The sequence below is a fragment of the Amblyomma maculatum genome, chromosome 3 (assembly GCF_055883805.1).
Source record: "Amblyomma maculatum isolate TAMU_Amacu chromosome 3, ASM5588380v1, whole genome shotgun sequence".
Lineage (NCBI taxonomy): Eukaryota > Metazoa > Arthropoda > Arachnida > Ixodida > Ixodidae > Amblyomma > Amblyomma maculatum.
The window spans coordinates 81,555,977-81,628,065 of record NC_139346.1 but is presented as its reverse complement, the minus strand read 5'-3'; the positions used below and the strand labels follow the sequence as shown (position 1 = coordinate 81,628,065).

At 45.7% G+C, this 72,089-nt stretch overlaps 3 long non-coding RNA genes and 1 other non-coding gene across 4 annotated transcripts in view; 3 read left to right on the top strand and 1 right to left on the bottom strand.

The window, feature by feature from the left end:
• Positions 1-9,182, bottom strand: part of LOC146195108 (uncharacterized) — a 12,130-nt gene extending 2,948 nt beyond the window's left edge. Inside the window, exon 1 of the long non-coding RNA XR_014705537.1 lies at positions 9,087-9,182. This is a non-coding gene — a long non-coding RNA (uncharacterized LOC146195108). The remainder of the gene's footprint in view (positions 1-9,086) is intronic.
• Positions 9,183-43,833: 34,651 nt separating this feature from the next.
• On the top strand, positions 43,834-45,915 carry LOC146195107 (uncharacterized). The gene is made up of 2 exons (XR_014705536.1): positions 43,834-44,053; positions 45,818-45,915. It is a non-coding gene; the product is annotated as an uncharacterized LOC146195107 (long non-coding RNA).
• A 1,679-nt stretch (positions 45,916-47,594) lies between these two features.
• LOC146195106 (uncharacterized) lies at positions 47,595-51,196 on the top strand. The gene is made up of 3 exons (XR_014705535.1): positions 47,595-47,656; positions 50,534-50,753; positions 51,014-51,196. It is a non-coding gene; the product is annotated as an uncharacterized LOC146195106 (long non-coding RNA).
• A 14,384-nt stretch (positions 51,197-65,580) lies between these two features.
• Positions 65,581-65,676, top strand: TRNAY-GUA (transfer RNA tyrosine (anticodon GUA)). The gene is given in 2 exon segments: positions 65,581-65,621; positions 65,641-65,676. It is a non-coding gene; the product is annotated as a tRNA-Tyr (tRNA).
• Positions 65,677-72,089: the final 6,413 nt, after the last annotated feature.

Sequence of the window (72,089 nt, the reverse complement as noted above, 5' to 3'; positions counted from 1 at the left end):
AGTTTCCGAAACTTATTCGATCGCAAATGTCTTTCCAACCTAAAACAATAAATGGCTCGTGTAGCAGCCGAATACTATCATTCAATTCGAATGGCATTAAATTTGCTAGTGTGACATGCTATTATTTCAACGGACAATAAGTGTGTCAGCAAGATTTCTCTTGCTCTTTCAAGCAAAGAGGTGTCTTTTTTAAGTGACTTTTTGTGGAGCAGGTGAACCCAGGGGTTGTTTCACGTGATTGTTTCGTTCTCTTCATGTTTGTTTTTTCTGGGCCTTGGAGTAAAGGGCTTAGGCATAGTTGTGAGTCAGCGCTTGTACTGTGGCTTTCTTTTATCTTGTCCTTTGTCTTCGTATTCGCGCTGTTTAAATTAATAATGAATAAGTACCAACTCGCCCAACGAAGTATCTTGGTTGGTATGCTATTAGGCTACTACAAAATAAGGTACACCATGACAGCATCAGTATGATATACCCAAATCTTATACTGCGGGTGAAAATGAAATACTACCCCTTGGTTTGTTTTCGTTTTTGCGGTAGACCTCGATGCCTTGTTTGATCAGAAACCAACTCCTAGGGCACCGTAGAATCTATACTGCAGAAATACAAAGGCCAGAGCGTTGCTCATGCAAACAGTATTACTAGCTCTCGCTATAATTATCAAACAAATGTGCCTTCATTATAATTGTTGCTGTCATCATTCTCATTATCACTACTTTCAGCGTAATTGTCATCGCTACCATCATCCTCACGTTAGACAAGAACTATGATATACATTGATCTATATCGGGCATGACGCTGTTGCTTAAAGCGCTTGGCAGGGCACCCGAGGGATGGAGGTTCGATACTCGGTGGAGACAGGAGTGACCCTAATCATGCAAAAGTACTGTATTTACCGCAATACCTGAGACACAAATTTATTAGGATGACTGACAGCTAATTTTCCTCGTCCTACATCCGTTATTGGCAAGTGACATAGACCCGATGCTCAGATCCCATGCACAGACACCGCGCACAGGATAAGAGGCTTTCGCCTTAACACAAAGACAACGGCCCGATGTTTTCATGCTGGCTAATGAACCACCAAACTTGACCTGATCTCACTTCTGAAGCTACAGAAAAAAAGTAGTATATGCCGATGCACAAACTTAACTTTTTTAACTCAGTAAGCTTTTCCTTCACGAGAGGCATGGTCCGTGTAGTCAACCTGTTACTCGCGTAGTGTCAAAAGATTTATGCTGTTGCAGGATGACTGATTAATTGTGAATTGCTGGGACGCTTCCAAACAATCAAGTATAGTCATTCTTAGGAATAGCTCAATTCCAACAGCACTCATTTCCAAAAGCAATAAAGCATGCCTTGTACATGCTCTTAACTCCTTTCCGCACGTTACTGGACAATATTATTTTTTTCTGGAATGATTTCAATCGTTAGAAACAACTTCCAAGGCGAAGAAATTTAAAAACATTTAGTTTTCACTTTTTTGGTGAATAACTTCTACACTTAGCCTCCTTTGCCATTTAAAGATGTACACATCTTCAATCCATTTTATGCTTCCGTGTTTTATGCTTTGCATTTTAATAGTTAACATTACTTTCTTTGTTCTTGATTGTTGCATGGTGTGCACACGTGCTGGGTAGAGCGAACCTGCCCATGCAATAATACTGTATTTACAGCGCCACCTGCAACGCATATTCACTTGCTGCATTCCTATTCAGAAAAAGTAAACATCTTGAAATGCAGCTGACATAGCCCACATCATTGCACAATCTTCACGGCTATCCGAAATAATTTTTGTGCCACAGTCTGTGCCCTGAGACTCCCAATGGCGTTCATGCTGCGGTGCTGATACGCCTTTCAATAGCTACGCAAATAATGAATTAGTGAATGTATTGTGCCTGAGTTATGTTGGGTGACTTAAGTCTATTATTTATGAATCCACGCTTCACTGAGTTAATGCGTATTTAGAGGACTTGCAGCAACTGTTCAAGACCATTGTAAAACAACGCGTAGTTGCGTTTATTCCTAGTAACGAGATAGTAACGCGATATAATCATTTGGTACCTCGCAGCATTGTGCACATTACAGGTAAATATAAACGGTCACTGAAAAAGAAACAAGCATCAGCCAAGCGTTGGAATTCTCATACTCAACTAAAGGCACCTGCGCAATATTCCAGAAAAACGTGCTTCTGCGCAACTTTTCATAATAGGTTTTTCAAGCTTTTGCCCCATAAATTGTATAAGAAGTTGACCAATAAAAAGAAGAAGCATGCTACGTAAAGCGCACTGATCAAATGATTACCGAGAGGCATTGCTTGTTGACTGTTTCGACATGCTTATCCAATCAGTGATTACAAAATAAACATGAAATGAAGACCGATAGCAGAATTCATGGGGATCATGAGGAATGGACCTGTCCAAAATCCTCCAAGCCCCGGTTTCCGACAATTTCGAGTGCTAGATGCGAAAGAATACGCCTGCAACTTAATACATTTTGGAGTGAATATTTTGGTCATATATGATGAATTAGTGCTGTTACATGTAAAACTTTTATTCTCTAAATTTTGACGAGCGCAGTGCTGTTCTGATTCTTGTTATTAAATCGGTCAGTTCAAATGAAGTTAGCAACTATACACCTATTTTATTTTTTGTGATTTTTGAGGATAAAAAGCAAAGGATATCATTTTTTTTCTTTTTCGCTGCAAGAATTTTGAAGCGGTTTAACTAAAGCTTCGCCATTTATCCAGTGATTTGTGTTTGTCATTTACTTGTTTATGCTGCGGGTAAAATGTAGTGATGTTTAAAGATTGAGGAAAGAGATTTTATTTTTATTTTTGTATAGTAAATTGCTTTTCACACTTCGGAAAGTTCGTATCGCTCCAAATATTCTGAGCAATATTACGTTAAAATTAACGGTAGCGCATAGCCATACGGTAATAAGAACTCCTATTTGACCAGAAGTTTCGCCTTAGTTCCCAAAGGGTAGCTTTTGGTGCCGTTATTGTCATTTTTTTTTGTTTTTTTGGGGGGCCAGTGACAATCCCAATGTTCCACAATCGCTTGAAGAAGTAAAGCTTTTCCCCGCTGACTCTTTACCTTACTCCATGTGCCTGATAAATCGGATCGTGGTTTCGCTTATGTTTTGGCTTTGGTTTGAAAACTTCAAAGAGACTCAGGCTTTGTGAGACACCGTAGTGAAGGACTTCAATAATTTCGGCCCCCTAGGGTTCTTCAATGTGCACTGACATCGCACGTACCACAGGCGCCTTGCTTTCCGAGTCCATCGAAAAGCGGCCGCCGCAACCAATATTCGACCTCAAATACTTGGACGTAGGAGTGGAGCCCCATAACCCGTCAAGCACTGCGCCTGGACGTCTTTAAAGTTTTGTGGTACCTTAAGACTGCATGAAAGAGCGCTGAACAAGGGTAGAGGGGGGAAGCCTCAGTTCGCAGGTTGAGCCAACGTTTCGACGAGTCTCGACCTGGGAACTGAGGCGTACCCCCCTCTACCTTTGTTCAGCAATCTTTCATACCGTGTAGCCATCTTCTTTCTATCGTTCTACTTAAGACTGCATGTTATGTATAGCTCGTTATACTTAGTGGCACGGACAGAGGCCTTTTATTTTCCTTTTTTGCAACCTTCCCCTACCATGTGTATCCGTGTAGGGTTGAGAGGATGTGCTGTAAATATAGGCACAGAAGGATGGAATAATAACTTAGCAATTAGCGAAGTGTATAAAAGTGAACAAGAATCTGAAAGGGCATCCGAAGACAGGAGATATTAACACGGTTGTCTCCTACATATTAATAGATTAAAGCTTCAAGCTTAAGTAATGCAGACATTTTCGGCCATTACATATACTTCCGCAGAAGAGAAACGCGCCCACCTCACACACGTGGGCCGCTTGAGAATGGGTAGACGAAGACTGAGGAAACCAACTCACAATGTTTGAGTGCTAGATGAGGTTGATCCACGATCAAATTGGTGGGGATAGATAGCACATGTTAGGACAGGAAAATAACAGCGGCCGAACTAATAGATACATGACGAGAAACGACGCAGGACAAGCGCTATCATCATCGAACATTATTCGCTGCGCAGCTAGCAAATATACTGAAAACAAAAAAGTCGCAGACAGAGAGGCTGCATTTTGTCATCGAAAACGTTCAAGATAAGACACCTCAGCCTTCGAAAGGTTCACAGGTGTATCAGTGACACAGCCTTTTTCTCATTTTGTTAAATAAAAACTTACAAAATCTCTAGAGGCAGCAATTCTGCTCTCTCCCAGAATCCTTATCTCTCGAAGTCGCTGTTCACACTTCTTGCAGTGCTGATAACATTTCACACCACACCTGTGGCGTCAAATTAAAAGATATGAATGTTATGTGCGCACTCTTTTACAGAGTGAGGCTCCGGCATAGGTTGCATAGATAAAGCTACATACGACTTGCCGACTTACAGGAAGATTGAATTTCGGTGAGCCCAAACACTTGACAAGGGGCTGCTGTCAAATTTTGTGAAAAAGGACTAAGATACTCTGGCAGTGAAGCTGGCGGTCGTCGAGGACGTTGCTATTCCTCACTGAAGTAAGGGATGTATTGAACAAAAACCTGAAGTTCAGCCTTGAGTCTCGTGTTGAGGCACACGAGTTCTTGGAAGTGAACAGACGCAGTCCTGGGAAGGCATCAGAAAAGAACATGGGAGGTGCTTGCTTGACGGTGTCGATCTTTTATCGCAGCCACCGGACCTAATTAGGACTGCGTAGAAAAATATTGCATTCTACGAGGAGACACCTGAGGCTTTTCTACGCTACCAAGTTCGATTGTTTTGTTGTTCTCATCGAGGAGGAGGAGGAGAAAACATTTATTTACGATGATATGATTTGGGAAGGCAGGTGCGTTTTGTTGTGGAGCTGAGTGGCAGACCCTATTCCAGGACGCCATTGGCCGCCACCGCTACCCGAGCTCCCTGGACAAGGACACGCTGGACCTTCAGGTCCGAGCGACAGGGCCGCCTTCCAGCCATCCCTTGTTGACTGTTTTATAACTTTTATTTCTGTATGTTGCAAGCAGGCCCACACCACGTGGTATAGGTCAGCAAGCTGCCCGCAGAATTTGTATCTACCCGTGAATGTCGGATCCATGTATTTTAGTATGGCGGGATTTAGAAAACACCCGGTTTGGAGCCGTCTTAGTGGCACTCCTCAGATCTGTCGAGGCCTTTGGCGGGTCCTGGGAGTGCCTTCGTGCAGAGGCGTAAATATTTTGAAATGTCCTCATAAGTTATGAGCGGGATTGGTATAGTTGCCTCGGTAGAACCGGAGTATTGAGCGGAACCCCGGGGGAGGAACGATGCGTATAGCCAAGGCGATGCGTATAGCCAGCGGATCGCCTTTAGTGGTGGTTGGGGACTTTAACGCGCACAGCTACCAATGGGATACCATAAGGAAGACGCAAAAGGCAAGAAACTAGCCGCGGCCATAGCCGACGCGGCACTAACCACCCTCACGGACCCGCTGTATCCTACTAGAATAGGACATCGCGTCTCCCGAGACACGTGCCCAACCTTTCGCTAGTCCGGAATGCTAATAATTACGAATGGCACAATACAAAAGAAACTCTCGGGAGCGATCACTGCATCCTAAAAATCGAATTAGATTCAAACAAAATTCGCAAAAAAAAAAGGGGAGCAGCTTGCGGCATCGATTTGACAAAGTTCAGGGAAGTACAACCCCGGCACTTGGTGCCGACGCATCAAAATATGAGGATTGGGCCAAATCGCTAATTCAAACCAAGAACCGTTTCACGCGCGAACTCCAGACCACTGAAAACACCGCGGCAGTAGACAACCCCCTCCTACACTTGTGGGAAGCCAGGAGATGTCTTACTAGGAGATGGAAAAAACAGAAACACAACTGTAAGCTTAAAATTAGAATTGCCCAGATAACCATGGAGGCGGAAAAATACGGGTGGTCTCTAGCAAAAACCAACTGTATATTCAGATGCGATTCCCTCCGAGGCACCCTCAGTACGAAATGTACATGGACCCTTCTCAGGTGCCTGATCCAACCTCACCGAAGTGTACCGAAAAAGATCAAGTCGAACAAAGTCAGCACGACGAGAGTTAAAGGCAAGGCGGCCGTGATATGTAAGGACTTGAAAGAAGCAGACTTGATAATGATATTGTTAACAGCGAAAACAATGCTCTCATGATAAATGTTTACAGCGAAAACGCACAAACCACGTGTGCCGTTTAGAACGGTGATTAGCGAGGAAGGTACAGGATATTGACTGTCAGCAAACGCCTGCAGAGACACATTAATTGCATTCACGTTCAAGATCTATTTCCTACAAGCAGCTCAAAGGATGTTAGAAATGTTTTGAGGAAATGTTTCCAATTGGTTATGTGTTTTGAGTGAACGTTTAAAACCTGCTTCACTCTATGTCCGATGATGCTTTGTTTACTTCTAAAAGAGCTGGTTTGCTTTGGTTTGGTTTATGGGGTTTAAAGTTCCAAAGCGACTTAGGCTAATAGAGACGTCGTAGAGGTGGGCTCCGGAAATTTCGACCAACTGGTATTCTTTAAAGTGCACCGACATCGCGCAGCACACGGATGCCTTGTTTTTCGCCTCCGTCGAAAAGTGGCCGCCGCGACCAGGATTAGATCCAGCATCCTCGGGCACAGTATCTGAAAGATCTGGTGCAGAAAGTAGTGCTGCTGTGGATTTCCAGAATTCCACAGGTTTCTCAACAATTTTACGAAGCTCCTCGAATTTTACTTCAATGTGACATTTGTCTCTTTTCACAATATATTTTTAAAGACAACGGATATGTATTGGATGCCGTGTAGCAACAGTGCTCAGTAACATAGTTTAGCCTTTATTGACAGAGTCGTATACAACCAAGTTTAATCTTGAATGGAGTACTCGAAGTGTTCAGAGGCATGGAAGATTTTTAGTGGTCTTAAAAAATAGTATGACTTGGCCAATACATATCCTGCGTTCTAAGCGTGGTTTCAGCCGGCTTTAATGAGCATAGGCTGGGTCTCATTTTCACGCATTAACACTAATTGGGGGGGTATGCGATTTCTAGGTCTTATTTTTATCTTTCGCGATGTTCATGCGTGTTGGCAGTATACCCCGCAGAAATAAAAGGAGCTGTTCTGTATGTCGGCTTATTCTAAGACACTTAAACACGCCCCGCTAGCTTTTTCTTGGAGTCCTCTCTCGCGAAATAGTGTCACCATTGCATGAAGTGTAGTGTTGATAAGCAAGTGGAACGTTTAGTTTCCGCAGGGTTTCCGTGTTTTATAATCACAGCGGATCCCGAAGCCCTCCTACGAAATATCAAACATAGCATGTTTTTTTTTTTTTTTTTATACGTGTGAGCCAGCAATGAAACCCGTGAAGCCGGAAGTGATCCGTATGTCCACAGGATCGCCCACAATATGAAAGAGGCGGCGAACACGCTAGACGTTCCTGCCGTGTTCGCGAATCTTGCGCAGCCCTGTTCGGACACTGTAAACACAGAGTGCTGCAGCTGCTGCAAGATGGCGCAAAAAGTAGCATGCAAAACAGGTGGTGTGCTACGTCGGTGTGGTATATAATGTACCGCTGACCAGCGGCGAGACGTACGTCAGCCAACAGGGCGATGTACAAGTTACCGAGGAGCACAGCACGCGGGGTGGCTAAAAAAACGTAGGAGGACCGCATCTGGCCAACATTGTGCACAAGGGTTTGTGTGGAACAAATTGTCGGAATATTGACCAGATAAAAATGTGGTCTGCAGCGCAAGAAGCGCCAACCGCGACTTTGAGGGATGAGGTTACTGGGAGTCAGCAGAGATACTAAGGCGCAAGAGATTAGACGCTGTTTGCACAAAATAAGAGGAAAACGTTGTGTCAATGATACATCAGTGACCCTTTAGAAGACTCTGGGATCTTAGCTTCAAATTTTCGTTGACAAATCATTGCCTCCGTGTCTCTGCGTGTCCTTGTTTTTCCTATATTTGATGGCTGCCCAGCAAATAAAGTTAGATGAAGGTAGCATCGGTCCGGAATCCTTGCTTTCTGTGTAAGTCTTGTTCCGCTCTTTTATTTCCCCGACCTAATGCTATTTGAAGGATGGGTGAGTGAGAAAGTACTGTCTGTTCTAACGTCACTTTATAAATACATGCGCGCTGCAAAATTTTTACCATAGGATATAGGAAAATCAAAATGCCTTGTGTGTTACTCATATGTTACAATATATATTATCGTATTCGTAGGAAATGGTTTGTCATTAAAATATACCAAGGGTATTAAAAAAATCCTACACGGGACAGAAGCATTTCGTCACTGCCCCAATACACGTATCAAAGGGGAACTTTCGCCCTTCTTTTGTGCGTTCTCCCGGGTGAGGCCCTGGGGCTAACAGCTGGTCACATGCTGACTTTGTCTCAATGCCTCAAGGTGAGTAAATAGCACGGCGTACAGGCAGTTTGACGAAAAATTTCCATCCATATGGTTTTCAAGAGTGCTTCCGAAATAACGCTTTACTCCTAAGGCTATTTATTATGACGTTAGCAAAATGTGTCTTCTTAATTACTTACCTCAAAAAGCGAGAATAAAATAAAGACAGGGTCAGGTAAATTGCCAAAAAACGACCGTTAGTTTCACTGACCTAGTACACACCAGCGTTTTGAAAACCTTGGTTCCATTTCGTTTGGACACATGGTACATAAATTCAGAGTTCTTAAAGGCATCGTTAAATCATGGCTCAAGTGGAGCATCCGTTTGTAAGCCGAGTCAACGTTTCGATAAGGTGACTTTCTTCGTCCGACGAAGAGTCCCAGACGAAGAGAACGATCCCCTTGTAGAAGCGTTTGCTCGGCCTGCGAACTGAGGTTCCACTTCTACCCTTGTTCAGAGTCTTTCATGCTGCGTATCCATTTATTTCTCCCGTTCTCCCCTGTATAGCTAACCTTTGGGTACTTTCATACTGTATAGCGAACTCTTTGTCTCGCATAACCCTGGATTCTTAAATCATGTTCCATAAGAAGAACATATTCCGCTAACACTCTCACTCCAATGCGAAAATGAGAACTTACCCTTCGGATGTTAACAATCCAATGGCTAAAGCCCAGCCAAGAACGTAGAAGGCATTCATCTTGTGGTCATGGATTTTAAAACGCAGCAGCGAGAGCGATGCTTTCAGTGCTAAATGCCACAAAATGTACGCCTTTTTATTCTGCTGCAGAGGGCGGACTTAATTATGAGGCCCGGGAACACTGACATGGTTGTGTTTTAATTTTTTTCCGCAGTCGGTTTGAAGGGCTTTTTGAGATGTGAACATGGGTTGAAGTAAAGTACAACGGACAATATTGTGTAAGCTTTCAATGATTGTGTGCCCGGAAAACTTCGTACAGAGCTACTGAAGATAAACTGCTTATTTTTTGCTTTCAAGGAAACTTTTTGGCACGACAACAAATAAAACTGCATAGAACATACGAACAATTTAGATTTAATTTTATTTCATTTCATTTTATTACCTTAAAGACCTCTTTCTGGGTATTACATAAGGAATTAGTTAACAAATACATGAGATTTGTAATGTTCGAATATATGAAGTTGCCGTTGTCGCAAAAGTCGATGGGCAGGTGATGACAGCAATGATAACTTGCAAGAAGAACACACTTCCAAGGCCGTTTTCGCCACTGGTTCTGAAATTATCATAAACGCTATATTTCATTTCAAGCTATTCACAAACATTTATTCAAGGTTATAATTTTGTACAAGGCAAGAGCTTCATTTTCAGGGCAGATAAAAAGATTCTTGAAACATCCTGTGCCACCCACAAATAGGCTGGGAGCGAAAGCAGTGAGTCTGAAAAGAAAAAAGGCGTGGTCATGAAAAATTTGAGTGAAACTTTAGGTCGATCCGCAGGGTTTAACGTCCCAAAGCAACTCAGGCTACGACAGACGCTAAAGCAAACCTTTTAACGAATTAACGAAAGGAACAGACAGTAGCAGGTAAGAAGCAATAAAACAGCAGCAAAACAAGGATTTATGAGGTTCTTGGCAGGTTGAACCCATGTTATTAACGTGCGCATTTTGTGCTTCATCACATCAAATATGCCTGCAGACTGGAGCGCCTGTGCGGGAGTGTCGACAACCGACCTTTTCCTGCCTCGTATACACGAATGTGCTTCGAGGTAACTGCCTACAAAATCTGTTTTGCACAAATTCTCTACAAACATTCCTAGAATATGGTGCTGAGGTTTCTTGGATTTTCACTAGTAGAACCGTGGAGCCAGCTCTCCGGGACACCACTTTCAGTTACAAAGCAAATGCGTGCGGTAGTTAGGATACTGGTACGAACATTTTGATATGTATCGTTTAATCTTTCTATTGTTAGCCAAATTTGTCTTTTAATGTTTTACCTGTATTCTCATCGAGCTATTAAAACTAGCCTGGAAAACGATCGGGCAGACTTTGAAACGAACGATTTACTGGCATGGTGGGACGCGAGGAGTTGGCGCTGCCCGTTTCTTATTCTTCTACGCACGAGTAGCGCGCCGAACCGATGGCGCTCCGTTCTTCTTCGCACACCTGCTGCTACTTTTTCACGCGCCTGGCAAACTTCATTCGTGCCGGTACGTGTGTCTACCTACGTTCTTATTCTTCTACGCACGAGTAGCGCGCCGAACCGATGGCGCTCCGTTCTTCTTCGCACACCTGCTGCTACTTTTTCACGCGCCTGGCAAACTTCATTCGTGCCGGTACGTGTGTCTACCTACGTACAGCCTTGCCTGACACAGTACCACACAGCCTTCCCTCTCCTACCTAACTTTTCCCTGCACTGCCACCGCTGCCCATCTCACTCGCCTCCTGGGACCTCCCTCTTCAAAATGGTCTCGAAACCTTCACCTTTAAACCCGGCCGCATTGTCTTGACGTTCGCAGAAAGCCATGGAAGATTTAAACCATAGCAATCAGTATGTGACCATGCTTAATCGAGCTTCGGCTCGGTAAAATGGGTTCAGGCCGGCGTAAGCCTAGCCTTGCTTAGCAGCACAGTACAAGCAAGCATATCGAATCAGCAACGTACTACGCAGGATTCCACGCGATATATCGAGATATTCAGTATTGCAATCCCGTCCTGCGTTAGTAGCATTGTTGCGTGCTGTGTTAAACTGCCCAGATGTGGCCACAGCCGCATCGTGAAAGCAGACGATAGACTCATAGACGCACTATCAGATGCGCCGAGCTTCAGTAAATCAGTCAATGCATTTTATTCTTCGCCATATAAAGCATAGCGAGATAAGAGAGGAAGGTCGAGAGAACCTGCACAGTAGCAGTACGAGGGCTAGATATGTAGGTGTTTGTAGGCGCTGCTGTTTTCCGCCCGGTGCTCGCCGGCGAATCGCCTGCTACTTGTGGCAGTAGGTAGTGTCCAGTCCCTGGCCGACATTGCGTCACGGCCAGGCTCTGTCATGTGAATTTTGACTTACGGGTCGTTTTTGTGGTTTGGTTTCTACTGGCATTGCTTGTAGGCGTGCGGTTTCGACCTTTTTTTTTATACTTGCACTCACTTTGCTGCAAAAGTGGTGTTGTGCTCTGCTTAAATCAACGGCAACTCAACTAGAACGTGATACAAGATGTTCCGAATACCGTCGGGTTGTGAACGGCGAACACATGGCCGTTTCGATCATTCGGGTAAAAAAAAAAACTAAGGAGAGAGCTTGACGTCATGCGGGCAACCTATGCAAGCCAAATACCGGGGAAGCCGTTCCCTTCCCCGTTTTTCCGCTCTACGAATCGCTCCCTAATGTTTCGATGCCAGTGCAATTTAGTGCGCGCGTCTGCCCTGGCGCGGGCGCGCGGCTGTCGGCAGTAGCGAACACGTGACGAGTATAGAACCGCGTTGATTCCCTGGTGCTACGCGCGCGCGGCACCGATTCGCGCATGCGCGCACGCGCGCAGTGGTAGTAGATATCACCGCACGCTATCACGTGGTCTAATCAGTTGGGGACCGACTCGCTCCCATTTATTTTTACGACTAGGCTTCAAGGGTATTTCCCCGCGCTCCCTCCTTAATTTTTTTTCCTCCACGGTTTCAATCCTCTGGCTGACCGTCGACGGCGAGGTGCACGGCTCCCAATAAAGAAACATGCTTTCACCAGCGGAGCAATAAGCATGAGCATCAGTATGAAATTGCGGAAAATATATGCAAGATGTTAAAATTAAGTTTAATGTTTGTGCGCCTACTACATGATACAGTGGTGTTTATTCTTGTCCTGTGTAGAAAAAGAGACAGTTACAGACTGTTCCAGAGACACAAAATAACACCATTTTTCTATACTCCGAGTCAGAGTCATATGAAAATCTTGACTTCAGGACAACACTAACATTGTCCAGTTATTCTTCATTTTTCATTGTACGGCACGTAGGAAAGCTGACAGCTACAATAAATGGTATAAAACGAAATTGTTGCTCTGAAGCAAAGCAGCTTCACAATGGTCCAGGTGAGGCAAAAGGTGCATTTGAAAATTAAATGAATGTATAATCTATATAGGCTACAAAGTCTCCTGTGTGACCTTCAGAGGGAAAACCAGGCTCTGGTGGTCATTGGATATCTTAGGTGCAAAATTCTGCAAGATAGGCAGAGGCTGGCCTAGCCTCTAGCTTTTAAGTCTGGTCTGAAGGATGAAGTTGTAGTAAATCCTGAAACCTACTTGCACCAACTTTTGTGTGTGATGAAAACGCCGAAGCAAGATTTGTGTGCTTTGTACCACGCACTTTCTTGCAACTTTCTATTACTCGTCCACAGAACTATTGATGCTCATTTCGCTGGGCCGTACTAGCCATTATGTCGCAATTTACTATTCCTGACTCCCAGCCCTGCATTGAAGTCATTAAAGGTCCACGGAAACGGCCCCCAAGAAGACACTGATAAACGCGTTCAATGTGTAGAACGAATTATTTTGAGCAATAAACCAAAGTATAACTCCTTAGAACAAAGCCAGTGATTTATTATTAATTTTTAAAAACAGCGTTTTTTGAACTTCGCGGGCACCGAGGATGTCGTTTGGCGGTGTCGCATGGAACTATTTCCCAGGACCGTGACGTCACGGGCATGTTGACTGGCAAGCAAGCCAGAAGCTGCCATTCGCTGCGGCCACTGCAGCCATGACGTCACGGACACACTTCCGGTAGCTGCGAAAGTCGTCTGCTCGTGCGCTGCTCGAACTCTGTGCGGGCTGTTACAGCTCGCCGCCCTTATCGGTTAGGTGGCCATTGCCCATTAAGTGCAACCGAAGCGACGCAGGGATCGGCAAAACGAAGCTTCATTTACAAATATCTTATTTATATAACGTGGTTTCAGGAGTATCGGAGGCGTCCGACGAGGCGTCAACAGCACGGTCAAGCACCGCACGATGGCAGCACCTCCTTGACCGCCGTAAACGCCGCCGCTGTGGCCCCTCCTCCCGCATACCGTTCGCGACCGACACGGCGGATCGTTAGCACCGATGTCCGAAATAAAGCGTGCTAAAATTTGTTGGCGTCTGGAATATTGAGCCGAATATCAAGTACGAAGCCCTCGTGAGGATCGCTGACCAGCAGCAAATTGCTGGTAAGAACGATAGCCGTGATACAAGCTAGTTTCTGCTCAAGCCAGCTGCCGCTGGTGCATTTCGGCTGATCCGATCTGCTCGTACTAGCTCTGCAATTAATGCGTCGGCAGAGTTAATCCTATAATTATTTTACTATGGCAGGATAGGAATCACTATAAGGCAGTTTCATAAATAGACGATTTACGACAGCGTTGATCATGTTCCAAAGCGTCGACCGCCGCGGCTTCGAAGCGAAACAATAGGCCTAGCGACGACTAGGGACGGTCACGCACGGCGCCGGCGTTCACCGCGCTCTCACGTTCCACCCCCGCGGTAATTGTGTAACGTACCTCAGCCTGCTCGCGGCATCCCGTGCTGCAAGCGTTGAAAACTCGTGTAGTTTCATAGCTAAGGCCGCGTATTTTTTGGCGTTCTGCTCAGCAACAAGCCGTTCAAACGATACTGTAGGCACGACCAGGCTTCAGTACGCAGTCGCTGCGCTGTCGGCCGCAATCGAAGACGTCGGGCGGCACCATATTCTATACATCGATCTTTAAACGTGATACAGTGGGCAAATGAATAACTTTGTGAAGCAGACCCGCTCGTACGTTTCGCGCACTCGGGCGCCGACGAGTAGCTTCCGTCAACAGACGCCGTCATAACCTCAGTTAACGACGCAAACCCAGGTCGTCAAGCTCGGTTTGCGGTAACCGCGGTTAGTGGTGCAACCATGGTTTGGTCCGCCGTGTAACATAGGATAACCACGGGTTCGCGGTTACACTAACCGTCGCTGCGCGAACTGGCGAACTCCTCAGGCGTGTGCAAGCGAGGACGGGTTGGCGCGAGTACGCCACCAGCGAGCGGGCGCGCGGCAACCGGAAGTTCGTCGAAGTGACGTATGTCTGGGCGGAGCTTTGAACTTGCTTGTATTCTTTGTTTTTTTATGGCTCCCTTCGGCGTACGAGTTGAGAGGGAAAATTGGAAGGGTCATTTTTAATCGCCGATATCTCTGGTGTTGCAGAAGCTAGATCGAAAATTTTTGCGGGAGAATGATGGGTGGTTCAATAACTATCAGTGTTATGGCGTTGTTTATCCTTCTTTGTGACCCCTTTCAGTGGACCTTTAATCACATGGCAAAAAAATGTGAGGCAAGGGTTTTGCGAGAGGAAGGTAATATCAGATGTTATTACTCGCAAGGACACCAGAGCCAAGTCTTCACTCAGGGTGCCCTCTTGATGGCCGCATTGGACAGTACGCATCCGCCACAGATTCTTAATTGGGAACATCGCCTCAAGTGACGTCCGGTGTACCACCATAACGACCGTCTTCACCCTGTGTCCTTCGAAGACTTGGCACAGCGTTCACCAAGGACAACACTTGCGGGAGGATGGATGGCCCACATGGAACCTGACCGGAGCGTTGAGGGGGTGGCCCCGAAGACGAGCCTGTTCGTGGCTTCACATGGGCTCCGCTCGTCTGCTTCTTATGACGTGGCATCTCATCTCCAAGACGCTGCAACACAAAACCGCCGCAGCCAAGAAACTTTCCTCTTTCATGGCTGTTTATAAATACTAATTACTTTCACTATACAGTCACATTTACGGTCATCATTACTCAACTGTACGGTCACAATTCCCCGTGTGAGCGCAAAGCGCAGTTCTCATTTAGCGGCAACGCGTCCTCTCGTACTTGAACATTTGGAAAGAGAGTATGCCCGCCATCTTCACATTTTCACTGATGGTTCTGTAGACAAGATCAGAAAATCTAGCTCAGCGGCTTTTTACATTCCTTCTATGGACTACAGGTGGTCTGCACGCTTTCCTGAAGTCGTATCGTCCACAGCGGCAGAAAGTGATGCTATTCAGGTGGCTTTACGAAAGCTAGAATTTTGTCCGGCTCAACCTGTTGTCACCTAACAGATTCAAATTATGCCCTTCAAACGTTAGAGCGCGAGATCCCTACTTATGCCTTGTTTTCAAACTGTCTACGCTTGGTGCAGAATCTGCACAGCAGAGGCTTTACATTTTCTTTGAGTGCCCTCACACAGCTGTCAGGGGCAGCGAGGTGGCAGTCGCGTCCATAAAGCACTGTTAGGTACCTCTTCAAAACAGTCCCTCAAAATAAACAAAAAATTGCTGGGGTTTAGCTTTAGTTAAACCAGGTAGGTTGCGTAAGCAAAGCCGACGTAGCTGCTTCATCTTCTATGGCGCGACTTGGCTACCGACCGGGTTTACCCGACGGCTTGAAGAGGGGCCTTATCTGCGAGCGCTCTACCGGTCGGGTTTACGAGACGGGCTGAAGCCTGGCGTAGTATTGCTTACGCAATAAAGCTTCAGAGAAACGGTACTAAAATATTTTTGTACCCTGTGGAGTGTGTCCCCCAAGTAATGTTAGACAAAGAGAATGAGAAGGCATCAGGCCACTCTACTGCATCGAATTCGCACGGGCTCTGCTACTACTCCTGCCTGGATTCATACAACGGGCATGCCATCGTCTCCGCTATGTTCTACATGTGGTCTGTGCGGAGATACAAAACATTATATTGTGAGCACAGCGCGTGAACTTTCACCTCTTTCTTCTGTATAGATCCATCATCATCATCGCTGACTGCTGCTCGGAGCGTCGCGCGCTGTGTGCCAGATGGTTCAGAAAAAGAACAGACGTTTGTGCAAGTGTTGTCCCACAAGTGGCGGAGGTGCGATTCGTATTCCCCACCTCTCGCTTTAGACCCATTTACCGTTCTCCTTGGAGCTCCGTTCAGGCCTTCGCTTGCGTCAACGGCCCTGTGCTATGGATGAGGGCAACGGTGCTCGCTTATCCCCGGCGTCTCCTGCTCCTACTGCGGCTGCCCCTGCCTGGACAGTCACCAGCCGCCAGCGCGATCCCCAAAACTTTGCTGGCCTTCGCGGTGAACATATCGACGACTGGCTCGACAACTACAACAGGGTCAGTACATTTAACCGCTGGGATGACGCTCATAAACTGCTCAACGTCGTCTTCTACTTGGCTGACGTCGCCAAAACCTGGTTCCTCAATAATGAGGATGACATCGCTGACTGGCCTACATTCGCGGACCAGCTAAAGAAAATTTTCGCCACTCCGGCTGGTCGCTCAGAGCAGGCAAAGAAAAAACCTGAAGCTCGTCTCCAGCAGCCCGGCGAGTCCTATACGTCGTATATCGAGGACGTTCAGGCCCTTTGTCGCCGTGTCGACGCTGCTATGCCTGAATCTGAGCGTGTTCGCCGCTTTTTTAAGGGCATCAACACTGCTGCTTTCAATGCCTTCGTGGTTAACAATCCGTCGTCCGTGTCTGCCATCTCATCCAAACGTCAACGTCTGGACCAGCTACAATCGTGCCGCCTCAGGCAAGACCCCAGTGATGGTGGCTCCCTCATAGATAGAAATTTGCGCTCCCTAATACGCACCATGATCCGAGAGGAGCTCTACGGCCTCACCAACCCCTCTGCTGTATCTCCAACTCTTCCGCCAGCAACGGTGAATTTGAGCAGTATCATCAAAGATGAACTGACGAATTTCAACTGCACTGTGGCACCTGCCCCACCTCCCACTGCCTCCCAACCTCCCTCACCGCCTCCCATCGCCTCCCAACATCCCTTGCCAACCTATGTCGAGATTACTTCACGTCAACCCACCCCGCCTTCCCCGACTTGTTCGGCACCCGTGTGCGGTCACGTCGCTGCCATGGCACCATATCCTACAGTGCACCGTCCTGTTACAGCCTGGCCCCCCTCCCGCCCGGTGTGCTACTATTGTGGGATACGTGTCCACATTGCCCGTGTCTGTCGCCGCCGCAAGCAAGACGAGCAACGGGGTTATGCTCCCTTTCAACGTGCCCGCGTGCGCCAGCCTGATGATTCTACACTTCCCTACTCAGACTTTTACCGGCATTCTTCCTCTCCTCCGAATTCCAAAAATGTTTCGCGGCCCTTGCGTCCTTCCCGACGCCGATCCCCTTCGGCTTTTCGCCGCACGTCACCGCTTCGTCCTGCCTCGCAATCCTTCCAACCTATAACGGAAAACTAGCCGAAGCAATTTTTGAAGGGAAAGCTGCTTCGAGTTCGAAATCTACAATTCCTCCTGGACGACCGTCGAATATGTTAGTAGTGATTGTTGAAGGACTGTACGTTGAGGCCCTCATCGAAACCGGCGCCGCTTATTCCGTCATGCATTTCTGTCTGTGTTCTCATCTGCGCAAAGTTCTAACGGCATACATCGATCCGCCACTTCGTGGAGCTCATGGAACTCTGATGAAACCCACCGGTCAATGCACAGCACGTGTCCTCATCGATAACCAGCGACATCATATTGAATTTATTGTGCTCCCCACGTGCGTTCCTCTCATGATCTAGCTGAATGAATAGATGAATAGATGAATAACGGAGAACGGAAATCTGAGCTAGTTGGTGCATTGCAAGATCAGAAAACAGCGCAGCTACTTGGGACAAACAGAGAGGAGAATAACGGACAGCGCTTGTCCGTTATTCTCCTCTCTGTTTGTCCCAAGTAGCTGCGCTGTTTTTTGATCTTGCAATGCACCAACTAGCTCAGATTTTCGTTCTTCTCATGATCTTGGGGTGGGATTTCCTATAGTCGGCGTCCGCCCTCATCTCTTGCCGTGAGCGCCTTATTCATCTTGCGGACCCCGATATATTACCGACTTCTGTTTGTTCACCACCACACGTGTTCGCAGCAGTTGATTTCGTTTTGCCCCCAGGACGCGAGCAGCTGATCATCGTGGCATTGGACTACCTTGTCGATGGCGAGGCCTTCGTTATGCTCGCTCTTCGGTGGACCTCTGACAGCCTAGCTCTTGCCTCGTGCCTCACCTCCTTCACCCGTGGTTTCGCGGTGGTTGCGGCCCTCAATACAACTCTCCAGACGTTCTACTGCCCAGAGGAGCCACAGTTGGGTTTATTTTTTACTGCGATCCTGTTCCCCTTAACACACTTTCCAGCGCACCACCGCCTGCTGCCAAGCCTCCATTTCCGACCTCCTCTGCGCTCGCAGCCGCCATCAACCCTGACCTTACATCCAAGCAGCCCACAGCTCTGCTAGACGTCCTCTTGCGGCACCAAGAGTCCCATCGTTGGGGAAGACCTCCGTCACCTCTCATCGCATAGATACGGACGGCTCTGCTATTGTTCGACGACGGCCGTATCGCGTTTCAGCAGCAGACCGCAGTCATTGAGGAGCAAGGTGCTGACATGCTTGCTCGAAATGTCATCCGGCCATCCACGAGCTCTTGGTCCTCACCAGTGGTTCTCGTTCGAAAAAAAAGATGGCTCAGACCGCTTCTGCGTGGATTACCGGGCACTTAACAAGATCACGCGCAAGGATGTTTACCCTTTGCCTCGTATTGATGACGCATTAGACTGTCGCCAAGGCGCTGAGTATTTCTCCAGTCTTGACCTCCGCTCGGGATACTGGCCAATTCCTATGCACGATGCAGACAAGGACAAGACTGCCTTTTCTACCCCCGACGGTCTCTACGAATTTAGCGTGATGCATTTTGGACTCTGCTATGCGCCGGCCACCTTGATTGCATGATTGATACCGTGATCCGGGGCATGAAATGGAAAACATGCCCATGTTATCACGACGACATCATTGTCTTCTCGTCAAACTTCCCTCAGCACTTACAGCGTTTCACTGAAGTCCTCACGTCCCTTGCCCAGGCGGGGCTTCAGCTGAATACCACGAAATTCCACTTTGCCAGAAAGATTATCAAAGTACTCGGCCATGTCGTCAGTAAGGCAGGAATCCAGCCTAATCCCGAAAATAGTGCGGCTGTCGTTAATTTTCCTCGGCCCCAACGTCAGAAAGATCTTCGCAGCTTCATTTGCTTAGCCTCCTACTTCTGCCATTTTATTCGGAACTTTGCAACAATTGCGGCCCCGTTACACAAGCTCGTGTCTTCCCAAGTGCTTTACACCTGGTCCACTGAATGTGAAGACGCCTTCAAAGCTCTCAAGCAGGCACTCACTTCCACTCCTGTGCTTCGCCATTTTGATGCTGACGCGCCCACCATACTTCACACAGACGCCAGTGGCCACGGTATTGGCGCGTTTCTCTTGCAACGGTACGCAGTGTCTGAAGAGCAAGTCGTCGCATACGCCAGTCGTACACTTACTGCAGCTGAGCGTAACTATACTATTACCGAGCAAGAGTGCCTCGCCGTTGTTTGGTCGGTTCAAAAATTTCGACCTTATTTGTATGGCCGCAACTTCACCATTGTCACAGACCATCACGCACTCTGTTGGCTGTCATGGCTGAAGAACTTATCGGGTTGACTGGGTCACTGGGTACTACGTCTTCAAGAATACACCTTCACCATCACTTATAAATCTAAGCGAAAACACCTCGACGCTAACGCCCTCTCTCGCTGCCCATTGATACCTACTCACGCGGCCCCACATACGGTCTTCTCTCCCTCCTGCCATCCGAGTGAGCCTTCTGCTGGCCACCTGAATTTTGCACCCATCGCTATAGCTCCACTCGAGAACAATGGTGATTTCTCGTCCCTGCAACTGACTGACCCTTACTGCCGCACAAACATAGCTCGCCTCCATGCAGAATCAGCTGTCCCAAACAGTCGCTTGCGCCGTCAGCTTCGTCGGTTCCGATTTCACCATGGAACACTACCGCGACGTTTATCACCCTACGGGTCAACGCTGGGTACCTGTTGCCCCTCGCTCCCTTCGTTTTAAAATGATGGAGGCTTGCCGCGACGACCCCACTGCTGGACATTTAGGCCCCTTTAAAACTTACGACCGTATCAAGAGCCGCTACTTAGGCTTTCTGCCAGCATCGCAAAATACATTTCATCACGTCCGTCTCGCCAGCATCGCAAGCGTTCAACATCCCCTCCTGCTGGCCTACTGCAACCTCTACTTGCCCATCTCTGCCTTTTGACACGGTCGCCATTGACTTGTTTGGTCCTCTGCCTTTGACGTCAGACGACGACCGTTTTGTTGTCACTGCCATCGACCATCTAATGCGGTACGCTGAAACCGCACCTCTTCGCTCCGGTGCCGCCTCTGAAGTCGCCGATTTTTTCCTGCGTGCGATAGTTTTGCGTCATCGTGCTCCTCGTCTCCTCATTAGCGACTGTGGAAAAACATTTCTTTCTCCAGTCCTTGAGGAAGTACTGCGCGCAGCCAACACCGTCCATAAGACTTCTAGCTACCACCCTCAGACCAACGGACTCATCGAGCGGTTTCATCGCACTTTGTCCGACAAAATATCTATGTATATAGCTCCTGATCACAGGAACTGGGACAACGTTTTACCTTTCGTCACCTGGGCCTACAATTCCGCTGTTCAGCGCACTACTGGTTATAGCCCTTTCTTTTTAGTTTATGGCCGTCAACCATCGACAGTATTCGACACTACTTTCTTCTCTGCTCCCTCTACGTCTGAATCTCTGGGCGAAGAGTTTGCCACTCGTATGGCCCAGTGTCACGAACTTGCCTGTTTGAACACTGAAGATGCTCAACAAGAACGCAAAGCCCTGTATGATCAACGCCATCGAACTCCCTCCTTTTACCCCGGTGATGAAGTTCTCCTGTGGACACCAATCCGCATTCCTGACCGGTGTGAGAAGTTCCTCTATCGTTACATTGGCCCTTACACAGTACTCCAACAAACGTCTCCGGTGAACTATCGCGTTATTCCCTCGCACACCGTCGAAGATCAACGTCGTCGCTCCGAAGAGATCGTCCACGTCTCACGCATGAAGCCTTATGCCCGTCGTCCCTCATCCCTGTAATCAGCGACCAGGGTGGCCGCTCTCTTGTCGGGGGGATTTGTGTGAGCGCAGCGCGTGAACTGTCACCTCTTTCATCTCTATAGATCCATCACCATCATCATCGCTGACTGCTGCTCGGAGCGTCGCGCGCTGTGTGCCAGCTGGTTCTGGAAAACAACAGACGTTTGTGCAAGTGCTGTCCCACAATATTATGTGTTGTCCAGAGTACAACGCGGAAAGGTGTGTGATGCTCGCTTTCTTCAAAAATACAGGAGCCCTTTACAGTTCACTTCAGGACATTGTCTACCTGAGGGGAAATCAGACATGCAGAAGAAAGGCTTCGCGCCATTTTTTTTACAGTTTCTGCAGAACACTGATCTTGACTATAGATGGTGGCACCTGTAATTGACTATGTTCTGCTGTGAGTGAATGTGTGCGTAGGTGGTGACATCTCGAATGGACTAGATATACTATGAGGGAATGTATGTATAGATGGGCAGCTGGAATTGACTGCGTTTTACTGTGAGTGAATGTGCGCATACTGACTGCCGGAGTGCAATATGTACTGTTATAAGTGACTGGGCGTATAGTGGGGCAAAGGTCACATTTCTTATCACTTTTCCTAAACAAATAAGTGATGCTACGATGAACCAATTGCTGGCAGAATAGGCGAGCCTAATTTCACCTGTACTCAACTCAACTCAACCATAACAAGTGGGCATTACATTCATAATATACAACAAATGGTGATGAAAAAGTCAAAACAGCTCTACAGTACAGTATTAGGCAATTATTATACAGCACAAGAAAACTGAAAATGGGTTATTATATTCGCGGAAACAGCTCACAATTGAAAAACACATACAATTTCAAAGACAGGAAACAATGCGATAGCAGGCAGGCGACTGCTTTCAACAAAGGAAGGAAAAAAAAAGGCGAAATTCGTAACTGAATAATTATGCTCGCACTGTGGCCGGTAGTTTGGGACAAAAACCTCAAAACGAGTCAACGTTAGTAACAGATGATTGCAGGTGATTCCATCCGCTTGTCGCTAGCGAGAAGAAAGAATGTTTAAATTAATTACTGTGACGTCAGAAACCGGTTAGCGTGAACGCGTGATGGCTTCTTAAGTCTCGCTTATGTAATAATGAAACATACTGTGATAAGTCGATGCTAAGCGTTATGCAGTAGCTGATATAGAAATTTTAATCGCGCGAACTTTGCTCTTGCTGATAGCATTTCGAGCCCGGATATTACAGCTTGTCGGTTGGTGAATCTATTCGCATGGATTTGTTCTGAATTAATCTTAGTGCTTTACGCTGTATTCTTTAAAGCCCTGAAAAGACTGGGGAAACCAAACGGGTTTAGCATATTCTAACAGTGGTCTAATAAAAGTTTTACAAGCTAAAGGTTTCATTAGTGCAGGATCAAGGGGAAGGCATCTTATAAGAAAAAATAACGCACAATGCTGTAGCAGTGATGTTACCGATATGTTCGCATCATCTAAGATCTGAAGTCAGTGTGACGTCTAGATATTAATGCTTGTTTTCAAAGGCAAGTGAAGTGTCATTCATTTTGTGCACAAAATTAGTAGGCTGTTTTTTTCCTGATCACTACCATTGTTACGGATTTATTTGATTGGCATCGGCCAGTTATTACACCATACAGCAATTGTGTCTAATGATCTGTTAAGAATGGCATGGTCTTCATGGCTTCTTATTTCTCTATATATTATGCAGTCGTCAGCAAAGTGTTCGATCTTACAATTAATATTGGCAGTAATATTGTTAATAAAGCTAAGAAATAACACGGGTCCAAGGACAAAGCATTGAGAAACTCTGAATGTGATTGATACCGATCTGCATTTCACGTCGTAAATTCTGGACGTTGATGTCAAAAGTCCGCTATCCAAGCCAATATTTCACTATCACCAATGAAACCCCGCAACTTTGCGATTAGTTTCAAATGACACACGCAGTCGAGTGCTTTAACGAAACAAGTACAAAGTAGTGCTGTCTGATTTCTGAATCGGTAATACCTTGCCTAATTGCCAGTCATCTGGCAGTTTCCAAGTACTAGGGATTTATGATAGATAACACCAAGGAACTTGCTGCATGGTTCGGCGTATCGTCTTAGAAATGCGTTTGGAATTTCATCGGGACCAGTTGCTTCCTTATTGTCTAAAAGCACTTGCTGCTGGGCTAGTTGGTTTTGGTTCATATTTAAAATAGCTTTTTGCGCCTTAAACTATTTTAAATATGCTTCCTTATTGCCCAGCCCGAGTAGAAGATAAAAAATGCCAGCGTCAGTAATGACAAGAGGGTCAATTTTTGGCACATCGTATATTTCTGTATCAGATACAGAGCGGTTATCGACAGTAAATCCTGAGCGAAATAAATCATTATGCGCATTTGCCGTTTTAACCCTCTCCTGGACTGGTAGATGAGAGTCATCGCTTTTATCACCGCCAAAATGTTTCGAGAACTGCTGCAGGTATTGGTGAAGAAATCTGGAAGTATAACCTGGAAGTAATGCTGTTCGGCTTTTTTGCTTTTTGTTTCAAGTCTGAAATATCGTTCGTTATTTGTTTTTTTGTAAGATATCATATGATATTTACAAAGAATTTAACCTCGGGCTCTGCGGTTTTTCCTTAGGCAACCGAAATACGCCTCTACAGCCGCAACAGTATTCAATTCTTCAAGGAACTATTGTGACTACTTGTTTGACAGTTGACACCCTCTAAAGTATATCCGTAACACGTATCGTATTCCCACTCAGGATCTTACCCGCCTTCCGAATTCTAGGTCGCGTATATCATTTGCGGACACCATTGACTTTCATCGTGATTTTCTGTCATTGCAGTTTATAGAGGCCTCAAGGCCGCTCTCTCCATTAAGAAGTCTTCACAACCCTCCTATCATCCTTTCCATACCAGGGCTCAAGAATTAGGCTTATGGTTCGCAGTCTGAATCATAACAGGTCACTTTCAATTGGTAAGAGCACCAGACGCAATATTTGGAGGTCGTGGGTTCGGTCCGCCATCGGCGAGCGTTGATTTTGCTATTTACTTTATATTTCATTATCTTTCTCACTAAGATAATAAAATAATAAGCAAGAAATAAAAGTAAAAACAAATGTCTACGCTTTCCTTGGTCTCGCTGACTATTGGCTTCTCTCCTTTGTGTATCATTAGCGACCCCTCATTTTTCCTTTCGTTTTCCGCATAATAACTTGCGAGAGTCTCGGTTCTGGAAGTCTTGAAGCCACATGCAGCGCAAGAAGGTTCTCGCACAGCTTCGGCTCCTCCTGCCCATTACGTTCCACTGACTTTCACGCAAACATAGGACGTTCCATGTCTGCTGCTATGGACAAGTTGGCGCTGCTGAACACTCTCAAGCTTCGGTTATAGGCAACATTAATACACAAGAAAGTAGAACGTGGACAGCCATCGATGTAGCTCTGTTGGTACGAGCACCGGTTACTATACTCGGAGGTCGTGGGTTTGATTCCCACCATCGAAGCATAATTTTTCTTTCTACTTTGTACTTAATTATCTTTCTCACCGCGATAAATAAAAGTAACAAAACAAGTTGACAGCAAAAATAAAAGTAAAAGAAATTCCTACGCTTTCTTTGGCCTCGCCGACTGTTGGCTTCTCTTCAATACGTCACTCTGGAATATAACTCCAACGGTCATTCCCGCTTAGTTGTCATCCCGTTAATAAACACTGTACTAATAGTTAAGACTTCAAACGAGGCTTCATCGACTAGTGTACAACTTTATGCCGCCATTGACTATATTTATCATGCATGCTCCCGGCAACAGTTAACTGTCAGTGACTCAAAAGGAGTGCTCCAGAATTTTCAAAATGCTCTTCGTTGTGGCTCCAATGAGCAATTTGTAGCGCCAGTCCACCAGCTACAACATTCCGCCACCAATAAAGGACACGACATTCTTTATCAGTGCCACCTGCACACTCCGGCATCACAGGAAGTCATGGCAGTGCGAACAGCCCACCAGGAGGACTTTTGCGTATCTATCCACTTTTCAAGAGCGGACGCTATCTAGACCACACCCGCTGACGAAGTAAGCGATCCTCGGACAGCGGCCGCGGCGATCACCTGTGTTAAAGGTCTTCCATGCACTCTTTCGTTACCTAGGAGCTTCAGGCCTGCACGACAGGCGCGACTTCACAGCGCGTGTTCCGTCTATAGTGACTTACTTTGCGCTTTCTCTCCATTGTCTCCTGCTGTATATGTCAATCTCTTTTCCCGCAGTGCAGAGTACCGAACCGGATTATTTTGCTAGATAACTTATCTGCTTTTCCTCCACTTTCTCTCCTCCTCATCCTCTTTTTATTCTTCTTCACAAGTGCGTCCCGCCATGGCGATGCAGTTGTGCGAGCGTTCGGCTACTGTACCCAAGCAAGTGGGATCGAGTCTCAGCCGCGGCGGCTGCTTTTCAAATGATACAAATAGCAAGCCGCCCGAGTGCTGCACGATGTCAGCGCGCACTAAAGCACCCCAGGTGGTGGAAATTTCCGGAGTACTTCACTACAGCGTATCTCAAAGCCTGAGTCACTCTGTGACGTTAAACACCATAAACCACCCAAACCAATTTTCTTCACACATGTAAGACAGCCAACTGGGCGTTGCCAACTTACTTAGTCCTGCCTTTCCATTCTTTTGACCCTCTCTCTATTTTTAACGCACTGTTTGAGAAAAATATGATCTGAATATCGGAGCTGCGTGATTTCGCAGAAAAATTGTGCTATGCGAAGTTACAGCTGAATCTGATTAGAAGACCGAGACCAAAACACAACCGGTCGCAGAAGTAAAAAATTTTCGCACCGCCTCTCTGAATGCAGAAACTTCGGAATGTTGCCATTCCGAGAAACATACCTGTTTCCAATATATTTGCCACGGCTTTGACAACGCGCTTGGGCCACATATGTAGTCAAAGCAATGTGCGGCGAGACAACAGCTGCTGATAGTACTGGCGGCACGGTGTGGTAATAAGCTTCTCATCAGACTTGAGGTGCGTGCACTGTAGATTTTTCTTTGGAAGTCATCGTTTTCAGTGACACAGACGATTGCACGTTGAGACATTGATATCACAGCACGTCATAGAGGTAGGCGGAATCCAGCTCAGGAAACGATAGAAAAAGCGTTTTTATTTCGAAGGTAAACGTGGCAGTCTAACCATAGGTTCAATAACATCCAAACCTTTAGGTGGCTTCCAGGCCTTTTGCACTAACGTGACCAGGGATTTCCTTGAGCTCGGTAGACACATACCAGTGCTACAAATTTCGTTCGCGGATTCTAAGGTCGAATGCAAATCAAGAAGAAAGCACTCACATCACCCTTTGCAGTCGATGAGCGTTGTGGCCAACAGCCTTGCGTTTATGATTAGCGCTTGAAATGGCACTTCGTGTCTTTCCGCTGTAGCCCAAAACATCTGAAGGCATAGTTATTTCCAGCAAAAAGAAAAATTATGACACACCTCGTAATTTTCTTTTCAGAGTACAAGAGACTAAACCAAAACATACACCTGTACAATGCTGCTGTAGGGAGACTTTTGCCTCTTCTGCACTTCACGTAATTTCCTTTTCCACCATGGAGCCTAATGAAGAGATTTGGAAATGGGCTTCAGCCTCCCCGAGTGGGGACACTGAACAATTTTCACCGCTACGTATATGATATGAAAAGAAGTGCGCCCATGCCCATACCAACTATGAACTGGAGTTGATCCACAATGTATACGTTCGCTCGCAGTATTACCACGCGAAGAGCAGCGTGGGAGAATATCCGCTTGTGGGAGAAACCTGCTTGGTAGTAATCGTTGCTCTTGGTGTCTGGGTTGATGGTAGGCGTAATGTAAAGGAGGAAGCAAAATGATAAATATATATCTACACCCCTCCTAAAAACCGCCTAAAGAAGGCAACAAACGACGCAGAGATGTGTTGCATTGTAAATAACAACTTCACAAACTGCGTATAACGGACTTAGGTGCATTGGCTTCTGCAGTGCAGTGAGATCCCGTCTATAAGGATAATCGTAGCTTCATCTATAGCAATGAGGTTACTCAACTAAAGCCATACATTTTGGGTCCCTGCGTTATTATATAGTGTTCAGGAGCGAAACAAGGGGCCGGGGCTGCTCGTTTCTGATTGGGTAGAACGGCAACGTTGCTCAGAAGCAGAGGTCGGAAGCATGACGTGGTGAGGTACAAGACGTGGGCCAGGAAACCTCGTGCTTAGAAGAATTATGAATAACTACAAGACATCTTTCCTGGACTATGTGGATAGGTAAGACTACTGTTCCCTACTGCGCCACCTTCATTGAGTCTAGGTGCAGTTAAAGCACCCATTAGTGAAGAGACAGTGTCTGATTTTGAGCCACTTTGGCGGCGAGGTCAACTTTGTCGAAACCTTTTAGGCATCTTACACACTGAGAAACATTAGGTGGTTTAACCCCAGTTGCATCCAAGATCGAATGTCGAGTTTAGGCTTATATACGTTTTTAGACAAAGCTGTACTTATCTGATCCTCTTCAGCTGATTTCCCCCTTTTCATAGTTCCTAATGCTTTCTTGACCTCGTCCTTCATCAGTGGTGGAATGTCTGACTGTTTTTCCCTACAGCCAATCATTACAGTCCTGACTACTATGAGTACTGTAGACACAACTACAGATTTGCTAAAGGACGTGGAGAGGGATATCGTGCTAGAAAAACTGGCCACCCTGTATACGCAGCGCCTGGTGTCATCGACGGCACCGAACAAACGGAAGAATGCAAACATTATCCTCAATCATAAGAAAGGGGACTCCAAGGACCTTAAAAATGACAGACCAATCAGCTTACTGTCTGTCACGTATAAGGTATTTACTAAGGTAATCGCTAATAGAATCACGACAACCTTAGACTGCAATCAAGGCAAGGATCAAGTAGGTTTTTGGAAACGGTACTCTACTATCGGTCATATCCATACCATCAAACAGGATATAGAAAAATGCTCGGAATATACCCAGCCTTTATACATAGAAGTAGGATGGACAGTTGGGCGAATACATAGCATTCATTGGTTACGAAAAAGCATTTGACTCAGGTGAAACCTCGGCGGTGATGCAGGCTTTGCGAAACCAGGGAGTAGACGAGCCGTACGTGAAAGTGCTGGAAGCTGCACAGCAACAATAGTTCTGCATAAAGAAAGTAAGAAATTCCCATAAAGAAAAGTGTTAGGCAAGGAGACACGATCTCCCCAGTACTATTCACAGCTTGCTTGCTTAGAGGAAGTATTCAGAGACTTGGAATGGGAGCAGCTAGGGTTAAGGGTAGATGGAGAATACCTCAGTAATCTGCGATTTGCTGATGACATTGCCTTGCTAAGTAACTCGGGGGTTGAAGTGCAATGCAAATAATTATTGATGACCTGTGTGTGTGTGTGTGTGTGTGTGTGTGTGTGTGTGTGTGTGTGTGTGTGTGTGTGTGTGTGTGTGTGTGTGTGTGTGTGTGTGTGTGTGTGTGTGTGTGTGTGCGTGCGTGCGTGCGTGCGTGCGTGCGTGCGTGCGTGCGTGCGTGCGTGCGTGCGTGCGTGCGTGCGTGCGTGTGTGTGTGTGTGTGTGTGTGTGTGTGTGTGTGTGTGTGTGTGTGTGTGTGTGTGTGTGTGTGTGTGTGTGTGTGTGTGTGTGTGTGTGTGTGTGTGTGTGTGTGTGTGTGTGTGTGTGTGTGTGTGTGTGTGTGTGTGTGTGTGTGTGTGTGTGTGTGTGTGTGTGTGTGTGTGTGTGTGTGTGTGTGTGTGTGTGTGTGTGTGTGTGTGTGTGTGTGTGTGTGTGTGTGTGTGTGTGTGTGTGTGTGTGTGTGTGTGTGTGTGTGTGTGTGTGTGTGTGTGTGTGTGTGTGTGTGTGTGTGTGTGTGTGTGTGTGTGTGTGTGTGTGTGTGTGTGTGTGTGTGTGTGTGTGTGTGTGTGTGTGTGTGTGTGTGTGTGTGTGTGTGTGTGTGTGTGTGTGTGTGTGTGTGTGTGTGGCTTCACTTGGCTTGACTTGGCGTGAAGCATGCTTCGATTGGCGGAATAGAAGTTGCCTTTCCTGCTGTGTATTAAAACGTCCACGTGTTTTTTATCTCGACGATTTAAGAGCAGACCGATAACAAAATAGACCTGAGGCAAGGTTAATATAAACAGCGCGAACACGCTGTTTATATTAATAATGAATAAGTACCAACTCGCCCAACAAAGTATCTGAGGCAAGGTGCTTGACAAACATGAACAGACGGGGTACGCAGTCGCAGTGCAAGCCTATATATTTTTGATATTATTTAGAACGTCAAACTACAGCTCTCCAGAGACATTACTTTGTCTAGCCGCTTAACAAGAAGGCAGAGTCGTTTCGTTCACGTTTACAGGACCAGTCAGCCGCATGTATTCTTTGGCACATGTACATTTTGATGGTTTTGAAGTGGCATATATAATTCGTTCGCGGTTTCTAGCTCATGGGCAAGATTCAGAACTTGCGACATTCGCTTGCTGATACAATAAATGTGATTATGTTGCCTTTCACAAGCACTTGTATGCAGCCTTTTTTTTTTACAGGGCGCTAATGCAGTTATCACGACAAACGTTTCGCACTTTTGCGACAACTGTTCACTCGTGCCAGTACCCCATAAAATAGTACAGGCGCAATTATATTTCGCTGCGCGTACAGAGGGACGAAACGTCACACCGCAAGGGGTATGCTGATATCCTCAGAGATTCCGCTTGTTGCGGAAGCTTGTTCAGGTTTAAAAAAGGTAGATCTCTGCAGGGCATTTCACCTAAACCTCTGTGCATCCAGAAACGCAAACCTTTACGCCAGCCATCACGACACGCCAAACATTGAAAGCTTGCAACCCTAACCACCACCGGATGATTCGCCATGGGCATCCACTCTGCGCCACTAGCGGGTGACCTCGTCTTGCCGACGTTGCCATACTTGGGTTACTTGGAATTCACGACTTAAGTTCATAGCTTTAGGCACAACCATGCATGTCAAAATAAAGGAACAACCAAGACATGAATGACGAACAAACTTCTCGCGCTTTCAAGCGTCCTGGTCCTGGCAATTGGAAGCTGTGGGTCGCCTTTTGGCCGATTTTTGTTTTCAAAGCAAGGGGTTTTGTATCCCATCTATGAATGAACATGGGCAGGATGGAGAGTGCGATGCAAAGACAACACATTGGATTCTAAGGGAAGCGAAACGTAGCAGCGGGCGACAGAAAATTAAAGGGACGGATGAGATTAGAATTCCGCAGGGGTCAAACGAATGCAGCATGCATTGCGGATGTAGTGGGTATAGTAAAATATTTTCCGGCTGTATAGATGTCGGCGTTCACCGTAGGCAGCCACGCAGCCTCAAAAGCTTGCAGAACACCTCTCTTTGGCTTTTAACGCGGAACGTTTCCACTCCCACAAAGGAAAAACTTAGAGAGCATTGCAGAGATCTGGATTCGAGAAATACGAAAGCATGTGCGTTGGCTACTGTTTAGTAGCTCCTAGAGTGTCATGACTCAGCACTTTTGAGAGTCATGATTACAAACTAGTCATGGTCATGACTGATTGATTTACAGAAGGGATGGACTCCATTGTCATGCACATTGGTTCTCTGATCAACTCATCACAAGTGACTACATGACTTATGATTGAACTGCCGTTACTCATATCACATGACTAGACATGATATCAGATTTATATACCGCTCGTCATTACATACATATTCATGGCTACCAGTTGAATCTTTATGTGACGTCATAGCGCACGTTACATTTTGCTTCCATGTGTTGCGGGCACATTCTCGCAAACATAGCCAAGCAAGGGTTCCACGGTAATGTATTGCTCGATGGTATTGAAGTCGACAGTTTCAAGCCTCGCGGCCTACATTATCACAAGCATTTCTGTGACTGATGTGTGATAAGCTTTGGTACCCTTATACCCCCACTCTCTCTAGTTTGCAGCCTCGCATTATAAAAACTCCAGACCATGCCCCTGGCAGTTCGCAGGCAATGGAAGCTGTCGCGCACTGCTTAGTGTCACCGAGTAGCAGTAGAGTTGCAATGTTTCGCCAACTCTGACAGCTCTTTGTGTGTAACGGTGAGACGGTAATCTATCACACCTGAATCCTTACCGCCATGGTTTGAAGCTTCGCAGCTTTCAAATGTCAAAAACATGCCTCTTAGTGAGTGATAATTGGCAGCTGACATGACGGGAACTGATTTCTCGGAGGCACAATATTTATGACGAAACTGGCGCAGTACAATAAATATTCCAGAAATGCGCAATAACATCTGCCTAAATTCTCAACATTTGCGACAAATGAATAATGAAGCACTCTTTAATAATGTAACTTTCAGACATCATACGCTGCAAAAATATTGATCATCTGTAAGCCTTTTTCCCCGCAAGCCAGCCATTAATAAGGTGTCTATTTGCGTGCGTCCACCTAAATTGCATCTAACAAGTTCACAGGGAAAACGATCTGACCTAATGTCTGCTCTCGTGACCATGCAAATGGCACATAGGCAGCATGCAATCAGAAACACACTGCATTTAACCTCGTCCCTCACATCCAAACATATTGGCATGAACTATCCCCATCCAGGAGATACGCAAATGCTCCAGTCCTGGCCACTAAAGCCGGATAGTGAGATCAGACAGTTGAGGTTCTTCATAGTCTCTTCTGCTCCAGCTGCGCTGACTGACGGATTTGAAAAAGGCGTATAGGCTAGTAGAAACGAATGTATATGGCTGTGTCTACATATTGGAGCAACCGCGTCAATTGCATACGAGGCGTTCTTGACTCCTAATGCGCAAGAAACCACTGACGTGTACTAAGTCTTGTAGGGTCCACACAGTCTACTTCCTTATTATTACATGGTAGGAGGTTATGCATGTAAGCAAACTTAAAAAATAAATCAGAAGTTTTATAACAGTATTTTAGATTTTGCATTATACATATTATGCGAGCTGAAGAAAAATGATTTATTTCTAGGAATAAATTCATTTTCTAATGAAACAGAAACTCACAAGAAATACAGCTTTATTTTAAACCTGAGAGTAAATTCTTAAAAGGCCAGTACTGTTACAGCATTTAGGAGCCGCTGTCAGTACCTTCAAAACAATCATTTATAAGTAACCATTGGACAGCGAATATACATAGAATTTCGTAGCTATTATGCTGGGCAAGGAGTGTTTTCCTTTTTGCTTAGTACGGCTTAAGGTCTATTCACACTTGCGACTAGATGAGGACGCGCGACTACCAGTCGCGCGACCAGAGGAGAGGAGCTCGCCACTACCGATGTTCACACTTGCGACAGTCGCCATCTCGTTCCGAACGAGTTGGAAGTAGGAGAGCTGCTGGGCGATGACAGTGAACGTCGGTAGCTGCCGCCTGCCAGACACTTCAGCTTTTTCAGGAGAGCCGGTACGCATGCCGCGCTCTCGTGTTTCCAGGAGAACACCGACGACGAATAGACGATGTCAATCACCGTGGTGTCAATATAAAATGTTGTACCTGCGTGAAAAACCCATTTTTCAAAAGTTCATGGTATTTACCGGACTTTCCAATCTCCTCCCAGGCCATATCCTATCTCCCTGCCTTTGAATTCCGGGTGCCGTTTGTTGAAAAGGTAGGGGTATTCTTTAATTGCATTGAGAAGGTGCTCGATCGAGTACTCCGGGACCTCGCTGATTGGTGAAATGGTTTGCGACTAGTAGTCGCGCGACTGAAAATTCGAGCAGTGCCCGATCGGCCCGCGGCAGTCGCTTTTCGACCGATGCGACCATTTGCGACTGTCGCTTTTCGACCAAAACAGTCGCGCGACCGCTGCTAGTCGCAAGTGTGAATGGGCCTTTACACGAAGAAATGTTAGGGCCTTTTTCGCGCTGTTAAAATCTTCTTGATGCTTGTTCTTTTAGGAAAAATTGCGCTTTATAAAATAAAATTCGGTTGTTTCTGAGCCGATAATATATAATTGCTGTACCATCGAACACATTCCCCACATATGCGCTCCTCCCATACGAGGAGAGCTTAAGGTTGCACATCTGATGACGGAACAAATAACTGACCCGGCCGGGCAGCAGTCTGTACATTTATTTTTGTCACGAATCCTTGCACGCGATGCACTTGGCAGAAAGATCCTCAGTCATATTAAACACTTAGTCAAGCGATCTAAAATTTCAAAAAAAATGAAGCTAAGCATATTAAAATGTCTGAAGCAATGACCTATACTCGCGATAAACGTAGCAAAACTTTCATACTAGGCTAGTTGATCTTCAGTCACGACAAAGTAGAAGTACGTTAACAAAATACTAAAAAGGGGCAGCTGTTGCTTTTTAATACTTCCTTAGCGCAGCTCTACAACAGCCAGGCTTGAGAAGACAAAAATAACGTCAGTAGAGTGGATATATTATATTCGTTGTAAAGCTTAGTGTAGACGAATTTAACTTCCGTAAGGGCACTGCTGGCGTCATACATCAGCAAGGAAGCAGAATACGAAGTATTCTTTGGAGAAACATTTACAGAAATAAATTGCCAAATAAACCGCGCACAAGCTCAGTTGACTAAAGGTATTTGCATTGTAAACAAGCCACCCTGAGGGCTGTTTGCCTAAATAATTAGAGAATAAGGTTGAAGGTGATGATGAAAACTTTTGTTGACATTGGCTTAGAATAAGGGAAGGCTGATCGGGTCCCTAGTCCGTGACACCGTTGGTAAAAGCCGCTGCCCGTGCTCTTTCAACGAGGGCTCGTTGTTTCTTAAGGTCCGAGCTGGACAGGGCCGTCTCCCAGCCTTCTTACGTTGGCTGATTTATTATGTCAATACTGGTATTTTGTTGACAAGCCCATACCATATGGTATAAGTTTGCCTTCTGGCCACAAAATGTGCACTGCGCCGAAAAAGACTCGAGCTCAATGGCGTGAAGTGTTGCTGGAATATTAAAGGACATAGTCTGCAACCTTCGAAAGTGACACTCTCCTGATTTACTAAGACCCTTAGCGGGCTTCGGTCATGTCTGCCTTTCAAAGCGCAAATGCTGCAATATCTCCGAATATGTTGTTAACGGAGAGAGGAGCTTAAATCAGCTAGGGAGGACGTAGAAGGATTCTGGGGGAGAAGAGCTCGGGCCGAAGCGTGTGCGTGCTCGTTTCCTTCAACTCCCTGGTGACCTGGCACCCATATTAGCTAATTCCGTGCAGCTGAAGCCCTGCATTAACTCAGTATTTTGCAGGCTAGCGGCGTGATTCTGCCACGCATATAGTTTCTATAAGCTGCCTAGGAATCTGTAACTATGTAGTTTGATGCGGAGTGCGTTGCGGCTAGAGCTATCGCCGTTTCTTCCATAGCCTGCGTATATATTATTGATATCCCCGCTACAGGACCCACAGCGTCCACAAAGAAGGCTCCTTCTTCGTTGAAGAAGATTCATTCATCTTCTTGCTTCTCGCCAATCGTCTAGCATGATGGTGCTCCGAGTGCATGTTTTTAGATAGACGGAAGGGTAAGGAACTGGCTATTCCACTCTTGAGGTATATTTTGTCTCCCAGCCACTTGTTCTGGAAAGCAAATGTTCAAATTTTATAAGACCCTGCGACCAGTCTTGGTTGTGACCAGTCGCATTACCTGGCTTGTACGATGGGCGCTAATCAGTTGATCAGCCGTATTGTGTACCCCCAGTTGTAGCAGACGCTGCGTAGATGCTTTTATGGGCAACCCGAGCGCCTTCTTATAAGCAGTTCGAATGATAACGTACAGGTGGTTTAGATCGGTTCTCCTCATACAAAGGTAGGAGGCCACGTACACCCTCCTGCTAATGATTCAGTTCAGTTCAGTCGTTCAGTCGTGTCTGCCTCTTCGTGACCCTATGGACCATGTCACGCCATGCTTTCAGGTCTCTCACTATCTTCCTAACATCACATAACTTCATCTGCAGTGCCTCGAGGATGGCATCTAACCATCGCTTTCGCTGCCTACCCCTCCTCCGGCGACCCAACCTTTCCCAACATCAAATCTTTCTCCAGCGACTCCTCTCTTCTCATCAGATGACCAAAGTAGCTAAGCTTTAACTTTAGAATTTGACCCTCCAATGAGCAGTCAGGATTTATGGTCGACAATATCGACTGATGTGATCTTCTGGCAGTCCACGGAACTCTCAAGAGTCTTCGCCAGCACCACAATTCAAACGCGTCAATTCTTCGGCGGTCAGCCTTTTTCGCAGTCCAACTCTCTCATCCATACACCACAACTGGAAAGACCATAGCACGTGTTATACGGATATTGATTGGCAGACTAATGTTTCTGTTCTTTATTAGGCGGTCAAGGCTAACCATTGCTCTCTTTCCCAGAAGCAGGCGTCTCCTAATTTCATGGCTGCAGTCTCCTTCCGAGGTAATCTTGGAGCCCAAGAACAGTACATCTGTCACAGCTTCCACTTCTTGTCCCTTGATGGTCCAGGACTTGATAGGGCAAGGCGCCATGATGTTTGTCTTTTTAATGTTCCGTTTAGGCCCAAACGTCTCACTCTCTTCTTGTACGCGCATCAGAAGTCTCTTGAGTTCCACTTCACTTTCTGCCATTAATGTGGTATCATCCGCATATCTAAGGTTGTTGATACGTTTTCCAGCAATCTTCACTCCAGCTGAAGACTCGTCCAGACCGTCCTTCCTCATGATGCACTCTGCATATAGGTTAAATAGGCAGGGCGACAGTATGCAGCCTTGCCTCACTTCTTTCTCAATCGGAAACTAATCAGTAACACCATGGCCAGTTCTGACTGTGGCCTCTTGCCCTTCATACAAGTTCCTGAGGAGACAGATGAGGTGAATTGGAACTCCCATCTCTTGGAGAGCTTGCCACAATCTGCTGTGATCTACGCAGACAAACGCTTTCGCATAATCAATAAAGCAGAAGTAGATGGGTTTCTGGAACTCTCTTGCTTTTTCCATGATCCAGCGAAGGTTGGCAATTTAGTATCTAGTTCCTCTGCCCTTGCGAAACCCAGCTTGCACGTCCGGAAGCTCCCGATCCACAAACTGCTACAGCCTACCTTGGAGGATTTTCAACATCACCTTGCTAGCATGCGAAATAAGCGCGATCGTGTGGTAGTTGGAACAATCTTTGGCACTGCCTTTCTTTGGAATGGGGATGTAAACTGACCTCCTCCAATCCTGGGCCACTGCAGGGTTGTCCAAATCTTCTGACATAATGTATGCAGAATGTTAACAGCGTCATGGTTGAGGTTTTGAAGCAACTCAGCTGGAATGCCATCAATTCCGTTAGCTTTGTTCTTAGCAAGGCTGGCTAAGGCCCATTCAACTTCACTCTTCAGGATGCCCGGCTCGAGATCAGTAATCACAACCGTCTTATGTTGGGTTTGCACATTCGGGTCCTTCTTGTACAGTTCTTCTGTGTATTCTTGCCACCTCTTCTTCATCTCTGAGGCTTCAGTGAGGTCCTTGCCTCGTTCGTCCTTTATCACGCCCAGCTTAGCACAGAAGCTTCCTTTGATATATTTGAGTGTCTTATACAGAGCTCTTGTGTTCCTTAATTGGCTGTTGTCCTCAACTGCTTGGCCCTGTGTGTTCAGGGAGGCATTCTTATCTCTCCTTGCTATTTTCTGAAAAACCGCATTGAGAACCTTGTATCTTTCTCTTTCCCCCATAACATTTGCCATCCTCATTTCCTCAGCTGTTTGCAAAGCCTCTTCAGATAACAAGTTTGCTTTCTTGCATTTCTTTAGCTTTGGAACTACCTTAGTAGCAACTTCTTGTATTATATCACGAACACCAGTCCACATCTCTTCGGGCTCTCTGTCTTCTAGATCTAATTATTGAAATCGATTCCTCTCTTCCACAGCATATTCTAATAGAATTTGATCCAGATCATACCTGAAAGGCCTTCTAGTTTTCTGCGTTTTCCTCAATCGAAGCTTAATTTTGGCAACACGAAGCTGATGATCGGTGCCACAATCGGCCCCAGGCCTTGTTTTTACTGCTTGTATAGCGCTTCTCCATCTCTGCCGGCAAAGAATATAATCGGTCTGATTCCTGTACAGACCGTCTGGTGAAGTCCATGTGTACAGGCGCCTCTTGTGCTGTTGAAAATGAGTATTCGCTATGGTCAGGTTGTTTTCTTGACAAAACTCTACTAGCCTCTGCCCAGCTTCATTTGCCTCACCAAGACCGAACTTGCCTGTAATTCTGGATATTTCTTCACTCCCCACCTCAGCATTACAGTCTCCTATGAGAAAAACGACGTCTGATGATGGGTTGCGGTCTAAAAGGCATTGTAGGTCCGCATAAAATCTCTCAACGTCAGCTTCTTCAGCACTAGTGGTCGGTTCATAGACTTGGATAACTGTTATGTTGAAAGGGTGACCTTGGATCCGAAGTGAAATCATTCGGTCGTTTTGGGGTTGTACCCCAGCACTGCTTTGCCCATTCCTCTGTTTACTATGAGAGCGATCCCATTCCTTCTCTTGGACTCGTGCCCACAATAAAAGACATAATGGTCGCCGGAGTTAAATTCTCCCATTCCGGTCCACTTGAGCTCGCTGATACCCAAGATATCAATGTTCAATCTGTCCATTTCTCGCTTGACGACATCCAGTTTACCTTGCGTCATAGATCTTACATTCCATGTTGCTATGTGATATATATCCTAGCAACATCGGACTTTCCGCTCGCTTCCCGACACATCCACAACTGAGCCTCCTTTTGGCTTTAGCCCAGCCGCTTCGTCCGTCCTGGAGCTACTAGGAATCGCCCTTTGTTCATCCCCAGTAACATGTGGGACGCCTTCCAACCTGGGAGGCTCATCTTCCGGCGCCATATCATTATTGGTATAGTGACTGGCCATAGGGTTTTCTTGGCAGGAAATACTGGAGTGGGTTGCCATTACCTTCTCCAGTGAATCACATTTTGTCAGAACTCTCTGCCGTGACCTGTCTATCTTGGGTGGCCCTACACAGCAGAGCTCATGACTTCATCGAGTTTCGCAAGCCCCTCCGCCACGACAAGGCAGTGATCCATGAAGGGGCCTGCTGATGATAAAAGCCTGTATTTGCCTAAGGGTATCTTCTTGCATACCGTTCTTGGTTGCGATCCGAGATAGTGTACGAATGAACTGTTCGCACACCGTTCGGTGCTGGGTGATCGCGGCTGTGTTTACAGCCTTGTTGTTGATAAGTAGCCCCAAAACTCGCATTGTCTCCACCTCTGGAATACGTGCATCACGGACCGAGATTTCCAGTGGTGCAGCATCCCTTTTCCGCGCAGAATGAGGAGCTCCGACTTGTCCGGGGAACTGCGCAGTCCGCATCCTTCTGCGTACTTTTGGACTGTAGTGGCAGCGTCTTGTAGGGCATGCTCCATCTGTCCCACGTTGCCCTCCGTTGTCTGTATAGTTATGTCATCTGCGTAGACGGCGTAGCGGATTCCCTTTATGGCATTAAGTTGTTCTGGAAGGTGCATAAGTGCAACGTTGAAGAGTAGTGGAGAAAGAACGGCTCCCTGAGGCGTCCCCCTGGTGCCCATGGGTATCGGCTCGGACCTTTTGTCGCCAATCTTGATGTGTGCGTGCCTATCTTGCAAGATATCCTTGATGTAATTAAAGGTACACGTTCCGCAGTGAGTACCCTGTAGCCTTTCCAGAATCTTGGAGTGCTTCACGTTGTCGAAAACTCTCTTGAGGTCCAGCGCAAGTATGGCCCTACTGTTGCGTTTGCATGGGGGATCGATAACCTCCATCTTCAGCCGCAGTAACACATCCTGGGTTGAATAGTGTGCCATAAACCCAAACATCGTGTTAGGCATAATATCTTGGTCTTCTATATACGTCGAAAGCCGCATTTGTACCACCTTCTCCATCAGTTTTCCTGTGCACGACGTAAGCGATATTGGCCTCAGGTTATTGATGGGCACCTCCTTTCCAGGTTTGGGAATAAAGCTCACGTCAAGGCAGAACGTGTCTTCTGAACTTTCCAATAGCACTGTCAGGTACTTGCATAATAAAAAAGGAGCAAAATATGTTCTTTTTTTGAAATAGAGAACTTCTACTCACACTACTTACAACTAAACCCCGCCGGGGTGGCGCAGTGGTTACGGCGCTCGACTACTGTTGCCAAGGACGCGGGATCGAATCCCGGCCTCGGCGGCAGCTTTTCGATGCAGGCGAAAAGCAAGGCGCCCGTGTGCTGTGCGATGTCAGTGCGCGTTAAAGAACCTCCGGTGGTCGAAATTTCCGGAGTCCTCCACTACAACGTCTCTCATAGCTCGCGCTGCTTTGAGAAGTTAAACCCCACAAACCCAACCAAACCTTTTCTTACAACTAAGGATGCCGTGTGAAATTAGCTGTAACATATGCGTTCATCTCTGTGGAATTCCGCCCGATGTTGTGCCCGGCTACTCTAAAACATTTTGATCCGCAATTCGACGGGCTGTGCTCGCACTGTGGGGAGGTGTCTGACACCTACCACATGGTGTGGGCCTGCCAGAAAAGCCCATCTTTGCCCCCTATCCCCAAACCCACCCGAGAGAACTGCGAGGCGACCCTGTCCGGCTGCTGCACACTAGAGGCCCAAAAGTTCTTAACGCAGCGCGCCTGGGCTGCGGCAAACGCCAATGAAGTGCCTGTCTAGGCATTCCACCTAGTGTATGTACCTCTATGTATTATAATAAATGTTTTTACCACCACCACCACCACCGCCTACAGCGAACACAAAGCGCTCAATATCTGTCAAATTAAACGTATACTACAGTGACGCATTGGGCATGATTTCCATTATTTGCAAGTTTTTTCATGAGTTGTATCTTTGTATATTTGTGAGTGTCTTCATTCTTGTAAGAGCCTAACATGCTTCAGTGTGATTAAATAAAACATTTAAAAGAGCGCAGGCACAAACGACAGCGGTAAATTAAAAAAAAAAACAGAAATGCAATTTTTATTCCTGGCAGTGGCGGCGCCATTGTTGGCCTACTTTATAACACTACGGCTGGCGTTCCTCGTGTTTCCTGCAGATATAATCCTGGCCCTTGACAAAGCAGATGCTGCGGCGATCTCCTCTGCAAAGACACGTACACTTGCCGCCGGGACAGTCACTATAATCTCCACACTGAAAGAAAAGGGGGGAAAATTTTTAAATCTCATGCGATATTTTTTTCCAATCTGCGGGCTTTAACGCTGTGCTATTTCGATGGTTACTGCGACATACGCTTCCTTGCAAAGAGCAGGTGAAAAAATTAGCATGACGGTAAGGACGAAGGTAAAATGCATCAAAAATCTTTGTACTTCTCCGAACTTCTTTTGCCAGAGGTTAAAGTAAGACATATCCTCGACTTCGATTCATATCGTACGACATTCACATTCAGTATACAGAGCGTTTCACTGAAGACTTTAGCATATAGTGAGGTCAAGATATGAAAAAAAAAATGTTTGCGGGAAGAAACTCCACCGCGGTGGACAGATTGTTTTGTGATGCTTATCTAATTATCCAAATACATTATCAAAGTCAATGATTGATTTCTTAAGTCTCGAAGTTGGATTATTAGTTTTAATAAAGGTCAGAATTCGCGAACAAGAATATGCCATATCGGCATTTGGTACGACGAGAATTTCACTTTCAAAAGCGCTGGAGGGCAAATAAATCTGATTTTTCTTTCGGTTAGAAACTAAAAATGAGAGCGAAGAGGCGCGCAGTACGCTTGGTAAAGAAACGACGTCCGCTGATTGCGTGATGCAGTGGCAACAGAGCCAGATTCGAACTGCCTGCTCTAATCTCGGGCGGCATGCACTCCATCTCACTCCATCGGCGTAGCTCGCAATAACTTGCATTTTCCTTGCAGTAACATGAGAGGCTGAAGAACATTACTTGGCTCAATATCACTTGATGTTCGAAATGAGAGTCAACGTAATCAACTGCGTCCCCTGTGTAGTGACTTTCCTGCGCATCCCTGGCGATCAGTTTCGGTTTCGTACGGAAAGAAATGTCGGATTAATCACGCTGCAGGGTTTTAGAAAATGAGTTCTTTCTTCCAAAAACCAATCTGGTATAGTCTCGACAGTTCACGGTTTCAGACTCCCATTGGGACTAAACGCCTAACTGCCATAGATATAAGGTTCTTAAATAGGTTTTAGTTCAGCAGCTAGATATTTAGAGGAGTTTTGCAGCAAATCAAGTCCGTAGCGACAGAGAGTACGTTGCTGAGAAATATTTTAACCAATAATATTTTCAAATATACTCTCAGCCAACCTGTAGAACAAACGTGTCACGTGACACCTCTAACTTCAATCGAATTCTATTGCATTGCCCGCCGCGGTGGTGCAAAAAAATGTTGCACTTTCAGTAAAGTTGTCCCCGACCAATCGTACATTTTGTTTGGCGAGCCTAAATGCCATCCGCGTTTTCCCAATGCTATAGAGTCCCAGCACCATAATTACGTCGTATGGGTCCTCGTAACTTTGTACGGGTATTAACGGGGTGCCGTAAGGATTAATGGGTAGTTCTTTTTTTTTAAGTTCTTTGTAATATATCCAAGTGAAAAACGGGATCCCAGCAGTCTACAAAAACATCATCGTAACCTCTGGTTTTTTACAGATTGTGCAGCTGTGGGTCCTAGGTACCAATACACCTTTATCATTAAGCCACGTTTTTACGGGAAGGGTACCAAAGTGAAGCTTGGAGAAAAACGATTGGACGGTCGGTCTAACCGTCATCCTCCTAACTCTCTCAGCCTGAGCAGCCGCCGTAGATGGATGTGATCGATGGATTGACTGAAATGAAAAGTTTTAATACTGTAAGTATTACAGAAACAGAATACAGAAACAAGTGTGACAGATCCCTTATGAAAATGGAATTTGCCTTTTTACTTCCTTTGTTTTTCCTTTTTGCTTCCTGAACAGCCTTCCTATAGACTTTTCCTTTCTTTTGACTAAAGGAAGTTTCCTTTGAACTCACCTTGTTGAGACTTTCCTTTCTTTTGACAGAAGGAAGCTCATTTTTAAACTGGCTCTCTTTGGCAACACCAATAATGACCTTCCTTCGTTTGTCCTCAAGTAAAGAGGAAGTAAGTTCCCTTTACTCTTTATGCATCATAACCTTCTTTTTTTGTTCTTAAGTGAAAACATACGAAGCTCACTCTTTTCAGCTCTACTTCTCGTTTTTTTCTTTCATGAGCATCCCTTGCACTTTTTTAACTTCTGAACTTTTTAGAATAAACCAATCATACATTTATCAAAATATACACAATCGCATTCGTTTCTTTGCTGTGCAAGTAAACATCATTTTATTTTTTTATTTAATTTTGAATCCATGCTATTTTTTTTTTTCATGCGCTAGATCTTATTTTTAGCGCGAGTTTCTTCTTAGTCACCACACAAGGACCAAGAATATTCACCCCTTCCTCCCTTTGTCCTTAAGTGTAAAGATAACTTTCTTTTCACGCATTTCTTGTGCTTATTTTTGTGTGTGTGGCATTACTTGGCCTATGTCTTGCCCCTCTGAATTCTTTTTTTACATAAAATATAACACATTCAAGAATTTTCATACATGTTAAAGAATGCCAGGTGGTTCAAATTCATCGCTTTCGCAGCCCGCTGCTTCGATGGCGATGCATGCGCGAGACGGCGTCTACATCTGTGACCGCTGCTTCTGCACTCTGACGCGGTACGCAACGAAGCTCGGCGTAGGGCTGGTAGGGTTCTTCAGTATTTGGGTCGGCACTGCAGCCTGGCAACGCTTGGCTCGCAGCGACGCTGTTAGCAAGCGCGGCCTGCTTCCGTCGTGATTTAGTGCACCTCTGTACGGCGCGACGTTGACGTCGCGCAAGTACGCTTTTACCGTGGTGGCATTTCCAGTGCATGCCACAGGTAGGCGACGTGTAGACGGTTATCGCAGCACCATCGATAACGGCTTCAAAAGCCTGCGGTTAAATGCACTTCACGATGTGCCTAGTGCCGGATGTCACACTATTCACGAAAGTCAAGCTCGTTTACCTCCTATCACAGTTTAAAGACCAGCAATTAATACGTCGGCGACGTCGGTACCATCGTGCACAAGAAGCCCACGCAGCCGAGGTTACCAAGTACTGCCAGTAAAACCAACGTTCTCACGTTGAGTAAAACCAATGAAGATTGACACGCACCACAAGAATTCCGCCGCAAAAAAAAAAGAGCGCTGCCGTTGCTAGTGACAATAATTTGCTTAAATTATTTGCGTTTGTTACGCATCACATATCATTAGTAAAAAAACTAACTCTTAAGGTTATTTTTTAATCATAGTTTTTATTTTAAAAGTTTGTTAAATTTGCAAAAGTGAATTTAAAATTTTGATTCGTTCGAAATGGCGCTAGAGACTCTAGCGCTATCGCTTTCGTGAGAACAGCCGGCGGCATACTTCACTATGTGTTTCATGACTGTAGGAAGTTGATTGTTCGCGTTCGTTGTGCTCGTCGTGTTTTCACAGCGTGAGTAGTGCAAATGGCCGATCACGTCTTGGTTAAATGGGCGACCGCTCAGAAGTGGTACGCATACCCCGTAAGAAACCTACAATCAAAAGAACTGCAGGCGAAACTGGTCGATAATTCAAAATACTGGAAGATTATTCTGCACCAAGGAGTACTACATGTCCAATGGAAGGAGAGGTCGTACTCTCCTGCGTTCAGCCTCGGAGTGGGTAAGTAGTCAAACGTCTCTTGTCTTTTTTCGTTTTCGTAATAATGTTCACCGGTGAAAACACCTTCCTTTGCTACTCGCGGTGAGTCGTGTCGCGAAGTCGTTTACATGCCCGCATTACGACCGCATTGTGTTAACCGGCAGGTGACAGTAGTGCACATGGTGCACGGGGTAGACAGACAGTTGATTCCGGGAATTACGTGAAATGATAATAAAAAAAAAGCCTAATGAACAGAATTTGCGGAAATAAGTAGAATAAACGCGCCAGCTGTCGTTACGTGGACCTGATTCTCCCTGTTTACACAGCAAATGGCATTTCTCGGTGTTTCGTGATAACAGGAGTAGGCTTCCAATTTGGGCTCCGTAAGAAAAAAAAAATCTTGTTCTCACCGTTGTCTCGGTACGGTGCGGCATAGAGAATGGCAGATCCTTGATTATTGAAGCTGATTTAGAACAAGTTTTAAAGATGCCCAGGGTGCTCGTTTCGAGACAACAGGTAGCGTAGCAGCGAAACGGACGCTTTTACAGCTGCAGGCGACTGAAGTTTAAGCAGATAAAAGCGCCCAACGTTTTGTCTGATTCATTTATTTTCATGTTCATTTCTTTGTTTCTTTTTATTGAAGCATCAAACATGCTTCCTTTCTTTGCTACCAGCCATTCTCCAGATTTCGCGCAGAGAGAGAAAACTTTATTTCAAAAAGAAAAAAAAGGAAAACAAAAAAGTGTGTGTGTGGGGGGGGGGGGGTGCAGTGCATGGAGTCGCCATTTCAAGACCGCAGTGGCCTGGGCTGCCGCGTTTGCCTGAGTTACCAGACTACGCTGGGTCGCTAGGTCAGAGCGTAGCAAGGCAAGCAGTGATATCAGTTACCAACAGCATAATGCTTAGTGAGTGGAACAGCACGAAAAGACGAAGCACGCAAGAAGAGAGTGTGTTTCGTCTTTTCGCGCTGTTCCATCGACTATGCAATTGTACCAACTCGCCCAACTGTCCATCCTACTTCAAAGCATAATGCTGCAATGATTTTTAGCTGCCGATCTAAAAGTTGCTCCCAGTGCACAGGGTACGGCCAACAGGTGGAAGAGCACCGCTCTCTCCAATTTATTTTCAATGCTGCCGTTGCGCTTTGCCACCAGTTCAGGACGAGGTTGTCTGCCACGGGCTCCCTTTCATAAAGCTCACGACTGTACATGGGTACAATCCCAGCATTCATGGCCGCATTTCAGTGGAGGTGAAATGCAAGTTGACGGTGTACTGTATGATGTCATTTGCACACTAAAAAACCCCAGGTGAGCCCACCACTACGGCATCCCTCATAGCTATAGCTTAAGTCGCTTTGGGACATAAAACACCATGAACCTACCATAAAGCAGAGTGACTATGTTTTACAGTATGCGTGGGAGCTCAAACTGTTTTTCTGGAAATGCATCCTTTGTTTTGTCCACTACTGCTCAACTGGGCATTCTGCCCACTTGAGCAGTAGTGATGCTGGATGTTGTCAGCTCGCAGTTAAACATTACCGTGTCCTTTTATGTGCCAAGGTTTGCTCAAGGGCTAATGTTCCTCCTTAAGAAGTGTTGCTTTGAACCCTAAACATTGTCCATGCTACGTTTCTCTTGTCAGTGGTCTTCATTTGGTCACTATTTTGCTAATCTCATGTGTGGAACCAGATATCTGCACAATGCGTTATACTGAATAATTTTTGTATGATGCATTTGAGTGCAAATACAATTTAGTGAATAGACCTTGCCACATGTCGTTTTGCAGGAAAACTGCAGCTGTGACAAAATGTCTAAGCCAACAGATGCAAAAAAGAGAGTCCTGGAGCTTGAGGATGAAGTGAAGTCTGCAAAAAAAAAAAAGAATGAAGAAATATAAGTCCGCAAGAGATGAAGCACGTCAGATGCTTGGTATGTGATCGCTTTTTTCTGAAGCCATTGGAATGCTGATCTCCATTGCTATGAGACTGAAATTATTTGCTGTGTCACCAGATGCTATGTAAAGCATAACAAATTCAAGTGCTAACTCTTAAATGAACAAGACCTCTTGCTCTGTAGCACGTCCTAGTAAAAGCACCAGTAAGATTATGTTGCTGCAATAAGGTTCCCCCTACACTGAGGATTAGGATCGGTGTTCTTCCTGTAGTTGTCTTTGCAACACATTATAGGTGGTGTACAGTAGTGCTCAGCTACACCGTGGCGCTGCTGCATGACTCCACCAACCACCATGCTTGCAGTGCACGTAGCAGATGAACTGCTGCCATGCCTGCTCTGCAAGCATGCTTTGTTTGTGTTACAGTGACTTGCGTGTCACATGTCATTGCTTGGGATCAGCATGCATCTGAGATTGAGCCTGTTGTCGTATGTGATAGCTGCATGAAAATGCATGGTAAACAAATGCCACTCAAGGTGAGCACCTGTGCTGGTTTGTGCTGCTCAAGCCGAGGCCGAAAAGCAGGCGCGGGATCGGGTTCCTTTCTGTTCTGGAGTGGTCGGTGACAACAACGCTCCAGTGAACCCGGAGAGCTGCATTAGGTTCAAACACATTCATGGGGTATAAGATGTAGCCAGACGGCTGCGGCAGGTCTGTGGTGCTCTTGCATTACTGTGGACGGCGTATTGAATGGAACCCTCGATTCCCTCAGATTTTAACCTCAGAGTCTCCTGCAAATGATGAGGTGCATCTAGAATGAGCGCAGCAGGGACACCAAAAAATCTAAATTTGTATGAAATTATCATATGTGGCCTCGTCCTGTCTTGGACCTTGGAGTCCTTATGGCATGCGCTTCATTTTCCTGTGCTATTTTGGTCACTTAGGTGGTTTTTTTTTCACAACAGGAAATTTATGCTTGTGCGAGCTCGGCACCTGGCTCAGCAATCTGCCTAACTTAACTCGGTCACTACACCATGTTAGCAAATGTCGACACGAAAGACAGACACGAGATAGGTGAAGCATGGGCTATCGAGTATCAGCTACACACTCGAGTGTCAGCCTTTGTCCAAATGTATGGCGTATTGCTGCCGCCATACATGTATATTGCATGCTGACCTCTTCAAGGCCCTTGCTACTTGCAAACTGTTTCAGGGATGTGATCTGACTAACTTCTGTTAAAGCGCTCACAGCTATCTCAGCATCATCATCCGCACCCATGAATTCATTCTAAACAATAGCAGCTCCCGTCAGTTGCACTGTAGTTACAACGTCCTCCGCAGTTAATTCAATCCAGGCATTTCCACAGCGAACAAAGAGATCAGAAGTGGGATGTCAGCATTGGCTTCATCAATTGCTATCAGCATCCCCTAGATTATGTACCGCTGATAGGGCGCCTTGAGTGCGTGAGTGATGCCAGTGTCAAGCAGCTAAATTTTGAATGGCGCATTTGGTGACAGAAAGGGGTTGGTCATGCAGTCAAGGGCAAAGAAAAGGCTTTTCTCCTGGGGTGAATGTTACATGGGCTGCTGCTGCTAGTGATGAAATAGTATGTTTTGTTTAAGCTTTCCTTTTTTGTTTTTTTCAGATGTTGCTGAGCTGGTCAATGAGCTGACGGAATCCGTTAATAATGCTGCGTGTACAACACAAGCAGTTGTGCCGCCAACCGAGGCTCAGGTTAGTTGCTTTAGTCTAGTGTCTGCATGGTTGTCCTCATTACTGCCTTTCTCGATGAAACTTTTTTAAGGGTCACACAAGAACTTGGTTCTAGCTTTATGATAGCACTGCCACAAGTCATGCACTTCCATTGAGAAGTGTGCAGGGACAGGGAAACGAGGAGCTCATTATCCATGTGAATGAAGTCAGCAGTCACTGAATTCATAGATAGGCACGAAGCAATGCTCTTTATGATTGGTTGGCTCTTAGGGTTTAATGTCCAAAGCGACTCAATCTATGAGAGATACTGTAGTGCAAGGCTCTGGAAATTTCGACCACCAGGGGTTCTTTAACGTGCACCGACAACACAGAGCACACGGGCACCTTGCGTTTCGCCTCCACTGAAAAGCGGCTGCCGTGGCCGGGATGCTCTTTATGAGGCTGGGCTCACAGACTGCATAATTAGTAGCATAACGATATTTTAAATGAATGTCAATTTAATAGAAACGACAAAAGACAGACAGTGCTATTTTCTTAAATTCGTCAAAACAACCATGAAAAAAAATCCCAACTGCTTCCTTTCATTTTAGTGACTGTTACTTCATTCGTGTGTACTTTGATTTGGAAGAGATTTTGTGAAAGCTGTAGTGATCGGAAGTGCAAGGTTACTTTTGTTTACGCTTCCTGTTGAGCATACTTCGCTTGGGCTATAGCAAAGCCCTTTTCATCAGAAAAGAGATTTCCATTAGCTTGTTTAATATTCAGCAATTTCTTAGGTTATTGATCTTGGAAGGCCATCTTTTTGCACTGCAACTCGAATGACGCAGCTGGTGCTCCTCTAATCAGTCATTTTAGCGACTTGGGCCAGTCATCATGGTATTCAAGCTAATGTGCAGATAATCCACTTGCACCTGACAGCCACCTGCAATGTCACTCTGGCAAGTCAAAGGCAGTTAACCACCATGGTACTGCCAGGAGGGTCTCCTTTGAGAAGGAGTTGTGGCTTCTTAAGCTGATCCAACAATAGTTCAATTTCACTTTAGCCCCTTGAGCACTATTTCGAGATTTCTAGCTAAAATTGCTGAAAATTACGATATCGTTAAAGGCCCCATTCCATGAAAATTTGTTGTCTGTGTTGTGAATGAAACATCAAGAGCATGGCGCTGGCAAGTGGCATGGCCGAACACACATTCTTCGATGATTTGTGTGGCTTAACGAGACCACATGATATCCAAAAGTTAGGAGGAGCTGCTAATTCCGGTAGTTCATTTGAGGTGGGAAGGTGAAATACGAATCAACATTCCAGTGCTCTTCAATGCTGAGTCAGGCTTGCTACACCTAGGCTACGCAGACATGTTGACACAGCTTGGTTAAAGCAGGGCTTTATATGTTGGGTGGTAGCCTACACTGGTCGCATCATACCTTTAAAGGCGGAGCTTAAGTGTCCCTTTAGTTTTTATTTTTACTGCTGGTTTCTATTGGTAGTGTAATAAAAAAGGAGGTATCCGAGACAAAAATATTTGAACCAGAAACTAAGTCAAATGAGCGCAGTGAAGTTTATTGCTCATTACGTGAAAAATCAACTGCCCGCCAATAAGCAGCAATCTAGTCGAGTAACATATAGCGAGGTAACTGGAAATGTTTTACAAGGGACGACCAAGAATGGAAGCCCAGGGGGTTTCATCGGAATGTCAATTTTCATCCACTGACACAGAACTCGCAATAGTATCGTCTGAGCTGTCATCATCTTTGTCGGAAGAACTACTCATGTCATCACTGCTGTCTTCGCTTCCCATAACAATGCAAAAATTGGTGTCTGAGCCATCTTCGGATGGCGAGGATGGCAATGAAGAAAAGCTTCTTTCCCGCGATGACGGGCCAACAGTGCATGCGTTGCCTCTACCAGGTACCATTTTTCTCATTAAGGCTGCTTAAAAGGCTTTCAAGCGGTAGAACAAAAAGCAGTTAACGGGTCAGTGGTGCCATCTGTCAAATGGCGCATCACCTAAGCCACAGAGGAGCGCTGTACTCGCCTAAAACTCTCAGGGTGAGGATCTATCCTGCAAGGACAAGCTACACTCGTCCAAAATGGCTTGAGGGCAGCTTTACAAGGACGAGCTGCTTGTCCAAAGCGCTTGAGGGGTTAAATTATGAAAGCTACCTGTGCAAGCTGGAAACTAAATGTTGCCTCAAAGTAGCACATACAGAGCAGGGAGTGCATGCTTTTACTAAACCTTCATTGGCAGTTTTTTTAATTGGTAGAGCTTCTGATGTACGAAAAGGATGTTAGTATTTTTAAACAGGAGGTGACAATGTGGGCACTGTGCTCTGTCTAAACTGGCTTTTAATGGCCTTTGCAATGTTAATGATGAGTAACTCCCTTTATTTTCTGACTTAAAATCTGTTTTTTTTTTTTATTGTTGAAATGCAAGCATAAATTATGTCATTAAAAAATCTGTTATTTCTTGTTTTTTCTTCTGCTATAGCAATGCACTATTAGCGCTCAATCCTTTGCGGAGCATTATGTACCCTCTTTTTGGCTAGTTACCTTAAATACATAGTACAGAATTGTCAGGTTATGCTAATAAAAATGTAAAAGATGTTTGGCATCATTCAAAATTAGATCAAAACACCGCTCGGGAAGGTGTCAAAAACATCCAATAGTTTTTGTATGCCTTCATTGTTGTACACGTTAAGGTACGGCTTCTTGAATGTGTATTTTTACTTGCAAATAAATGACCTTAATTATGCGTTTTGGGGTTTCTTTGAATGTTCTGAAGCTGGTCTAAGTTTTTTGTTGTTTGTAAAGCCCCTTCATTTTCTTATTGCATATCAAGGAATATTGTTTTATGTTACAATACTGGTCATAGTACTAATATTTGCTTTTTGTTCTTGCAGGTGCACATTGGCAGCAATATTATGGTAAATCAGCAGTTGATTGGCCGTATGAAACTCAGTGCAGGCAATCAAGCAACAAAGTTTGCGTGTAACTTGGTGCGGGTTGTGTTCTCACCCGAAGAACTCGAAGAAAGCTCACTCTATGGCTGTGTCTGCAATGCCCGCAAGGAAGAAGCTCCAAAAAAGGCACTGGACTGCCAAAAATTGGATGCTGTTATCTGTAAGTCCTCGAGCTCATAGCCTGTGCATGTGATGCAAGAGCATTCTGAAATATTGTCCAAACAGCTGACTTTTCAGTGATGGTCAGGGCCATAATGCTTGCCTTAATACATAATGCTGTGGTGCCTGCATGACGCTCACACTGTCCGTGCTCTGTATATTTAATTTACAAAAGCTAAGGAAGGCTGGATGGACTCTAGCTTGTTCATTGCAGTCATGCTTCTAATGTTTTTTTTTTTCTTTTCTTTTTTTTTTTTGCAGCCTACACCTGCTTGCTCAATGGAGTACTGGCCAAGGTGGTCACCGGCAGTTGCGCATGTTTGCACTGGGATTGTGGGCAGTGATCCGATTTTTTGTCGCAGGGTCTTCGAAAGCAGGCCTAATTGCAAGGCCTAAACAGAGGAAGTACATCTATTCAAATAAATATAAGCTCATACAAACAAATGTTTCAGTCTGAACATACTTCCTTCGAACATCCACCAAATATCCCATAGTCATCATTCCTTTGAACTTCCTTTGAACCAATAATTGGCCACTGCCTGTGAACTCAACTCGAACTGACAATGGTCTGTTCACTGGGAGCTCGAAGGAAATTCACAGGAAATTCACAGGATGGTCAGAGAAAGTTAATTCACCGTGAATTCAAAATCAGTAGCCAATTCTCAGTTCAGAGGAAGTTGCTTCCTTCTGACTTTTTTGAGTTCACATTGAACTCAAAGGATGTTCCCATTTTTATAAGGGATACAGCGCCTTTCTTTTCCTGTGAACCAATTATTAACTCTGTTGCCTTGACACGTCTCAGTGTTACCATTTTTGTCTTCAGCCATTTTCCACGTTGAACGCTCTTAAGCTCCTGCTTGACGACAAGGAAGAAAAATGTCGCAAATGCAGTTAGTCACACAAGACCACGCGGTAAGCACCTGTTTTTATTCTAAGCGTATCTTTTTTTACAAGTACATATATGCATACGCAGTGCTTGCAACACAGGGAAACTTTCATCTCCGGTGCACTAAGAAAGGAACTAATTGTAGAATGTCCACGAGTAGTCTTCGGCTGCCCTTCTTCGACGGTCGTGGAGAGGTCTGCTGGCGTACCCTTTAAGGGCGAGCAGATCAATTAAGGGGAAATGAGGGTGCTCGTTATAATACATGAAGGAAAGAAGCCAACAGTCGGCGAGGCCAAGGAAAGCGTTGGGGATGGTACATTTATGTCTTTTTTTTAATATTTGCTTAGATAATCGCAGAAACTAGTAATGTAATCTGTTTAGGGGAAAGATAATTAAACACAAGTAGAATTAAAAACAACGTGCCGATGGTGGGAACTGAACCCATGTAGCTCAGTTGGAAGAGCACCGGACGCGATATTCGGAGGTCTTGTGTTCGGTTCCCACCATCGGCACGTTGTTTTTTCTTCTACTTCTGTTTAATTATCTTCCCCCTAAACAGATTACATTACTAGTTTCTGCAATTATCTAAGCAAACATTAAAAAAAAGACATAAACGTACCATCCCCAACGCTTTCCTTGGCCTCGCCGACTGTTGGCTTCTTTCCTTCATGTATTATAACGAGCACCCTCATTTCCCCTTAATTGATCTGCTTGTAGCTTACGGGGCCGTAGGTAGCGTAAGCGGGTTCTAGCACAGCTTTCGCCCTCGCTCTTGATCACGTTCTAGGTGACACTGATGGTAACAAATGACGTTCTACGTCCGCCGCTATGGCTGAGGGTGGCGCTGGTGAACACTCTCAAGGTTCGTATACAGACAACATAAATACAAAATCAAGTAGCAGGGGGGACAGCGGCCGATGTAACTCAGTTGGAAGAGCACCGGACGCGATATTCGGAGGTCGTGTGTTCGGTTCCCACCATCGGCACGTTGTTTTTTTCTTCTACTTGTGATTAATTATCTTTCCCATAAACACATTACATTACTAGTTTCTGCGATTATCTAAGCAAACATTAAAAAAAGACATAAATGTACCATCCCCAACGCTTTCTTTGGCCTCGCCGAATGTTGGCTTCTTTCCTTCCTTTAAGGCTAAGCAATTCAAACGTTGACTACAAGGTGTTGTCCCGCAGAGCCCGCAATTTGGTTGCCCTGTAGCGTCATCAAGACTTGATGCACAAAGCCAATCCTCATTTCTACAGTGACTTCATTTTTATTTCGTTTAAAAATGACAACTGTTTACATATACCCAAACTATTCAGATACACTAATCGCTAATAGAATCAGGACAACATTAGACTGCCATCAAGCAAAGGATCAAACAGGTTTTCGGAAATGGTACTCTACTATAGAGCATATCCATCCATCAATCAGGTGATAGAAAAATGCTCGGAATATAACCTGCCGTTATACATAGCATTCATTGATTACGAAAAAGCACTTGACTCAGTTGAAACCTCATCGGTGATGCAGGCATTGCGTAATCAGGGAGTAGACGAGCCCTACGTGAAAGTGCTGGAAGATATATATAGTGGCTGCGCGGCAACCATAGTTCCGCATAAAGAAAGTAACAAAATTCCCATAAAGAAAGGTGTTAGGCAAGGAGACACAATCTCCCCAGTACTATTCACAGCTTGCTTAGAGGAAGTATTCAGAGACTTGGAATGGGAGCAGTTAGGAATAAGGGTAGATGGAGAATACCTCAGTAATCTGCGATTTGCTGATGACATTGCCTTGCTAAGCAACTCGGGGGATGAACTGCAAATAATGATTGGTAACCTAGACAGGAAAAGTAGAAAGGTAGGCTTGAAAATCAATATGCAGAAGACTAAGGTAATGTTCAACAGCCTCGGAAAGGAACAGCAGTTTACAATATGTAGCGAAGTACTGGAAGTAGTAGGCGAATATGTCTACTTAGGACAGGTAGTAACCGCAGATCCGGACCATGAAAAGTAAGTATCAAGAAGAATAAGATTGGGATGGAGCGCATTTGGCAAACACTCACAGATTGTGACTAGCAGCTTACCGGTATTGCTAAAGAGGAAAGTATATACCAGTTGCATCTTACCTGTACTTACCTATGGGGCTGAAACGTGGAGGCTAACCAAGAGAGTTCTACTTAAGTTGAGGACAACCCAGAGGGTTATGGAACGAAAAATGGTAGGGGTAACATTAAGAGGTAGGAAGCGTGCAGAGTGGGTCAGAGAAATAAATCAGGTTACCGACATTCTAGTGGAAATTAAGAAGAAGAAATGGGCATGGGCAGGACATGTAGCGCGAAGAGAGGATAACAGATTGTCGCTTAGGGTAACAAACTGGATTCCAAGGGAAGGAAAGCGTAGCAGGGGGCGGCAAAAAGTTAGGTGGGCGGATGAGGTTAAGAAGTTCGCAGGGGTCAAGTGGATGCAGCTAGCACAGAACCGCGTTAAGTGGAGAAATATGGGAGAGGCCTTCGCCCTGCAGTGGGTATAGTCAGGCTGATGATGATGATGATGGTTATGATGATGGTTCAGATACAAAGTGCCCTCAATGCTGTATTATTCTTGTTATTTAGTGATGTAAGCTGCAAGCAATATTTACATAAAAATGTAAGTGCGATAACAAATACCTCTGAACGGATGTCGTCGAATACGCCAAAAATGAAATTCTGAATTAATATAGCCATGCGAGCACGTTTTCGTTTGCGGAACTATTTAACATTTCTTTTCCATTATTGATTTTAGACTTAACCTTAAAATCTCGGCGTTGATGAGAATGCAAGGTTACTTCCGTTGTTTACACAGTATTGTAATATCAACAAATCGTACAGTTGCTCAGTTACCGTTATACGGATAACCCATTATAGATGTACTACCCATTAGAAACATGCAGTGAGTGATAATGAAGACACTGCATCATTTTGTCTGCCATTGCAATTTTGTCATTGTTATGTAACCAATTCTTCAGTGTAGAATTATGACCTTTGTTGCGCCCATTTAGGTTTTTATGCTGCCAACACGATTAGCCTCCATTTTCCTTTCTTTCTTTCTTTAGAAAGAAAGAAAGAAAGGCATCATCTTAGGCATTTGCCTAAATAAATAGCCGAGTATCAGGCAGGTGCCTTAGCTATCACATATTCTTGCAATTGAATATATCTGGGTGAGCTTTAGAAGATAGCATTTGAAACCTGCCGCAGTAAAGATTATCCCTAAGGAACTCTAAAAAAAATCCAAATTAGCGAAGCTTACAGTTGAGCATAAGAGTAGTTAGAAAGTTTTTCTGGAAATATTGTTACTAGAGGTATTCGCTGGTCGTGCTCCAGAGGACGATGAAGTGCGACAGACTGCCTAGAAACGATAAAAACGACGACGCTGAGGATGAAATTATCTGAGCTGCCATCCACGCTAGTAGTCCGATATTGTTATCATTCGGCGCCACCATTCTTGGACACAGTAGCAGGTCAGTTTTTATCACCATGCAAAATTTGTTACTGCAATCAAATAATTTGCCTTGCTAAATATTTCAGCATCACTTGCTCTACAATTCCAGTGTCAATCTCCCGTGTGTGTCGCTACTTTTCATTTATATTTCATTTATTTCACTTTTTGTTTTCGTTCCTCTACCCCTCTAAGCACTGTCTTTTTTATTTATTTTTTTATTTTTTATTGAATGAAATTATACTTCAAAACTTTCTTTGCTATCCAATTCTTGGCCGACCCCCTCTTTGGGATGTACCATGTGTTATTTGGACCACAACAACATCAACGCAAGTGGTATCGCTTGTGTATCTTCGCCGTAACATCTCTTAGTGGAGGTGAATCCATTCGATCCCCTGTGAGAAGTTGGATCTCCGCAGCGACCGTCACGTCAGTGCCATCACAATGTCTACAGACGTCGCTCCCTCAATGTCCGCTGCATCTGCTGTCGCCATGGCCCACCCCCATGACCCCGGAACCTATTGCGGGACCGACGACGTTGATGTAGACGACTGGCTGGCCCTATACGAACGCGTCAGCAAGCACAAAAGGTGGAATCTCACACTTATGCTCGCGAATATCATCCTCTACCTGATTGGGACAGCGCGGGTGTGGTTTGAAACTCATGAAGATGACCTGACATCATGAGACCTTTGCAGGCAGAAGCTCCACGATATGTTCAGTAAGCCTATTGGCCGCCAACTCGCTACCAAGATAGAGTTCATGTCTTGTGCCCAGATATCTCCAGAGTCGTATCTGACTTGCATCCAGGACATCCTGCGTCTGTGACACAAAGTCGACCAAGCCATGTCTGAGGCAGGTCAACACATACAAAAAGGCATTACCGACGATGCCTTCAACCTCCCGTTGTGCACGGATTGTTCTACCGTGGACTCTGTGCTGTATGTGTGCCGACGTTCAGAGCAATCTAAACAAAGGCGCATTTTTCACCGTTTCGACGGGCTGCCGAACACGGTTGCTAGCTCCGCCGCCTACAAACGAAAGCACTTTGACCTGATTCGTCCCCCAGGAACGTGAGGCAATGACTCCAGCAATCTCCCTATCGCATACGCCAGGCAATACCCTAGCTTCCATATCCCTCATTCAAGCTATTGTTCGTCAGGATTTTGCGAATATGGGCATACGTCTCGGCCGCGTCACGGACACTGTGAATTCCGGACCTGACCCTCCAGTGGTTGCAGCTTCCTCCTCCAACACCATTTCTCGCCCCGATATCGGTACCGCAATCTGAATGAACAGCGTACCCTTGACAATTGCCCCAAGTGATTACTAGATCACATGTTGGCCACATCCTCCGTCACTACCGCAGTCGTTGGTACACGCCATCTCGTCAGTTCAGCTACTTATACCGCCGCGGAGACTATGCCTCTCGTTATTCCTCACCTCTAGCCGAGAAGTCCCGTTTTGACCCTGGTGCAACTGTTCGTGTTGTCAACTGTTCGCCATCTCCATAAATATGACGCTCACGTTCTCCTCTTCCTCGCAGCGAAAATTATTTTAGTTGCCAAAGATACTAAATGAAACAATGAGCATGCATGTCTGTTGCAGCCCAAAGAACACAGTTCCTGAAAGATACAACTCTGTACGACATCCAAAGCTATTCTAGATTTGCTTGAGGTAGTTGAAGCCTATTAACGCGGTAGCGTTAAGAAGCTCGTGTCGCAGAAAAGCCGATGTCGTCGGCGGCGTTCGCCGTGAGCGATAAATCCCGGCATGCACTTCATAAATACAAAGCAACTTTCAAGATGGGCTGGGTGGGAATCGAACCGGGGTCTCCGGAGTGTGAGACGGAGACGCTACCACTCAGCCACGAGTTTTTTTTTCTTTATTGCCGGTCATCACCAACACAAAACAAAATCAACAAAAACGCGCTACAATCAGAATGCTCACAGCAGAGCGGTTACCACAAGCATGACACTTAATACAGAAGCCGGCAGGCTCATACGAGTTGCCTTTGTCAAGTTAAAATTCCTTCAGCTCGCATAGTGGTTCGACTCTTGAAATCCAGTCTGGCACAGTGGTCTTCAATTTGTGCATTTCAACCAATGCGTGTATACTCTCGCGGAAGTAGAGCCTTGCAGGGCGGGCGTCAGGGTCACAGTGAAAACCCGCCATTCTGGACCGCCATAGACTGTGCAGGCCTATTGGCATAACCGTATCAAGTGGAACTCCATCATTATTTTCAGTTGGCAGGAATCTAATCCCGTATGAGTCTAATGGTAATTTTTTTTTAACAGTTCGTTGCAGCACGTCCCAAAAATAGACGCCCTCCCAACAGTGCAGAAATACATGGTCTATGGTCTCTGGCTGTTTACATATTAAGCAAAGGGAACCCCATGGCAGATAAAAGCCCTTGCTTTCAAAAAAAGTTTGTACCGATATTGTTCCTGTATTTAACTTAAAGAAAAACGTCTTTACCCCAGGAGAAACTGGCATTCTTTTGACACGTTTCAGTATGTCTTGACGTAGACGGCCGCTATACAAGACTCTGTACACAGGAACAGAGAAGAAGTCGTCACAAACAGCTTTATACAGGTTCTTTTTTTTTCACTGAACTTAAGTATTCTGTCGAGAAGCAAGCCGACAGAATTCGAACACTGCTGACAACCTCTTTGAAAAAACTAGAAAGACGCCCTGGCATGCTTTCCGTGGCAACAACGAAATTGGGCAACACCCGCGCAAGCCTCACTTGGCACAGTGCGCAAAAAGGGGTCGGTGACGTCGCGAAAGAAAATAAATCTGTTTACAAGCTGGCGCACAAAAAAGTGAGCAAGCCCGAGACCTCCGTCTTTAATTGGCAGGAACAGGTTATCCCAACTACATATTTCCCAGCTTGATGCCCATACAAACACAGCAAAGATTCGGTGTAGCTTTTGAACACTCAACCTAGAACAATGAAGTGCTTGCATGACGTACCACACCTTGGCAACAAAAAAATAGATTACACACAGTAGCTCGTGCAAAGATAGACAGCGGCACTCCTTTCCACTTATCAGCCTTCTCCCGTATTTCCTGAACTTGGGCGCGCCAAAATGGCTTGCTGTCTTCATAGAATTCTTGAGGTACACCCAAATACTTCACGGGTGTTGTAACCCATGTAACGTTGGCAAAAAAGTCAGGCGTTGATGTCCACGCCCCGTGCCAGAAGCCAAGACACTTTCCCCAGTTTACTGGACTTCCTGTGGTCGCAGTAAAATCTTTCACAACTTCAACTGCGGCGCAAATACTTTCTTTGTTCGCACAAAACACTGCCACATCATCAGCGTACGCCAAACGTTTCACCTCAGACTTGTACAGTTGAAAGCCCTGAACAGATGGATTTTGCATAATAGACAGGCATAAAGTTTCGATATAAATGCAGAATAGAAGAGGGCTGAGGGGACAACCCTGACGTACCGAACGCCACACATTTATTGGTTCCCCTAATACTTTATTAACAATCAATCGCGTTGTGCAGTTTCGGTACGCCAGGGCTACGCCCTCTCTGATAATAGAACCGACATTGATATAATCCAATATTGCAAACAATGCATCATGTGGAACACAGTCCAACGCCTTTTCTAGGTCGAGCTGAAGAAGCGCGACCCTCGCGCAAGCAACGTCACAACATTCCAGCACGCACCTCGCCTTATGAATATTTGTTATAATGGACCGGCCCTTTATACCACACGTCTGGTGGGAACCAACGATATGTTTCATTACTGTCTGTAGCCTAGCTGCCAGAACTTTCATCAGTATTTTGTAATCGACATTTGTTAGAGAAATAGGCCTGTATGACGTCACAAATTTTAGTTTCTCTGTTTGGTTTGACTTAGGAATTAACACAGTATGTGAGGATGCGAACGAAGGAGGGAGTGCACCAAGTTCATAGGCATCGTTAAATACTGCAGCTAACAATGGGGACAGATCTAGCTTGAGTCCTTTATAAAAGGCTGCGCTCAAACCATCCGGCCCAGGCGATTTTCCTGGGTTCAGATTATCAATGGCGCTTTCAACCTCGTCTTCGGAAATCGGCTGCTCTAACTTTTCTCTTGTGGTGGCATCCAGTCGTGGCAAGGAGGAAAGAAACACCTGCTTAAACGTCTCCAACTTCATGTCCCGAAAAGCAAACAGCTCCTGATAATAGTCGAAGAACGCACGTGCAATGTGGTTCTTATCTGTCACGAGGCTTCCATTCCATTCTACTTCAGTTATGTCATTTCGATGAGCCTGTGCTTTTTCAAGACCCAGAGCGCGCTTAGTGGCCGTCTCACCGGCGACCCATCTTTCGGCCCTGGCGCGAACGAGCGCGCGTCGATATCGGTCCTCGTCTAATAATTCTATTTTCTTCTTTATCTTTCTGATGTCCTCTTTGTAAGCCCCCGGCTCCTTACACTCCTGCGCTATTAACTTCTTTAATGTTGATCTTAGGCCTGCTTCTTCTCGCTTTTCGTTATGGCGAATACAGCTGGCTCTTTCTATCGCTTTCATTTTAATTTCTTGCTTGCACAGTTCCCATTGCTCCCCAATGCTGCTGTTAGGTCGTTTATTTATTTCATTTAGCTTCTGTACAATAATTTCGATTAAGTTATCGTCTTCTAAAAGTTTGGAATTCCGCTTCCAAAGGTCCCACACAAAACATTTGCTTGGGCTTCTAGCTCCTATAGTGCATTTTACCAGACAATGATCGGAGAATGACATTGGGATAACAGAATAATTTTTACACTTCGTTATCACATCCAACGATACATAAATTCGGTCAAGTCGAGCATGACTAGAACTCTGAAAATGGGTGTACTGCACGCTGCGTGCTCCTTCCAAGCACTCAGCAACATCCTCTAATGAAAACTCTGCAATCATCTGCAACAAACAATCGGTGCTTGCATCTTTAAAGGGGCGGTTAGAGGTTTTGTCTCGGGCGCTTAAAACACAGTTGAAGTCACCCATAATTATCAGCTGCATTGTTGAATCTAAGTATCGTTCGATGTTTTTAAAGAAAATGAGCCTGTCTTCAGCTGCATTTGGTGCATAAACGCAGAGAATGCGCCATTCACTGCTATGCAAAACCAGGTCACAAACAATCAAAATTCCGCACGTAGACGAAATCACGGCCTGCACTATAAGTCCTGGCAACCAATTGACAAGAAGAAGGCACCCAGCCGACGTGCCCACTGCGTGACTAACAGCCACTTTGTACCGCGACATGAAACGCTGCGCCATGCTCCCTATCTCCTCCTCTCCCTCCACTTTAGTTTCTTGTACTGCTAGCACGTCTATGTTTTGCTCTGTTAAAAGGCGAAGTACTTGGCTTTGCTTCCTTCTACCCGCCAACCCTCGTACGTTGAGCGTTGCAGGTTTTTTTGCATGGTGACGTTCGAGCTAGGCCCTACCGCGTAGAAGATTTTCGGGATGCACTCGCCGAGACCGACGCGTTCGCCGAGGTTGTAGCCTTGGGGGCGTATCAAGTTAATCACGTGTGGGCTGTCACCTTCAAGACTGCTGAAGCCACGAAGCGTATTGTGACTTTGAAAGAGCTGAAAGTAAAGGGACGACGGTGTGTTATTATCGACCCTCAAGACCAGCAAGTCCGACTCAGACTACATTGGATGATACACGGTGTCGCAGACGAGAACATTCGCACGGCTTTCGCCGCATTCGGGAAGGTGACTGAGGTCACTCGAGAACAGTGGCGCGTCCAGGGCGTCAGCGAGAAAGGCTCGACAACGAGGTCAGTACTTCTCAAGTTGAAGGCCGGGATGAAGGCAGACGACCTGTCCCATCAAATAAGGGTAGCAGGTGAGCTGGCCCTCGTCGTCGTTCCCGGAAGGCCTATGCAGTGCCTACGTTGCCATGGTTGTGGCCATGTACGACGCGAGTGCAAAGTACCGCGTTGTTCTCGCTGCCGACGCTTTAGACACACGGAAGTTGATTGTGTCCGCACCTACGCTGCGGCAACAGTGCCCGCTCTGAGAGAGGAGACGCCTGAAGATGTAATGGATGTTGTCGAGGCCGAGGAAGCAGCAAAGGGAAGCGAAGACGCTGGAACCTCTGCGGCATCCGTCAATGTGGAAGCACCGAACATCACCGGCAAAGAGGCGGGTGATGACACAGGAAAACAAGAGTCGGCAGCCTGGGTGCTAGTGGCGTCTGCGAACGCGAACGCACCCCTTCAAGACGCAGGTTCCTTGGAGCCTGCGACGAAGGTGACCATTGCTACGGGAAACGGCGGTCGGTCAACGAGCGCCGGCAGCGCACCTAAACGCCCCCATACAAAGGCAGGAGACGGGAGCGAACAGCAGACCCTTAAGAACGACGATGAGCCGCCTATGAAAGCGACCCTGAACAGGAGACCTCCTTTCAAGCAACGGCCCAACATCGCGGCGGACAGGAGGGCCGAGGAAAAGCCACCCTCGCAGCAAGTCGAGCCCGTAAATGATGATGGAGGTGGGCATGCTGGAAACGTCTAGCGCCATGCTAGACGTGAAAGGTAAGCGTCATGCTCCCGGCCTCCTTCTAATGCATGATTATGGTGATGGACCAGAATCTGAGCTACACCCCCAATGGTAGAGAGCGCTAACAAAATGCTATATGGCGCGGGAAGAAGTGCGACAAGAATCTAGGCCGCAATCGAGTAAACCGGACTGGATCGAGAAACGGAACCGTCACCCGCTCTCTCATTCGGTCGTAGAGCCTCGCAGGCACAACCTACGTTTCCTATTCGAATCACGTAACCGCTTTGCCTTAATACAAGGCGGAGCTGTCCTAATAGAAGTACACGCTACACTCCTTTATCTTCTACTGAGACAATTAAAACTGATTGCTGGGCTAGTTGGTGTGTAGTCACATAAAAGAAAAGGTTAATAGAGCAACAAAAAGAGACTCACAAATAGGCACAAATAGACACACAGGACAGGCGCTGACTCCAACTTCTTTCTCGGAACACAACATGCATATTTCTTCTTCAACATCCAAATGCTCCCACAAAGTCAGCAATATTTTAGGCAGGAGCAGGGATAGCCTTGGCCGTGAGCTGCTAGAAGCGTCGTATATATAAAAAGACTTGGTTCAAAATGTATTAGTGAATCATCTCTCTCGCTGTATAGTTGGGAAGGTCGACTGTTAAATGTCATTAGGTAGGGTAGACCTAAATTGCTATGCATATGTTGCTGACTTTGTGGGAGCATTTGGATGTTGAAGAAGTTTGCATGTGGTGTTCCGAGAAAGAAGTTGGAGTCGGCGCCTGTCCTGTGTGTCTATTTGTGCCTATTTGTGAGTGTCGTTTTGTTGCCCTATTAACCTTTTCCTTTATGTGTCTACTGAGACGTTTGCTTTCTTCAGATATTGGTTTACTCATTGTCACAACGAATTCTGTGGTATTCTACGAACCAATTCAAACTGACAAAATAATTACAAATGAAGACTCATCTAAACAGGAATGACCAACATTTGTGCCAGCTAAGACAAAACGCCTATAAAGGAAACAACGAGAACGTACTTCCTGGTCTTAGCATCCTCGCCCTGTCATGTGCTCTCGTGGAGGTCAATGCGCTTATTACACTTCCTCACAGAGCCTGTTTTCCTTCGTTCAGCTCCGCATACTTAGTGAAGCAGCTTCAGTTGTTAAGTTCTTGCCTACTCAATAATATTAGAGTGGCTTATTTGAATGTCATAGTGGCGTAAAAATCTGCAGTGCATATCTAAAACTGTTTTGCGGCAGATAAAATAGAGTGAAGAACTAACAACAACTAGTCCTTTTTCCTCAAGGCGCGTGCGACATCTGGCCAAAACGTAAGCGAATTTTCTATGCAACAGCGTGGTCATGAACCTGGGACATCGAGCCGCCACCCTGTACACTTTAGGCTAGCAGATATTTTCCCTAGAACATCATTGATTGCCCTCAGCTTTGTTATGCTTATTTGCTTATCAAAATATTATGGTACAAGACAGTGAATAGAGCGTAGAGCTCAGCCAGATTAGGGCCAGGAGTGAAACTTGACATGCCTTTTCAATAGACCCTTTGCAAAACTCTAAGTCAGCTTCTCTTCACAGCAAAAACCCCTTCCCCACGGCGGCCAAACCGGCTTTGGGGGCAGAAGTTAGTACAGCGCCGAATACTTCTGTGTCAAGCCTGATTTCATGCATGCACCTGGGGGAGGAGGAAGCATGTGGGCGGAATGGCGATATGAATGAAACTTGGGAGGAACTGGCTTCCCCCATGGCCTCTTAATGCCATAATTGGGCAGCAACAACAGGCAGAGGGGTGCAGGAAATGGACGTGACCATTATTGTCACAGTAGATGTCTCCTGCACTGCCCCCAACTTCGGCTCTCAAACCAGGTTTGGCCGCCATGGTACAGGGGTTTTTGCTGTGCAGTGAAGCTGACTTCCAGAGTTTTGCAAAGGGTCTATATACATATCTGCTTCAAGAATGTAGACAATTGAATCTATAGACCGTTTACAGAGAGTAGTTCCACTCTTCCCTAACAGGTGGCGCCACTAGGACGGCCGTCATTGTTGGCCTTCGGAACGCATCGACGCGCAGTGCTAACTGCTGCTGTGTATCTTATGTAAGAATACCAGCTGACTTTTAAACAGCGCTGTTGTGATGGAGGTGTCGTCTGTATTGTCGAAGTATTCTGCGAGGAAGTAGAGCTAATGACCCTGTTGTTTATTGGCGGAAGAACAGAAGACGCTTTCTACACAAGGTGCACATCATGGCCTAGGCAACCGTTTTCCTGGGAGATGTATCACGAGTTCATGTTCCTTTCTGGGACAAGAAAGCGCCTGTGAATTTCATATAATGGCTATACCTCACACCCCAGCTCGTTTTAGCACCGGCAGTAGCCATGGGAATTCGAGAACGACCCTGACGTTTTCTCAGGAATTGGATATTGAGTCTTTGCACTGCTGCCGAGTTTTTTTTTCGCAGAGCGTTAAGAGGTACCTTGACGTTGCTATTAACGTCTATGCAGTTATACGAATTCATTGCGCAGAGAAAGAAAGTTAGTGTGGGCATTTAAGTGAATCGGTTTACTTGAATTACGTACTATTCCCTAGGATATGCGGGATCGAATCTCGGCCTCGGCGGCTGCTGTTCGCTGGAGCCAAAAACCCAGGCGCCCGTGTTTTGTGCGATATCAGTGCACATTAAAGAACCCCAAGGGGATGGTAATTTCCGCAGTCCTCCACTAATAGCCTGAGTCGCTTTGGGACGTAACACCGCACAAACAAAACAAAACTTTAATTAGACAACTACTGCTGAAATACATGTAATAACTGCTGCTTTTATGAAACTAATGCACGGGCCAATGATGAAATTTACCATGATTAGATTTTTTTATATCCTCGCTTGCTTGGGCTGCGTACTGTGCGTTCTGAATTCCAGTGCAGTTTCTAGTCACCTTCGCCCGAGCGCAGGTGAACGCCGCTGAGCGCCTGATGCGGCCTTCAAGCAGCGTAATAGTCTTTTGAAGCCAGGACGCTTACAGGAGATAAAATCATATCTTATCAATTGTCGGGGATTACACGCGCGTCCATATTGAGCAGTAAGTATTGTGCACAATGTTAAATGAACATTCATAATGCGTCTCAGCCAGCATAGTCTGAGCATACGTTCGCTCTTTGCGCAAGAAAATTAAAAAAAAAGTTTGAGGGAATAATCAGTTTGTAATCTATTCAGTTTTACAGAAAGTTACGTTTTCCACAAAGAGCACGGGAATTGATAAAAAAGGCAAAACAAAAAATGCGTCGACAGCTGATGGGTTTGTCGAAACGTTCTAGCCAATGCAGACATTTAGAAGGACGCAATAAATGAACTACGGGGTTAAATTAAACATTTTTTAGCACCTACACATACTATAGGCATTCACATGAAGTTTATTGCCTGTCTATAAGCTCGCTGTCCCAAGCGAAAGCTGGTACGCCGCACCGTGCAGCCGAGTACCAACGTGCCGGAAGCCGTCAAACCAGAAGGCCGGCGATGGCGGAAGGGTCACATGATCAAATATGGCAGCGCCCATGCGCTCGCGCTGTAAAGGGTCTATAGACAGCGCTTACAAATTTTGGTGGCTTTTCAGAAAACTAAGGATACGTAGTGGGGTCCTTCTTTATTAGCCGTTTTTGTTATCTTTTGAAGTTGGTTTTAACATGAAAAGCGCATTTTGGCAGCAAGTTCAAGATAATTTCTGCGAAACGATGGAACAGGATTTGAAGGAAAAGGATCGGTTGAATGTTTGAAAGAAGCCAGACTGACTTTGCAGTCACAAAAAGAAGCTGCACTCCACAAGTACTGTCCCGATCTACGAAATTAGACGGCGGCTACCTTTGAGGGAGCTATTTTATGTTCGGCAGACCTTCAAAAACCTTCACGTTCACTAAAGTAGGCGGTCAGCGCACATTGCTAGAGGTTACTCGGGCCTCGGTGTAGGTGCCGTCGATAGATCAGTTGGATGGTAGAGCGGTGGACTGTAGTGGGTTTCTGCCTGCGGACATCCATAGGTCGCTGGTTCGAATCCGGCTCGGCGGAAATTTTTAGTTTTTTGAGGGACGTAGCATTCTCTAGTGCTTTATTCATGCAGACGCCACAGCGGCGTTGATGCGGGGAAAATGCGGCAGCATTTTCGCGCGTGCGTGCGTGTGTGTGTGGTTTGTGTGCGTGAAGTAATGTTCTTTATGTGTAAAATATGATAATAAATTAAGCAATAAAAAAAGCTCATTAACTTTCCGAATTGTTTTAGTGAAGTAGCATTCCTTAAATCTTCTTTTTCTGAGGATGCAGCCACCATAAAACAAAATATGACGCTTCTTAATTGCGCTCACCAAGATTTTTGCACCAGCGCTCGCTGTGCAAACAACAATCTTGTGCGCCATCGAAACGCGAGAAGCAGTGGCGTTAACTAAAAAATTGCAACGAAACACACTGAGCAAACGACCGAGCGTTTTCTTTTTCTCTACTAATTTGCACTATTGCATGTCATTAAGAACAGTGTTGTACAGGTAGAGCTTAGCCTAATGGAGCATTTGGTTGGAGTTTGTCTGGAAAACGTTATAAGTGGAAACATGTTTTCAACATACATCACCAGGTATATTTAATATTTTCACTCCGATCCTGAATTCATCACAAGTTACGGTTGCTATCCTCATTTAATCCGTAATTATATAGAACCTATTTCAAATATCTGGAACACCACACGCGAATAAAGCCTCTCCTGAAACCATAGTAACACCTAATTTGCTAACATCATTTTCTTCCAGAGCAATTTATGAAATTCATTCCTGCGCATGACTGAATGCCTAAAACCATAAGCATGCATAAAGATATGATGATATTTAACCCAAAAATACGTTGCGGTAATATTAGTAGGAAACAAAAAATGAGCAAGAAATTGAGACTTAATCGGAAGTAGTACGTGCTGTCTATTTAAGTCAGAAGATATTATACAATCTCTGATTGTTTGAACATGTGCTGAAGGATTCCCTCTTTGAAGATCTCTGAGCAGTATCCTTCTTCGAGCGCTTGCCACTGCAGTTCGTTTCGCGAAACTGATTTTGACGAGTCGAAGAGTGCACAATAAACATTAACAATGGGGCTTTGCGCAAGCGTAAAAGCGACAAAATGAAACCCATGATGGATGCCTAAAGGAAGAAATGACAACACTGGCTTGCCTACCTTATCGATTCTCCCACCCCAGAATATACTCATACGACAATGTTTTTTTACGTACAGCTTAGGTTTAAAGGCATGCTGATTAGCTTAAGCAAAAAAAAAAGAAGAGGAGAATTATAAGGTTATGGCTAGAAATACAGTAATAGAACTGTCATGAATTCTTTTTATTTTGCAAAAAATATATTGCATGAAATAGTTGCTCAGAAGGCCACACAAAAAATTTAATGCAACTCCCGGGGTGATTCGCTCTCGTTTTTATGAGCAGTCGAGGCGATTAATGCAGCTAACGAACGATAAGGTACGAAAGAAAAATGAAATTAAGAAGGCACTGGTGAGAATCGAACTCACGATCTCCTGTTTACTAGACAGGCGCTTTAACCAGCTAGGGCATGACTTTTTTTTTTCGTTATTGCCTGTTTTGAGTTCACATCAAATCAAAAAAAAAAAATTCACAATAATGGTAAAGCTCGCAACAACCAGACTGCGGCTGTCACGAAAGGTTAAAAATTTCTTGAGTACAGCCAGTTCATCAAGCACACTGATCCAGTCAGGTGGATCAGAAAGCACCCGGTACGTTTCTCTAAGGAGCAGCACACTCTCGATAAAGTTCTCGCGTACAGGACGCGTGTTGACATCTGCATGTTGCACTTGCATCCTTATTTTCCACAGGCTGTGGAGGCCCAAGACCATGACTAAATCCAAAGGAATACCCTCACTCTCGACTGCAAGGAACCGTATGCCATACGGATCTAACGAAAGGTCTTGTTCTCTGGAGAACATCCCAGTGAAAGACTGGGTGCCAGCAATCCAGAAAGACGTGCTCGATTGTCTCTGGTTTTTTGCAAAGGAGACAGTCTGTTGTCCTGGGAACGAATAAGCCTTTTTCATGTAACCAGGTTTTAACAGGTAATGTGTTGGAATGTAGCTTAAAGAAGAACGTTTTAACTGAAAGCCTAACTGGCATCTTTTTCACACGCTTTAAGACATCCTGTCCAGGGCCTCCCCGGTGTATCACGGTAAATCGGCAACGGTATCGTCACATCTAGAAGATCTTTGTACAGCTTCTTCTTACACACTTTGCTCCAGTATTCGATTGAAAAACGCGCATGCAACATTCTGAAAGACAAGACAACTTCGCGCATGTATCCTTTTAAGGCGCCACTCATATTCTCACCAGAACAGACAACATATTCTGGAAGCATTTTACACAGTCGTACTTGCATAACCATCCTCAAGAATTTGTCGTTTGGTCACGAAGGAAAAAAAAAACGCGAGACAACCTGTCGCAAAAATAGATGCACGAGGCCCAAGCCCCCCGCCTTAAGAGGAAGAAGCAGGTTGGTTCTGCTGCACATTTCCCATGCTGATGCCCACATGAAAACGGCAAAGACACGATGAAGTTTTTCGATGTTAACACGCGTCACTGAAAGCACATTCATTATATACCATATCTTTGCCACAAGGAAAACATTGCCCACATAAGCGCGTGAGAACATTGACAACGGCTTGCCCTGCCATGAATCAGATTTCTCTCTCGCCCTCTCTGCTTCCAGCCCAGAAAGGGGTGGGATCTTGGTACGACTCAAGCGGCACGCCTAAATACTGGGTCGGCAATTTTGACCATTGCAAACGAGAAAAGTATTCAGGCGTAACATCCCAGTCTCCATGCCAGAACCCGGCACTTTTTTCCCAATTTACTTCACAGCCTGTCTGTCGGTAGAATTTTTCAACAAGGACAGTAACTTCTTGAATGCTTTCTCTGCTTGAGCAGAATACAGCGATGTCATCTGCATATGCCAGCATTTTGACCTGTGCTGACTGTAGCATAAAACCAGTTATACGTTCATTGTTTATGATAGACCGGCAGAGAGGCTCGAGGTAGGCCGCAAACAGCAGGGGTGATAGGGGGCAGCCTTGCCTCACTGACGACAGCACACGAATGCTGTCAGTGAGTTATCCATTCACAATTATCCGTGTCATGCAGTTCGCATACACTATTCGAACACCTTCCTCAATCACTCGTCCTATGTTTGAGTGTGCCAATACTTCGAACAAGGCATCGTGCGAAACGCGATCGAATGCTTTGGCGAGATCCAGCTGTATCAATGCCACTCGAGCTCCAATCGCGTCACAACACTCCAAAACAGTTCGTACCACGTGCACATTAGTTGCGATGCTTCGACCTTTAATGCCGCACGTCTGGTGTGGCCCAACCAGACTTGATATTACACTTTGAAGCCTTTTCGCCAGCACTTTCATGCATATTTTGTAATCCACGTTGGTGAGGCTTATCGGCCGATAAGAACCCACCAACAGGCGTTTTCCTGGCTCATCATACTTCGGAATCAAAACAATGTGCGAGGTAGAAAATGAAGGTGGAACCTGCTTACGCTCGTATGAATCGTCTAGCACTTTTAGCAAAATCTGGGCTGTGTAATCTTTAAATGCTTTGTAGAAAGCAGCGCCAAGCCCGTCAGGTCCTGGCGACTTTCCCATTGGAAGCTCGTCTATCGCACTTTCTATTTCTGTGAAACTTATGGGTCGTTCTAGACGCGTTTTAACATCATCATCGAGTTTTGGCATATGGCGCAAGGATTCTGCCTGAAAGCCATTTTTGACTTCGCGTTTAAGGCCAAGCAATTCGTTGCAGTGTTCTATAAAGGCATTTATGATAGTAGCAGAATCACTATATCCAGCACCTCGGTTCTCAATTTGCCGTATTTCTTTTTGATACGCGTGCCGTTTCTCATCTGACAGCGCTCGCTTAGTTGGCGTCTCCCCAGCCCAAAATTTTTCAGACCTTGCTCTTATCACTGCGGCCTTATACTTTTCAGTGTCAATGTTTTCAAGTTGTCGTTTCAAGGCTTTTATTTCTTGTGCATATCTTCCCGGCTGGATGCTATCCGTGCTAAGCAAAAACTCATGCTCCTCGTGCATTTCTTTCTCTTTTCTTTTCTCGTCATATCGAATTGCGCTTGCAGTTTCGATAGCTAAAAGCTTTACTCTCTGCTTTAGCTCCTCCCACTCAACTATATAGCTTTCCGTTGCCTCTCTTACAAAACTGTCATCCTCTAAAAGCTTCACGTTAAATTTCAATAGGTACCAGTTAAATCGTGACCTCCGCTGTTTCCTGCCAAATGTTCCAATTACTAAGCAATGGTCACTGAAGCTTACGGGCTTAACGTCATACTCTGTGCACAATGAAGCCAGTTCAACAGAGACAAATTCGATCTAATCTGGCGTGGCTATTCTTTTGAAAATGCGTGTATTTAGGGCGTGCGTCGCAAGAGAACAAATAGCCAACGTCTTCAAGATTACATTCATTAATTAAAGAGTGAAGCAGCTGAGCACTTTTATCCTTCATTGGCAAATTTTTCGCGCGGTCCTGAGCGAAACAAACGCAGTCGTAGTCTCCTATCAATATTACTACCTTGTCGCACCTAAGATGCATTTCGAGACTTTCGAAAAATGTTTTGCGCTCGCTCATCGCGTTCGAATCATAAACACAGACAAAACGACCACTATTATTCGAAAACGAAGTCAACAACAAGAAGGCGACCGCATTGGGAAGCCACAATGGAAGCAACGTTGATGCCTAAACTTTTACGAATAAAAAAAAACGCAGCCACCCGACGCGCCGACGGAATGGCAGGCGCATACGTCATACAAAGAAGAAAAGGACGACGCCATACGATCAGTTAGCTCTTCGCTTTCAATCTTAGTTTCTTGGATAGCGATTAGGTCAAGGCCATTTTCAAGAAATAGGCGACTCAGCTGGCTTTGTCTTGTTCTTTCTCCCAAACCCCGCACATTTAAAGATGCTAAACGAAGTGTTACATCGAGATTAACTGCCATGTTTAGTAACAAAAGCCCCGCTAATTAGAGTTCGTAGCGGGAAACAAAACACTAAACTCGCAGTGCATAAAGCCTCCATGCAGCGCTCCCCAATCCAGTTTTTCGCAGGCGCCGTACAGATCACAGCAAGCACCGTCTTCGCTGAGTCCACCTGGCCACACAGGCCAAATGATTATGGAGGCGGTTTCACCGCCTGCCTTGGCTCGGACGGGACGTTCGGCCGCGGTTTGAAGGGCGGCCGTCTCGTCCCGGTTGTTTTTGGTGGCGGCTCCCCGCTGCCACTGCCGTCCAGTTGCTCACTCTTCGTATCTTTCTGGTCACGCTGCTGCTTTCCGGGAAGTATACCGGCACCGACGCCAGCTTCTCCCTGAGTAACATCCATTGCGGTTGCTTCGGCGCCCCCAATGTTCGATTCGTCGTCGTTCATCGCTTTATCCAACGCAGATTCCTCTTGGTCGGTAACTATTGGTTTGCTCGGTGGGCTAGCGTGAACACTAGGCTTCTGCGGCACAAGGACTTGAAGATTAGGCTGCAATACTTCCTTGGCCGCTGGTCCTTTTCCTGCTTTCGAAGTCTCCTCAGCGTCCGCCTCATCCATGTACAGCTCGGACAGTTCATATCTTTTGCCGGGACCGGTGACGCTTGCGTATGTGCGAGTGCACTGACTCTCTTCGTGTCCGAACCACCGGCAAGAGCTGCATCGCGGAATGCGGCCCTCGCGCCGTATTTGACCTGTACCTTGGCAGCGCAGGCAAAGCGGGGCCCAGCCAGGCACTACCACTAGGGCCAATTCGCCACTGACGCTCACCTGATGTGGAAGGTCGTCGAGCTTGACACCTGGATTCAACTTGAGTGTCACAAGTCTTGTTGTTGAACCCTTATCCGACATGCCCTGTGCTCTCCACTTCTCCTTTGAAACATCTGTCACCTTCCCGAAAGCGGCAAAGGCGAGCCGCACGTCTTCGTCTGGTACACTGTGCAGCAACCAGTGTACCTTCATTCAGACGTCTCGGAGCAGGATCGATGACGAGACACCGAGCACCTTCAACCTGCATGTCTACAAAGCGAAGTATCCTCTTCATCGAGTCAGCGTCCTTGAAGGTCACTGCCCAGACGTGGTTCATGCGGTACGCCCCAGGGCGATAACATCCGGCATGAGCGAAAGCGGAGCAAGCGCATCACGAAAGTCTTCCACCCGGTATGGGCGGACCCTGATATCACCGTGCAAAAAAAAACAGTGTTTTCAACAAATCGCCCTGTAGGCAAACTTGGCAGTACAACCTGATAATCACTGTCCGAAACAAAAAGCCTGTTTCCGCGGCCAGACATGAACGCTGTACCCGCTCCAACGGAGCCCAACATAACACGTCCGTTCGCTACGGCGGCCGGAAGTGGAATCCCAACTAAGCCACGGCGCC